Source organism: Panthera leo, chromosome D4, assembly GCF_018350215.1.
Source record: "Panthera leo isolate Ple1 chromosome D4, P.leo_Ple1_pat1.1, whole genome shotgun sequence".
NCBI classification, from domain to species: domain Eukaryota; kingdom Metazoa; phylum Chordata; class Mammalia; order Carnivora; family Felidae; genus Panthera; species Panthera leo.
This window is the reverse complement of record NC_056691.1, coordinates 54,551,258-54,623,346: the sequence shown is the minus strand read 5'-3', so window position 1 is coordinate 54,623,346 and position 72,089 is coordinate 54,551,258.

Sequence of the window (72,089 nt, the reverse complement as noted above, 5' to 3'; positions counted from 1 at the left end):
TCAGGAATTTCATTGTCATCGTTCTTAGCAGTTTGAATATAATATATATATATTTGTATTTATCATGCTTGCTGTACTCTGGACTTCTTAGATCTGTTGTGTCATGACTATCATTAATTTGGGAAATTCTTAGCCATTATTATCATTTTTTCTTAGCCTTTATTTTTTTAACTATATTTTCCTGGCCCTTTCTCTCTCTCTTCTTTTGGAATATTGTTCCACAGCTCTTGGATGTTCTAAATTTTTTTCATATTTAAAAAATTATTTAAATTAAAAAATGGTTTTTCATCATTTTTTTCTTGCTAGGTTTCAGTTTGGGTAATGGCTGTTGACATTTCCTCAAGTCTACTTATTCTTTCCTCAGCTGTATTGAGGGTACTGATGAACAGTTGAAAGCAGTCTTTATCTTTATTACTGTTTTATTTATTTGTAGCATCTCTCTGATGAAATTATCCCTCTGAACTTGGATGTCTACCCCCCTTTTTTTTTTTAGTGATTCTTTTTCTTTTTTTAAAAGTTTATTTTTGAGAGAAAGAGAGTGGGAGAAGGGGATGTGGAGAGAGAGAGAGGGAGAGAAGAGAGAATCTCAAGCAGGCTTCTCACTGTCAGCACAAAGCCTGATGTGGGGCCTGAACCCACAAACCATGATATCATAACCTGAACTGAAAGCCAGAGTCAGATGCTTAAACAAATGAGCCACTCAGGTGCTCCATCTACCACCTTTTCAATTAGACCTTTTAACATATTGATCAGAGTTATTTTAAATTTTCTGTCAGATAGTTTCAATATCTGGGGAAGAGACTAGAATTTGCATAGGGTTTTAAATGGTGCTCAGAGTTGCTTGTCACTATGTAAGTTTATAGAGAATCATCACAGACCAGCAAGCTCACCTGGCCAGCTTGCTGAGAGTAAAATTGAAATAAGAAAGTAGAAGAAGCACTTTGGCACTCTGTTGGAATATGATTCTTACAAGAATAATTAAATGTGGCAAACTTAATTCCACAACTCTATATTCATAATCTCTTTACCACAAGAGCTTTATCCCTTCTCTAGCTCGTACATTAATGTTCCAAGCATTAACTTAATTATAATTTTTAAGGAGTATATTATAGATTCCTTTTGACCCAGTTTGTTAAAATGTTTCTTTAAAAAGATGTTTCTTTTTCCGCATCATCATCTTCCCTCACTAATTTCTTTTTTGTTAATTTTTTAAACATTAAAAATTTTTAAAAATGTTTATTTATTTTTGAGAGAGAGAGACAGCGACAGCATGTGAGTGGGGAGGGGCATATAGAGAGAAGAACAGAGGGTCCAAAGCAGGCTCTGCACTGACATAGAGAGCCTGATGTGGGGCTCAAACTCAGAAACTGAGATTATGACTTGAGCTCAAGTCAGACACTTAACCGACTGAGCCACCCAGGTGTCCCTTTTTTTTTTTAATTTTTAAAAAATGTTTATTTATTTTGAGTGGGGAGGGGCAGAAGGAGAGGGAGAGAGAGAATCCCAAGGAGGCTCCATGCTGTCAGTGAGGAGCCCCATGCTGGGCTTAATACCAGGAACTGTGAGATCAAAGCCAAAATTAGGAGTAGGAAGCTTAACTGACTGAGCCACCCAGGTGCCCCTTTCTTCACTAGTTTCTACAGGCAGTATTTCTTTAGAAGATGCTCCTAAGGCTTTAGTACCTGCCCAGACAGCTAGCATCAAGATTTTTTTCAAAGCACAGTCGTGGTTTTAATTTCTAAAACAGGCACAAAAACTATGTGGGTAGCTCTGAGAAATAGTCCCCCATATGCACACACGTGTGCACACACACACACACACACAACACAAATAATGTCATAGTTCTTTTAAAAGAGGCTTGGAATATTTTACTCATCCTGATATTGGGGAGTATGTTCTTGCTGGAGACTATTCTTTTTTGATATGTGAATAATATAAGCTTTAATTCACAAGCTATTCACCCATCCACCTATCTTATCTATCCACTCATCCAGTTCACTTATTCAGCAAACATCGGAATGCCGATCTGTGAAATACTTCATTGATAACACAAAGATGCTTCTTACAGGGAGTTTGTCATTTACTGGAGGAGATAAGATGTAATAATAGGTAATAATAATATACAATAAAGTGTGACATTCTTACTGCTCGCTAGAAGCAGAGGCTGCGTGGAACACCTGTTCGCCCTTTCAATTGCTGGCTAATTTCCTGCATGCATCCTCTACTGTGCTCAGTTGCACAACTCATACTAGCTCAGAATGAGCCTGCTGGTGTTCTTTTCATGTTCTCTTGGGTTAAAAATCTCTCCCTGATGTACATGCACAATCCCAATAATATTTATGAGAGTTACTAGTGCCAGCAGGAGGCTCTGCCCCTGAAGCTGTTGGAAGGCATTTGAACAGCTTTTCAGTGAAGATTAATGATTACAGAAAAGAAAAAAAATCTTGGTCTGTCAGCTGGAAGTTAACTCGGAGGGATATAACAGAAGAAAGCCAGTGAGGATACTTCACAAGCGAGGTGTGTTTGAGGAATTTATGTTGGAACTGAAGCTTTGATGAATTACATGTATAATGCTACTCACAGGAAGATGTCAAAGTTTGTGGATAACAACAGAAAAAATAATGAGGGTTACTATTTGAGAATGCCAAAGCACACCGACAATCTGTTTGTCCAAGAGAATAGTAAGCAAATACATCTCTTTGGGTTAAGTTCATTTGGCAAGACAGACTTAGAAAGAAAGCTGTCCCAAGTGGAACTGTTTTGCTGTGAAGGAGACTCAGATTATACTTCCAATTAGGGACTCAGGCTTTCAGACTTCCACGGAGCATAAGATCCTGCAGTGAAATGGAGTTTTGCTCTCTCTGACTTTCTGGTCTTACCCTGTTTCTCTGGGTTGAGAATCTATGGGGAAAAACAAAGCGAAGAAGGACATAAGTAAAGCCTGGGTCCAGGAATTTTAGTTAGTCCCCAAATACATATTGTGTTTTGGCCATTCCTTAAAACACTCTTCAGACAAATTTGACTACTTGATTTCCTCTGGAATCTTGCCTCTTCTCATTGTGACTGAGAAGCTTATGGCTTCTTAGACGTAAGGTTCCTACGAGGGCTTCTGTAAATTTCGGTTCCAGAGTTTGGTGCTATCTGCAAGAGTCTCTCATTCCCTCCCTCATTTTAGTGCTCTAGATTTTCTGCTGTGTTCCACATTTTAGAAAGCTTCAGGAAAAAAAAGAAAAGAAAGCTGTAGGTAACAATCAGGCAGAGTGACATCATCTTTACGATTAAAACAGAATTCCCTGTCACTTGCCTAATTATCAGGATAGGCACTGTGGGAATGCCATCGCTGAGCCAGACTCTGTAGCCAGAGGCCCTTATCCTTACACAACAAGCTGTCTTACTTACTCGACTGTCCTGAAGAGAAGACAGAGTCAACATTGGTCCGAGTGGATGGTTACCCTGCCCGTCAGAGATGGTCATGTGCCTGTGGTTTTTGACACACCTTTTTCTTCTTCCTCCCCTTCTCTACTTCTTCAGAGCAAAAAATTCTTCCTGAGTAATACATTTGAAAATGACCTATTCTACAGGCTATAAATGTATGTGTTCTCACTTGCATTTCATGAACCTTATTGAGGTTAATGCACTTAAGAAGAGGAATCAGAAACATTAGAACTTGGAATATCATGTACTATTAGAAACTAAGTGGACATGAGGAGAGAATTGTAGTTTTCAAGGTTTGGATTTGGGCAAAGCAAGGTCTGAATGATCAAAATTCCTCAGATATTTCAATAAGAGATCACTATGAAATATAAGAAAACTAGAAATTGTTTTGTAAGCATAATAGTTAAGTAATTATTACAATAAAAACGATTGTATTGTGTCACTACTACTCTGTTGTGCTATATGCTATAATTTTTTTACAGACCATATTTAATTTTCACAACTCTGGAGATTAAGTATTATTTTGGTAATACACATTTTATAGGCTTAAAAAAGGTGAGGTGATTTGCCACAGGTACAGAACACTGAATCTTAAAGCAAAGACACATCATCTGAGAATCTTATCCTTGAACGTCTAGATTTTTGCTGTTTGTTACTTGAACAATAGCCCAGAGCAGGATTATTCAAACACAAGCACTTCTAAATATTGGGAGGAATTATAGAGAGTTCCAGGAATGCATCACTCTAGGTTTAATGTGTTTTTGTTTTTGTTTTTGCTGCTCTCTAGGTCACTTATGCCGTCAGGTTCACATATATATACAACTGAGGGACTATTAAAAGAACAGTGAAAATCCTGACAGTGAAATTGATGGTAAATTATAGGTCAGAGGGTTGTAATGGGATAAATTAACCGCAAAATGAGAGAACAAGGAAGCTTAATTTTGTATTTTGGCAGTGTTTTAAGTTCATTTTTATTCCATTTAGTTTTGCTCTGTGTTTTCTTTGAACGTTTTTGGCCACATTTACTGCTCTATACTTGAGAGCCTTGCTGATTTGAGCCTCATGCCCTTCCTCAACTTACACAAAGTTTTGTAGTTAAATTCCTAAGGTGCATTGAAATTTTAGATATTAGTATGCCTGCATTATTTCCAAATTAAATACATTTTTCCTGATTTTAGAAGGATTACAAAAATGGCGGTGACTTTCATCAAAAAATATTCATCATGTCCTTTTCACTCTTTTTTTTTAAATAGGTGTTTTCTCTTTTTCTTTTTTTCCCTTTTTAAAAAATGTTTATTTATTTTTGAGAGACACAGCATGGGCGGGGGAGAGGCAGAAAGATGGAGACAGGGGATCCAAAGCAGGCTCTGTGGTGACAGCAGTGAGCGCAATGTGGGGCAGGATCCCACAAATTGCAAGATCAAGAGTCAGATGCTTAACCAACTGAGCCACCCAGGTGCCCCTCTTTTCCTCTTTTTAACGGATGCCTTTTAGGGGCGCCTGGATGGCTTGGTTGAGCATCCAACTCTTGATTTTGTCTCAGGTCGTGATCCCAAGGTCGTGGAATCCAGCCCTGCATTGGGCTCTGCACTGAGTGTGCAGCCTGCTTAAGATACTCTCTCTCTCCCTTTGCCTTTCTCCCCCACTCATGCTTGCTCTCTCTCTCTGTCTAAAAAAAAAAAAAAAAAAAAAAAAAGCTGCCTCTGAAAAGCAGAAAGTGACCCACTGGGCCATATTTAAATTTGCTATCCATACACTTGTCACAGGTTTTTGCGTCCAGCCCAGGATTCTTAAGATTCTTTTTTCTTGGCTGCACAAGGTATTGATTAAAGTTCTGTTTGGCATCCACTCAGTGGTTGGCCAACTTTTGGAAACTGTATGCCTGGTCTTCCTCAGTATGATGACATTTAAAAAATTTTTTTGGGGGGGCGCCTGGGTGACTCAATTAAACGTCTGACTTTGGTTCTGGGCATGATCTCGTGGGCCGTGAGTTTGAGCCCCATGTTGGGCTGTGTGCTGACAGCTCAGGGCCTGGAGCCTGCTTCTGATTCTGTGTTTCTCTCTCTCTCTGCCCCTCCCCCACTCAAGCTCTGTCTCTCTCTTTCTCTCTCAAAAATGAATGTGTTAAAAAAAATTAAAAACTTTTTTTTAAAGTTTATTTTTTGAGAGAAAGACAGAGTGAGTCAGTGGGGGAGGGGCAGAGAGAGAGGGAGAGAGAGAGAATCTCAAGCAGGCTCTGCATTGTCAACACAGAACCCAATGTGGAGCCTGAACTCACAAACTGTGATATCATGACCTGAGCCAAAACCAAGAGTCTGATGATCAACCGACTGAGCTACCCAGGCGCCCCCTCAGCAGGGTGACATTTAAAATAATAGGTACCAGCAATACATATTAATATCTAGAAGATATTTTCAAGGGAGAAGTTCTTCTCAGCTGAGCTATGTAACTGCATGCTATAACACAGGTTGTTTTTTTTTTTCCTCTCAGGCAGTTCCCTCACCTTTGCTTAGCCAAAACTCATTTTGCATTCTTATTTTAACATAATATGTTATATTTATTCACTTGTTTATCAATTCTTTCACTCATTTGTGATTTTGTTTCTTCTATTAGACTACATTTCTTGAAGCCATAGCCAGGGTCTGGCCCATTGCAGGTATACAGTAAATATCAACTGAGTGATAGAAATATTTCCCCCAGCTTTATTGAGAAATATTTGACAAATTTAATTGCATATTTAAAGTATATAACATGATGATTTGATATACATATACACTGTGGAATAATTACAATATCAAACTGATTGATACATGATCACGTCACATAGTTAACGCTTCATACTTTTTCTTTTTGTGATAACAACAATTAAGATCTCTCAGGAACTTTCTTTCTTTCTTTCTTTCTTTCTTTCTTTCTTTCTTTCTTTCTTTCTTTCTTTTTTTAATATGAAGTTTATTGTGAAATTGGTTTCCATACAACACCCAGTGCTCATCCTAACAGGTGCCCTCCTCAATGCCATCACCCACTTTCCCCTCCCTCCCATCCCCGACCAACCCTCAGTTTATTCTCAGTATTTAAGAGTCTCTTATGGTTTGCCTCCCTCCCTCTCTAACTTTTTTTCCCCCTTCCTGTCCCCCATGGTCTTCTGTTAAATTTCTCAGGATCCACATAAGAGTGAAAACATATGGTATCTGTCTTTCTCTGTATGACTTATTTCACTAAGCATAACACTCTCCAGTTCCACCCATGTTGCTACAAAAGGCCATATTTCATTCTTTCTCATTGCCAAGTAGTATTCCATTGTATATATAAACCACAACTTCTTTATCCATTCGTCAGTTGATGGACATTTAGGCTCTTTTCACAATTTGGCTACTGTTGAAAGTGCTACTATAAACATTGGGGTACAAGTGCCCCTATGCATCAGCACTCCAGTATCCCTTGGGTAAATTCCTAGCAGTGCTATTGCTGGGTCATAGGGTGGATCTATTTTTAATTTTTTGAGGAACCTCCACACTGTTTTCCAGAGTGGCTGCATACTCTCAGGAACTTTCAAGTAAACAATACCGTGCTCTTGAATATAGTCACCAAAGTTTGTACCTTTAACTTAGATCTCTTCATATCATCCTCCTGTCAGTTTCTGGCAACCATCATTCTATTCTGTTTCTATGAAATTGGCTTTTTTTTTTTTTTAAGATTCTACATATAAATGATACCGTAGAGTATTTGTCTTTCTCTGGCTTATGTCACTTAGCATAATGCCCTCCACATTTATCCATGTTGTTGCAAAAGGCACGATTTCCTTTTTTTACATGGCTGAATAATGTTTCATTATACTCATTTTCTTTATTCATGTATCCCTTGGAAGGCATTTAGGTTGTTTCCATATCTTGGCTAATGTGAATAATGTTGCAATGAATGTGTATGTATAGATATCTCTTTGAGAATCTGATTTTGTTGGTAGAAACATTTTTAAAAATCCATTGTTGGCAAGAATGTGAGAGAACAAATGTCTTTGTGCTCTTCTGGTTAGAGTTTATATCAGCATGAAGGAAACTGACAGTGTGTGACAAAGTCTTTAATAGGTTCCTTGAAAATTTTAGGGATCAAAGATTTATGTAAAAGATATTCATCACATTGTTTATAATAGTCAAAAATTAAAAGCAACCAAAACATCTGATAATATGCTAATATGCAATCATTAAAAGTGATATTTTTGAAGGTATTTAATATGTTAATGATGTTGTTAAAGTTCAGAATAAGTATATAACTGGATAATTTTGAACTTGTGGAAAAAATTATATATACACACAATGTCATTTGAAGAAAGCTGGGAAGAAATACAGCAAAGTATTTAAAGAGGTTATCTCTGGATGGTAATAGCATGTGTGATTTTGATGGTCTTTTAAAAATATGCTCACTATTCCCTCCAAAATTGTTTGCAATGAGCATGTAATATTTTGTGATTAGTTAAATGTGTTATATTTAAAAACAGCTTTGTAAGAAGAGTGATTTAATATTACTTTGTAGGAAATCTTTCTTTCAGGTGGATTGAACTTTGAATCATGATATGTGCAACTTAGAAAGCAAAGATAGGATTTTAGTGTTGCTTTGGACTATTTACTGGTCTCTCAATAGTAGAACATCCAACTAAACACATGTGTCTCTAAAACCATACTCAAGTTCACACATCTTCCTTGTTGTCTCTTTCAGCAGTGTAAAATAATTATATTTATGGTTTCAAACAACGTTTCATTAAAATATCAGCTAGCCCTATGTTCTTGAAGAAATCAAAATCTTCAAAGTGAAGAGAGGTTGGCCTAACCAATTTACACATCATACAGACATTGATCCCAGGGGGTTGAACATTTATCTATACCAGGTCTGGTAGCTTTCATGAAGAGCAGGTTTGTTTCCAGCAATACATGATTCATTTAAGGACGTGTGGTATTTTTACACATGCCCTTATGATCTGTATGAATGACATTTTCTAAGGCTGTCAATACAGAACCAGTGTATCACCATATGCAGCAGTCCTGAATGCTCAAGAGTTTGATTGTCAAAACTGCAATTGCCATGGCGCCTGGGTGGCTTGGTCAGTTAAGCGTCCGACTTCCGCTCCGGTCATGATCTTATGGTTCGTGGGTTCGAGCCCCACATTGGGCCCTGGCCCCGGGTGGGGCTCTGGTCCCGTGTTGGGTTCTGTGCTGACAGCTCAGAGCCTGGAGCCTACTTCGGATTCTGTGTCTGTCTCTGTCCCTCCCCTGCTTGTGCTCTCTCTCTCTCAAAAATAAACAAACATTTAAAAAAACAACAACAACTGAAATTGCTGAGAAAATTAAGCTCTTGAGCATAGGTTTTAAAAAAAGAAAAATGCAGAACTGAAAATGGCTACAAATAAATCAGAAACATCTTTATATTCTCAGTTAAAGAAGGCATCACTAAAAAAAAAAGGCATCACTTAAGTTTTGGTTATGATACTGAAGGATAGAATGATGTATAATTGCATGGATAAATATGTTCACTTAAAGGTTAGCAATTTTTTCATTCACATTAAATTCATTACATTATCTACATTAAAATATAATCGACTGCATTTTAGGAAGAAGAATGTGGTAAAGCCTGGCATTGAATCATAAGAATCGCATTTTCTTCATTTTGTAACTGAGCAAACTGAGCCTCAGAAGCGGTGATTAACTTGGAGGTCACACAGCTCTTAAGTGATAGAGCCCAGATTCAAATTCACGTGGTCTGTGAGCTGCAGGTCTTACCCTACACACCACTCTCTTCCTTTGAAGGAACTTGACTCTTTCAAGGCATAGAATTGCCCAGAGGCCTGCTTCTCCAAGGGTAAGCTCAAGTCTAAGGTCACACAGCTTGGAAAAAATGGCAAGTCCCGGGATGGGAAAAGCAATGATAACCTTGATTCTACCACTCATGGCCAAGAGAAATTTTCTAGGGAAAAGTTAGGTCAGATTTTCCGGTTTGGTCGAGGCACTAGAGACCACTGTGATAGAGGCAAAGGGTATCTCCGTTCATTTCTGTGTCTGTAGCCTGGCCTCCCAGCTAGGGCCTTTCCACCGGTGAGGACTGAATTGGCCAAATCATTAAGGCTTCCGTCAGGAAGGACATTATCCAGTGTTTTTGAATTAGCCGCATATTTCTTGGGTCAGTGGTTTTGAAATCACTGGACTCGGATTTAGTGTCCTGTAGACACAGGTTTCCTAGCAACACTTGAAAACACATTAAGACTTTGCCACTTCCCTATTAGCATGTTCCCTGGCAAACGTGACAGAATCCTGTGGCCTGCGAAGGGTAACTGTGTACATGGTATTTCTCCTAATCATCCTCCCCCTGCTCACTTCCTGCTATTTTACTGCCAACCTTACTTGCCAGGGATTATCTGCTGGCTTTCTGCTCTTCTGCCTTCCACTGCCAGGTGCTATGTATACACATGGGCCTGCTCTTGCTGCGGTGGGAGGCCAAGGTGCTCCTCTGCCAGGGCCACACAAAGAGGTCCACAGATATGCGGATTAAGAAGGTTGCCAGCCAGGGATCCTCTGTGCAGCAGGGCTGAGCCCCGTGGCCAGAGCTGGGGCCTCTGCTGATCTCACTTCACAGTTAAAACTTCAGTGAAAAGAGGTGTTGATATTGCTTTCTCTACCTTTTCCCATTTAGATTAATTTTTGGGACATGAAACATGCTAGTTGAAAATCACCACTTTGGGGGACACCAGAGTGTTTTCTCTTAATTTGTGAAACCCGTGTTTCTAGAAATAAGGCATGGTTTGTGGTCAATAATGCTTAGAAACAATGAGTGAATCAGAACCTGTGTTGTTTCTTCTTTGTTAAAAAGCTTACCCTTGCAGTGACCAGTGTGGTTGTGACCACAATGGTGCAAGGAAAATTAACTCCTATTTTACCTTGAAGGAGCTCCAACTTATAGATTCTACCCTATTATGTGTTTCTCATTGCTAAGAGCGATAAAAAATTAATGGCTTATTTGTGGATTATTGCTTAGTTGATGGGAAGCTATCTTGGAGGCATTTTTAAAAATAATATGTTCAGGGGAAAAATTTGGCTGTTGTGTACTATCTACTAATAAGAAAAGGATGATAGATTAAACAAGAGTTACTTTCCCAGGGTAATCATTAAATATTTATGTAGGGCACAGCAAATAAACATAATAGGAATGAGTTTTGGCAAGTTAACAGCACCATTTATCTTTAAAGTACTTTACAAAAACAAGCTAATTAATCCTCCCACCCTGTATATGATAAAGTGAAAATACTGTAATCCTCTCTTTTGCTTTTTCTTCATCAACCTAGTTTTATTTAAAAAACTTTTATTTTGAATGTGTTTTTGGTCCTACTTGATTGTCTTCCTCTGTGATAGATTCACTGCTGCCCCCTGGGAGGCCCATTTGATGAAAGACATTCCCAGAGAAAAGATGAAGTCAAATTGGACTGGCCATTCACAGCTTGAGAGCTCATTTACAACTTTCTGAAGTTGTAAATGAATCAGAGCGTACCAGAGGACCACAGCTCCAGACAAGTCAGACATTCCTACCATACATTTCTGATTGGGCAGGAAGTTAAATGTTAGGTTCCGTAAAAGTGATCTGCCATGATTTCACTAAACCATTTAGTATCTTCCTCCTGACAGCCTGCCTTATATTAACATAACCTGACTTTGTGGACAGTTTGTCAACTTACCAACACTATCAACTTTTCTTTTCTCCCAGTTTTATTGAGATATAACTGACATAAACATTGTATTAGTTTAGGATGCACAACATAATGATTTGATATTTGTATATATTGCAAAATGATCACCACAATAAGTTTACTTCACAAACATCACCTCACATAATTACATTTTTTTTGTTGTAATGAGAACTTTTAAGATTTACTCTTTTAGCTACTTTGAAATATACAATTCAGTGTTATTAACTATAGTCACCATGCTCTACATTACATCCCCGGAACTTACTTGTCTTATAACTGGGGGGTTTGTACCTTTTGACCACCCTCATCTGTCCCCCCAAAATCCCTTGGCAACCATGGCAACTATCAATCTCTTCTCAGTTTCTATGATTTGGTTTTCAAAGATTATATATAAGTAAGAGCATATAATATTTGTCTTTATCTGTCTGACTTATCTCACTTAGCATAATGACCTCAAGGCTTACCCATGTTGTTGAAAATGGCAAGATTTCCTTTTTATGAGTGTATAATAGTCCAGTGTGTGTGTGTGTGTGTGTGTGTGTGTGTGTGTGTTACATTTTATTAACCCATTAATCTATCAGTAGACACCTCTCATGTCTTGGCTATTGTAAATAACACTGCACTGGATAGGGGAGTGCAGATATCTCTTGAGATAGTGATTTCATTTTCTTTGGATATATACCCAGAAGTGGAGGTGCTGGATAACATTTTTCCTTTTTTTTTCATTTCTTAGTAACTTTAAATTTTGATATAATTTTAAATATAACTCAGAAAAGTTGGAAAACTGGTATAAAGAATTCCCCTGACTCTTTATTCCAATTCTGCCACTTGTTTACATTTTGCCCTATTTGCTCTATCATAGTCTCTTTCTTTTATTTTTTCTGAATCTCAAAAATAAAGTATAACCTGATTTTCTCAGAATAATTCTGAATATGTAAATGCTTAATATTTAAAAGATTGACATGTCTTTAGAAGAATGTTGTCTATTTGAAAGACAAGACTATCTTAAATATTTATTTATTTTTGGGAAAGCGCAAGTGGGGGAGGGGCAGAGAGAAGAGGACAGAGGATCCGAAGCAGGCTCTTTGCTGACAGGCTGACAGCAGCAAGCCTGATGTAGGGCTTGAACTCACAAACCATGAAATCATGACCTGAGCTGAAGCCAGACGTTCAACCAATTGAGTCACCCAGGTGCCCCAAGACAAGACTATTTAAATGGTAATAATATTTAGTAGTCAAATAACTCAGGATAAAAAACAAACATTTTGCATTTGAAGTAAATCTTAACGTTAGGACCAGCTCTGCTGCATAGTAGGTATTCAAGTATTCAGTGAATAAAAGATTATGAATTATTCAAAAGCCTAAGTGTTCCAAAATTGTTTACATTTCCTCGTCTTAACATATTTCCTTTCTGCAACAAAGATATGGATGAGAGTAACCTTTATTCTATAATTTAGAACATGAGTATTTAACCTTTCAAACTTGTTTAATAATGCAAACCACAGACTAATAATTTATCTTTACATTAGTGAATTAAAATATTGTGTTTTTTATTAGCTTCTGTTTCAGCTTAATAACTGCAAAGCATTCACAGCTGTGCTAAGTCTTAGGTTAATTTCTGTCAGTTTTGACTTGGAATCAGAGAATGCATATATCTTTAAGCAAAAAGAATATGATGACATAAAAAGTCTAAAATCTTCAAATAAATTTAAAGTATCTGAATCAAAGAATTCCCTTATCATTACTTCATCATTTCTGGTAAGGAAAATGTGATAGGCTTACTTGTGCCAATGTCTTTTTTGAGAGGTATCTGTGATCAGTTGGATTATACTTTTTGTGTCAAGGCACCCTCTTGTCATTCTACTTTCCTTCTAAGTAGATACCATTTAATTTTTTATTAACAAGATTTTATTATGACATGGTTTATATTGTCAAAAGAAATTAAAATATCATTAGATGAATATTCTTTCTAATTTTGTCTCTGAAGTCAGATGCTGGAAAAGGCTGTGTTGTTTGTGGTAGAGGGCACTTGTGATGATTAATTTTATGTATGAAGTTGACTGGGCCACAGGGGGCCTGGACATTTGGCCAAACACTATTCTGAGTGTGTCTATAAGGGTGGTTTTACATGAGATTAACACCTGAAGTGGTAGGCTGAGTAAAACAGATTGCTTTTCCTAATGTAAGCGGGCCTCATCCAGTCAATTGAAGACTTAAATAGAACAAAAAGGCTGAGTAAGAGGGAACTTCACCTGCCTGACTGTTGAGCTGGGACATGTGTCTTCTTCTGCCCTCAGACTACAGCCATACCATTGGCTTTCCTGGGTCTTCAGCTTACTCACTGCACATCTTGGAACTTGTCAATCTCTATAATTGTATGAACAAATTCTCCTTCCCTTCCCTTCTCCCCTCCCCTCCCCTCCCCTCCCCTCCCCTCCCCTCCCCTTCCCTTCCCTTCCCTCCCCACTTCCCTTCCTTTCCCTTCCCTTCCCTTCCCTTCCCTTCCCTTCCCTTCCCTTCCCTTCCCTTCCCTTCCCTTCCCTTCCCTCCTCTCTTTTTTTCTCTCTCTCCTTCTTTATGTAGAACCAATACCTATTGATTCTGTTTCTCTGTAGAACCCAAACTAACAAAACATCCTTAGGGCATCTGCCCATTTCACAGTCACTCTCTCTTCTTTGGTATCTGTTTTCTAACCTGCATTGATGGGTCTTATACCATTTTGTTCTATTTGACCCCACCTCCCAGTTGAATAGTCTAGCGGTGGACATATGACTCCCAAGTGTGCCTTTCCCCAATTATTTATCTTGACAGTTTGAAATTAGACCCGAGAAAGAGGGAGAATGCATAGTTTCATATCTGGTCGACATGTAACTGTCATGCCCAGAATTTGTGATCCCCAAAGACCACCAGGGAGCCAAGTCCGATGCAAAAGCAAAGAGCCTTTTTTCGAGCTAGCTCGAGTTCAATCCCCTACCTGCACCGACGCAGCCGTGAGATGCCGGAGAGGGAGCGAGTTTCAAAAGCACAAAGGTTTTATAGGTCTCTAGGGGCAGTTGGTGGGGTAATGGTCTTGGCCTTAGCCGATTGGCTGGGGAAGGGTCAGAGTCCCGTTGCGCATGTTGCCAGGCGTGGTTTGAACGGCAAGTTACTCAAGGGGAGGAGGTGTGGTCTGAGGTTTGAGCGGGAATTTCTTTCTGCAGTTTTCCCGGAAAGGGGGCCATGTCGGGGACATAGTCACTCAAGATGGAGGACACAGAACAAAATGGAGTCCGCTGGCCTAGGTCCACTCTTTCATAACATTAGACTTGGGAGCTGTGAGTGGCTGTTTTTGTCATCTGGGTGAGAAGCAGAAAAAGCTGGTCTGCAAAGAGAGTAGAAAGTATCACAAATAAAAAGCAAAGAAAGGTTCCTGATCCACTTCTCTTTCCTGTTCTCATCACTTCCTCAAGCCTGGATGGATGCTTCCTACCTTTGGTTTATATAATGCTCCTGTATCACACCCCCTACCCTCTACCACGTATTTATTTTTTACTTTTGTTGGCTGAAGTTGGTTTCTGTACTTCTGTTAGTCAGACTTGTATTAGTCTGACTGATACACTGGCTTGGCACATTTTTTTACTTTTCTTTGTATTTTAACAAGAGCCAATGAGAAAGTCACAGAAAGTGTAGGATGGGAACCTGTTCCGGTATAGCTCACCAAGAAGTAGCCACAAAACCTTATTCTGTAAAACTTCTCTTTGTGTCAGTTCTAGTTGGAAGCTAACATTTTCATGAAATATCCCCAAGTGCAGCATCAATTCCTGTGTTAAGAAAATAATGCCCAAGCCAGTATGTATCACTTAACCCTTTTTAAAATGTCGATTTGATGCTGTCAAGAGACCACAACTGTACTGTAAAAATTTGTTTCCTCTGTAAATTATTTGGCATTGCGAATTCAAGGTTAAGGTTTTGTTTCTTCTTTGTTAGAGGTTTTCTCAGTAATTGCGAACACGTGTATGAATCCTTTTAAGGTGTTATGAAAACAATGCAAAATTCATGTGGAAGTAACTACAGTATTTACCTTGGAATTAAACAAGACGTGTGCAACACCTGACACATAGTAAGGTCTACATAAATGTTAACTGTTATTTTCAGATTCAGAAGAAAACTGATTAAGACTTTATTATTATTCCTTGCAATCCTATGTGATTCTTCCCTCACACAGTTTAAGCATCATTGTTTTGCTGGGCATCTGTCTGCATGGAAAAGTACTAACGGATGTGGAGAAATAAAGCTCTGGGGCTTCTGGTCAACATCTGAACAAAGGCATCCTTGCTCTAGGGTCTCCAGAGCAGGGCTGTTGAAGACAAGGACGTAAAATAATTCCCTTTAATAGCACCATGAGAATAGGTCTTTGGTGTTCCAGCTCCAACAACAACCTAGAGCAGCAGGATCCTCAAATGTTGCACTTAACCAGTCCTTGTCAGTTCCCTCTTCTGCTAGTTCATTACCCATGGCTGTGAATGAAGCTGCTAAAAACAGGAGGGAAGGGAAGAGGGAGGCAGAATTCTTACTAAGGTACTTCTATTTCTGGCAAATCACTACTTGGTTATGTAGAGCAACACATTTATCTGGAGGCCTTTTTAAAAAAAGTGAACGTTGCCTCATAATGAATACTAAATAAAACCGATAGAATCCAGATTAATTTTTAATGAGCAGCAGTTGTGTACTGCATGTAATAATATTGAAATTAATACATAATTAAAGTAGATTTGTACAGAATAATTCACTTGAGAGTTGAGTAGTGGAGAACAAAATTGAACATCTCCAAAGGCGATCCACAGCTCTGTATCCTGATTTTTTCAGACATGGAGAGAGATCAATGTTTCCTTGAGGGGAAGTCACACTTCCCAGAGGCATTAGAGATCATTGGGAACTTTGACCAGGGCTAAGACCATCCATGTTAGTTCCTAAGAGGTCACACTGGACACTAATTAGGACAAAATCTGCACATGTTACAGCCTTGCCTAGAGCTCTGATACCATTAAAATGACTTCTATATTCTCACTGGCTAATGATTTTCACGTTTCTTAAGTTAGGTTGTTGGGTCAAACTTTGTACTCTGAAAAAGTAAGCAAGCAGTGTTACCAATTGATATAACTTTAAATACAAATTGAATTTATTATGTTGTGGGTATTATAATGGAACAATGGACACTCTCAAAATGACAAGAAAATACACTGGGGATCCACTCCCTTGCTGTGCAGCTCTACTGCAATAGATGGACATGTTGTTGCTTCTAGAGAGGTCGCCTCTGTGTAGTTGTGAATTTCAGCTGAAATGTCCTTCATGAACAGCTACTTGTTTTTTTTTTTAAACTCAGCATCAATCTCCCCCTCCTCTGCCATTATATCCCCAGTTTTCTAGGGGTAGCACCTCTCCCGTGCTCTCAGCCTGTGTACCGAAGATGAGGTTGACTTCATCCTTGGCTCAAAGAGTAGGTTTGTGACTTAGAAGGTCACATCCACTTATCTACTGTGATTGGTTCAGAAATGAGCATGTGATCCAAACTGGCACAAACAGAGCCAATAAAACTCAGTCTAGAGTTTTAGAAAACTGCTGGGAGAGAAGCTTTCTCTTTTTCTAGTGAGCTGAGAAAAGGTAGACCTGGGACTGGGAGCTTTCATAAGGCCAAGCCTTCCAGAGAAGCCAACACAGAGAGAAGCAGAAGTTCGCAAGAGGTAGGCAGCTTTCTACAACATTGTTTAAACACCCAAACCCAGATGTGTCTGCAGTTGATCAACATCGGGAATTTTTAGTTACATGAACTGAGAAAAAAAATTTTTTTTTGAGTTGGATTTTCTGCTATGGCAGCTCCAAGAGTCTTGACTAATATGGGGCTCTCAGAAGTCTGTGTCGTTTCTTTAATATTAGCTTAGTGGAATTCAGGACGCCTCGCCCTGCCAGGTTTGTGTGGTTGCTTCTGGAATTTGGGGGTCATACCATGTAATTTGGTCTTTTGGAATCATCCAAGGCCCCTACCTTCATAAGTAACCTCTATGGCCCAGGAACAGTGGGGAGGAGGAGCAAATAGGAAGGTACAAAGCTGGAGAAGTTAATGATCCAGTGTCCCGCTTTTCTATAGCCCCTGGTATGAGAAGATTTCTCCAGGGCAGAGCTTGTCAAACTTTAAGGGGCGTACAAATCACCTGAGGATCTTGTTAAAAAGGCAGAGGATGGAGCATGAGAGCCTGCATTTCTAACAAGTTTCTGGGATGCTCCTGGTCCAAGGACCATACTCAGAGTTGCAAGGTGCTGGTATGGCTTTGGCATGGTCTCTGCGCACTTCATCTGCTTCAATCTAGAGTCCAGACCGAGACCCCAGACTGATCGTGGAATTCTTCCATGAATTCTAAAGGAAAGATTTTTCTTTGATCTTTTATTCCCTTCTTGGCACAGCTGTTTTGCGAGAGAATGTTTTACCTAGGGTCCCTGAGTTATAGCTGTGGATGAAATGCCTAGAAATACCTCCAGTTTCTTGATGACAAATCGTATGTCTGTGTGTATGTGTGTGTGTATATAATTTTTATTTATTTTGAGAGAGAGAGAACATGTGAGCATGAGTGGGAGAGGGACAGAGAGAGAAGGAAAGAGAATCCCAAACAGGCTTGGTGCTTTTAGCACAGAGTCTGATGTAGGACTTGCTTTCACAAACTCAGATCATGACCTGAGCCGAAATCAAGAGTTGGTAGTTTAACCAACTGAGCCACCCAGGCACCCTGGTCATATTTTTATTCTTTTTTTTTTTTTTTTTTTTTTAGAAATTTAATTTTTTTAAATGTTTATTATTTATTTTTGAGAGAGACAGAGTGTGAGCAGGGGAGTGGCAGAGGGAGAGAGGGAGACATAGAGTCCGAAGCATCTCCAGGCTCCAAGCTGTCAGCACAGAGCCTGACGCGTGGCTCGAACTCACAAACCCTGAGATCATGACCTGGGCTGAAGTCGGAAGCTTAGCCGACTGAGTCATTCAGGCGCCCCCATATTTTTATTCTTAAATAACTTATATAACTTATTTATCTATCTTTAAAATGAAACTCCTACTTAGATTCTTGCTGTTAATCTTAAAGTTTCCCCAGAAGACAGAGCACGCCTTATTGCAGAGGATGACAAGCCAGTTTTTGCCTGACCAAACTGAGACATATGTTATATTTTTCTCCACCCATGGCAACTGTGAGCATCAATCTAGATTTTCCAGACCAACTGCTAAGTGGTCCTGAAGGAAACTAAAATCTATGTTAGTTTTAGAGAAGTGGGACAGAGGCTTTGTATTTAATAAATGTTGATCATTTCTTACATTATTTTTGTTGATTTATTATTAATTTATTGTTGGTAATAAAACTATCAATTCTTGTGGGCTTATTCTGAGCCTACAAGTTTTTTCAACCTTATACCTAAAATGAGAGGATAAGTATAACAATAGGGAGAACTCCATATCAGTGCTGAAAGAAGGCAGAGTGAAATAAGATCTCAATAAATTCTGGAACACATAAGCAGATGGAAGAGGGCTGAAGAAAGACAAAGTAGCAGATCCCTTACTGCAACACAAAGGTGGGGGGTGACACTGCAGAAGTGACGAGCGATTCTAGACTTAAACTCAGAAACGACGATGGGAATTGGGTCAGTTTATCGGGTTATAAGCTAGAATGTACGCTGTTTGGGTCCATGTACAGAGTTATTTTCATAGAAAATTGGTAGCAGATACTACGTTAAACTAGAAGTCTTGTGCAAGTGAAGTCTTTAAAAAATGTGGGAGATGATTGTATATGTCTTTTTAAAAATATTTTTTAATGTTTTTATTTATTTTTGAGAGACAGAGACAGAATGCGAGCGGGGGAGGGGCAGAGAGTGGGAGACACAGAATCCGAAGCAGGTTCTAGGCTCTGAGCTGTCAGCACAGAGCCCAATGCAGGGCTCAAACATATCAACCATGAGATCATGACCTAAGCTGAAGTCAGATGCTTAACTGGCTGAGCCACCCAGGCACCCCTGTATGTATCTTAATGTAATAGCCTAGGGAAGAATCTGAAGAACCACTGGTGAGAAAGGGAAGGATACTGAAATAGACAAATAGGTAATCATGGAGTAATGAAGTATGTACGTGTGTTTAAAATCAGTGACAATTTCTCAGAAGGTTAAAAGGAGACAATGGCATAATAGTTAGACTTCAGAAATCTGCCTCTTCTCAGAGTTATTAGAATAAGATACAAGCTCGATTAGTATTCTTACTGGTCCTTTTGTTTAACTTCTAGCAAAGGGTTTTATTTCCTTGAAATATGATTCCAATATGATGATCATAAGCCTTGGTTAATTTTAAGACATTTCTCTTCAGTTATGAAAAAGGGCTCATCAGCAGTCCTTGCCAAAAACTCATTAAAATACCTTTTAAACTCCGCTTTAAGGTCATTTTTAGTATTCGTTGCAGTGTTAATTAGAAAACTGCGGTTTCCTTTATTCCTACCAGATTCCCTTTCCAGTAGCATCTTTGGCTCTGGCATTTTGCTGACGACCCTGTTTCCCTGAATTTAACTTTAACAGAATAAATGGCTCTATTTTTGCTTTCCTATATTTTCTTTAGCTGTTAGTTTTGCAGCCTCGATCACTGATAAACCCAAAGCTGTCATTTATTAATTTATTGAGATGCTCTTCACATTTTCCACAGAGTCAGAAAAGATACCAATTAAATTCGTTACTGCAAAAGTAAGATCACAGAAAATAAATTTATATGTTCAGAGTACTCACTTCCATCCAGTTGAATCCCACTTCCCTAAAAGTACAAAATGTTTCATATGTAAATTCAGTATATACTGATTGCTGAATCTTTGCAGACATTCAACAAATATAATTCAGTTATTGCCTTTGAGAAAATGTATCAAGGAAAAATGTTAACTTTATAGTGCATGTGTGAGAGAAATCTACTGAAGAGGACACAGGAAATCTAGCTTCTAGTTCCAATTATGGGCCATGTTTGTGTAGCACGTCAGGGATAAAAACTAAGCCAGAGTTTACAAAACCTGGCTATGCCTCAAAATTACCTGGGAGCATCCTGAGTTACCCCACTGAAGTAGCCTCTCTACTGTGGGGGCCCAGAATCTGTATGTGTGTAAAACTATCCGGGGATTCTGATACTGTCATTCCTTTGAACATTGTTTGACAATCAATATCTTATATTGGGAGGATACAAAAATATTAAAGTTGAAAACTTGGATCGGTATTGTTTAATCCAGGCAAAGGAGCAGGTCTAGCCAGGACCTGGAATAATCCCGTGAGTCTGAGGTGGATGGATGTGTACCACTTTTTCACCTATGGATACAGGATGTGAGGTCAGCAGACAGAGAATGGGGGTTCCATCTGGCAAAGTGATTAAGGTTTAACTAGAACAGAAAATCCCAAACTGGTAACAGAGAAGTGGTGAAGTGTGGGGACAGTGCAGCCATGCTGCGTAACTCCAGAAACCATCCACATTATGGTTGTATTAGTTGTCTATTGCTGTGTAACAAATCACCCCAAATTTAGCAGCTTAAAGCAACAAAAATTTATTGCATCACAGTTTCTGTGGGTCAGCTAACTGAGTCTCTCAAGTGGTTGCATTCAAGCTATATTGGGCTGGAGTCATCTCAAGGTTTGACTGAGGTAAGATCCACTTCTAAGCTCATTTATGGTGCCTGTGGCCTGGCCTCAGAAAATTTATTTCCAAGCTGACTCACATGGTTTCTGGCAAGCCTTGGTTCTGTGCCATGGGGACCTGCCCATACCATTGAGTGCCCTCATGACATGGCAACTGGTTTAACCGAATCAGTGATGAGGGACGGAGGGAAAAAAAGAGAGGCACAGAGAGGGAGAGAGAGAGAATGAATGAGAATGAACCCCCTGGACAGAAGCTGTAGTCTTTTTATAATCTAATCTCAGAAGTGACATCCTATGACTTTCACATGTTCTATTATCAGAAGCACATCACTAACTCCAGTCCACACTTGAGAGTAAGGGAGTAAACACTTTGAGGGGAGGAATATCAATCAATTTGTAAACCTGTCTTTAAAACCTCACTAGTACTCTATGTCCATCCTTCCTCTAGTTGTGCAGGGCACAAATTACATGGCTGCACTTCGCAGTCCTGGTGAAAAACCAGAAGGTCCAGGACCAGGAGTAGAGGATAGGACAAACTCAAGGTTTCCTGGAGAGATTTTGGACAAGGAGTAGGGATGAATGTGAAGCTATGGAGCACAGTGGTTATGGACTTCAAGTCAAACATAGTTGGTGTGATTCCCAGGGTTTCCACTCTCCAGCTCTTGGCGATAATACCGCCCCCTCAAACTGCTTCAGTTTTATTGAGATGTACAGTTGACCCTTCAACAACATGGGGGTTTGGGGCGCCAGTCCCCACACAGTTGAAAATCTGTGTGTAAGTCTTGATTCTCCAAAACTTGACTACTGTTAGCCTGGCGTTGACTAGGAGCTTTCGCTGGTAACATAAACAGTTGATTAACATGTGTTTTGTATGTTATATGTATTTTGTATTCTTACAATAAAGTAAGCTAGAGAAAAGAAATTTTTTTCAAATTGTTGCAAATCTTCAAAAAAATTTCCAGTATATTAACTGGAAAAAATCTGCTTATAAGTGAACTCGTGCAATTCAGACTTCTTCAAGGCTCAACCGTAATTGGCAATAATTTAACATTTTAAGATCCAGTTGTGTTTTTTAAAAAAATATGTAGGAAGGAGTAATACATGGGCAATACATTTGCCAACCGCATGAAGTCACTTCTCACATTAAAGTCTGTGAGCCATGCTGGTTCCACCGCTACAGCACATCTCAAGTTGTCCACTTTTCTCCATACCACTGCGACCTCCCTGGGCCAAGCGACTACCATCTCTGATCTGGATGGCAGTAAAGACCTCCTCACTAGTTCCACTCTTGTTTATCTAAGGTTCATTCCACGCATAGCAACCAGAATCATCTTAAAAAATTACAACTCAGATCATAACCGTGCCTCTGCTGAAAACATTGAATGCTTTCATGTAGGTTTAAACAGAATCAAAATTCCTTGCCCAGAACTGCAAGGCATCATCTGACTCCCACCTACCTTTCTAGACTCACAATGGACCATCCTACCTCTAGCATCTTTTCTGCTCTCGTAGGAAGCCAAGCTCTTTCCCACCTCAGGGCACTTGCTCTCTCTGCCTGGGACCTTTTCCTTCAGGTCTTTCCATGGCTGTCTCCTTCATGCTCTTCAGGTCTCAGCTTGGATGTTACCACCCCAGGGAGCCTACTTGGACAGAAGTAGCCTACCACGATTCCCAAGGTAGAATCTTCCTCTCCACACATTTTTCTGTCTTATTTAGTTATTTTCTTCTCAGTACTATTATAATCTGTGATTATCTTATTATTTATTTTCTTATTTTTTTAATGTTTATTTATTTTTGAGACAGAGAGAGACAGAGCATGAACGGGGGAGGGTCAGAGAGAGAGGGAGACACAGAATCTGAAACAGGCTCCAGGCTTTGAGCTGTCAGCACAGAGCCCAACGCGGGCTCATGGACCGTGAGATCATGACCTGAGCCGAAGTTGGCCGCTTAACCGACTGAGCCACCCAGGCGCCCCTATTTATTTTCTTATTTATTGCTGTATCCACCCACCTGGAAAGCAAGGTCAGTGAAGACAATGCCCGTCTATTCCATTTGCTTGCTATTATATCCTAAGGGGCTAACCCCACCCCTGGATTATAATAAACTCTCTATAAATAATTACCAAATGAATGAATAAATGAGAAAACATGTTCAATGCTTAGCACAGGACCTGACACATAATAGGTGCCAAATATAGTTAGATAGTTACATATTGGATATATTCACGTCTATGTCACAGGGCTAGTGAAGTCCTGTGAAAATATTGGGATACTACGTGAAGGGCACAACTGTAGCATCTGGTACATTAAATCATCAACTACTATTTATTGAACACATAGTGTTACATTCATGTAATGGAGATGGAGAGGGATTGATATATGGCTACTCAACACCTATATATTTAGGAGCCTGTAGATGTTTAACTGAATTTTCAAACTTTCATCTTCATATGATTTAGACTTAAAAGTCCTAAGCTACCAAGTGTTGTGTTCCATGTAGAGAAGTGTGAGACAAGTGAGCATATTGTCTAGGGCACAGTTTGTACCATGAAGTAAGTTATTGAATAGATCTTATTGTTGGAAGCGTCATTAACTCAAGTATTCTGTCAGCTTGCCATTCCTACACTTGCCAAAATGAATCTTGTCTGTGCTAGAATACTTGTTCTCTTGCAACAGGGATATGGAAGGAAATTTTTAGATAATACCAGAAAATCTATCAGCTAAAAAGAAAATTCCTCAAACACAAGGGCAGCGCCGGCAGCAAATTCGTTGTGGGTGCTGATCTCCCACTACACAACCCCGGCGCCACATCTCATGCTGCGTCCCTTGGCAAAGAGCCTGGCACGTGAATGATGCTCATCGGTGCTTGTTAAAATAAAGGAAAAGTGAATTAAAGTCTAGGTCAGCACTTTATGTACAGTGTAAGAGCGATGAATATGGGATCAAAGCCTTTGACTGCTGGCTTTAAGTCACCAACCCATTGTTTATCAGCTGTGTAACTTGAGACAAATTACTTAATTCCCCTGCACCTAGGATTCTGAAATCATAACATCGGAAAAAGCTGTTAACTTTGTGGCATAGTATTGGTGTGGTAACAGTGGTAGATAGCACAGCTCAAAGAGTGAAGTTGATTATTTTTACTTTCCTTCCTTGCAGCTGGCCTCAGAAAATTAGCTGGCTCTTCTGTCTTTTTAAATCTTTTCAGCCTCTCTATAGCTAAAAGAGACCCATGAGCCATAGATTGGCCCAGGATCTCTACACACTCAGTTTCCTGAAAAGACAAGTCCAGGGGCTTTTGACTTTATGCATGTTAGTACTCTTCAAAACGTGAAACCAACATAGCAGACAGATACAATAGACACAGTCACCGGTAAATTATTTTGTAATTCCCTTCTGAAAACGTAACTAGAATCCTTGTTAGACGCCTGCATTGTGTCACTGTTCTTGAGGAAGGGCTAATTAACCTGCTGCCCTTCTGATTTCCTCCTTCTGGAAGGGACCTCCTTGAAACTGTTATGAAGACATACAGTAGGTTAGTAGGTACTTCTTCCTTGTGTCAAGTGAGTGATTTATCTCTGAGGATGTTTAGCCTGATTGACTTCCATTTTTTTAAGTGTTTATTTATTGAGAGAGAAGAGTGAGTGAGTGAGTGGCATGTGCAAGTGAGTGCAGGGGGGCAACTGATCTTTCACACTGTCATTGTGGAGCCTGGTATAGAGCTCAATTTCACGAATCGTGAGATCATGACTTGAGCCAAAATCAAGAGTCGGACACTCAACCAGTTCAGCCACCAGGTGCCCTTGAGTGACTTGTATTTCAACTGAGTCTCTGCCTCACCCAGGAGGAGTCGCCTCCGACAGCCCTCACACTGAAGAGTGACGTGGTCAGCAAGAGTTGTCTTTGAATAAAAAAGATACCTCTCATAGTGTTTTTTGCTACCCTGACAACTCCCGGAATAGTCCTCTGTATTTGAAAGGAAGCAGATTTGACTTGTCAGTTTTGTTTTAAATCTCAACTCGGAAACTGGGTTGTTATTTAATTCGCCCAATCCATCAGCTCACAAACATTTACTGAGTCCTTCCATGTGCTGGGCCTTGTGTTGAGATCTTGGGGTTAAAAAGATGAAAAGACCTGTTTCCAATCTTCAAGAGGTTCATGTCAAATGGGAAAGAGAGGCACATGCCTGACAGACAGTTAGCAAGGATAGAGGAGTTAAGTTTTCCTTGTTTGGTAGGTATGGAGTTTCAGGAGCTAATGTGTAAACCATCTATGCCCAACATTTGTGGCTTCAGAAATTTATCATAGTTTCTGTGTGTCAAGGCTCTGGGCATGGTGTGATGGGGTGGTTCTGGCTCCGAGTATTTTACGAGGCTGCAATCTACACGTCAGCTGGGCTGCAGTCAGTCCCACTGTTTGGGGAAGGATCCGCTTCCAAGTTTGCCCACACAGTTGCTAGAAAATCTCATTTCTTCCCAGGCTGTTGGACTGACCACCTCAGTTGTTCACTGGCTGCTTGCTGAAGGCTTCCCTTGGTTTCCTGCCTTGTGGGTCTCTGCATGGGACATCTCCCTCATGACAGCTGCTTCATGAGAGTGAGCTAGTGAGAAGAGCCAGAGAGAGGATGTAAGACTAAAGTCACAGTCTTTTATAACCTGATCTTCATAGGGACCTGCCATCACTTTTTGCATGTTCTATGCATGAGAAGCAAGTCACTGGATTCGGTCTACACTGAAGGGGAGAGATTGCGACACAGGCATGAATACTAGGTGAGGATCTTTAGGAAGCTTCTTACTATAGATGAGTGAGCACCCATTAAGGCAGACTTGGGAGGGTAGAAGAGGAGAGACACATTCAAGGAAGGGGTACCCAAGTGAGCCAAGCCATGAAAGCATGGGTGAGGCTTAACTGGACAATTTTAAACATTTGACTGGAGTTCAGAGTGCAGGGGTAAGATGGAGAATGGTAATAGTGAAAGTTGAAAAGGAGGCTAGAAAGATAGGGAAGATACAGATTATGAAGGACTTTGTATGGAGAAATAGAGAGTGAATTTATCCCAAAGCAGTGATGAACTGTTAAGGATTTTAAAGGAGAGTCATGATTACACATTAACTTTTGAAAGATTACTCTATGGCCGTGCTGACAGAGGGGTTATTTATCACACTTACATTTGATCCCATTAGACTTTCATAACCAGCATGCACATCAGCTTTTCTGATCTGCGGAAGCAGGGAGTTTGAGGGCTATACAAGTAGCCATTGGTAATCCATGTGTGGTGCTAACCAGTGAAATGGCAGAAGAGGGTGGGGGGGGGGGGCAACTGATCCTTTTTTCTTGGCCAGGAAAACTGGGAACACTTACACCAGGATCAGTCGCTCATTCATCCCTTAATGGGATAAAATGTAATTAGTTTTTACAGATTGCTCACGTTAGCCCCACTGATTGAGACCATCCCACTGTCTCTGTTTTGAAGCTTATTGTTCTGCAGTTGTAAAGTTTTGAAAAGCCATTGGCAAAGCACTGAAAGACCACGATAAATACGGACATATTCTGTTGACCTTTTAGAGATTTAGAACATTTAAAAAATAGAACACAGTAAAGAGTCACGGCTTCGGTTCATTGTTTGTAAAGCAAGAGTTTCGAACATGGTGGTCTCTGAAGTCTTGGAGAGTTTCACATTCTGAGATTTTCTGTGTAAGGCATTATTACTTATATCGGCTCATTTATTTTGCTTCCAGGGATTAATCTTCAGGCGGAGTATATTCTTCCCATTTCAGCCTGACACTAATTCTTTGATGTTTTTGGGTCATATAGTTGTGGAGAAAGGCTCTTCTTGTACTATTGCAAAATGCGGAGAAAAGCAGTTGCTAAGATAACACTGGAACTCGTGAGTGCGTTTACTTCCCACTGTATTGCTCACGGGCTGAACTTCTTTCTTTTCCAGGAGAGACATTGCTGTTTCCCACAGGGAGTATATAATGCATGAAAAGAGGGACAACTTAGAGTAATAAAGCAGGTGTGAAGAGACTGCCAGTCAGCTGGGAAGTAAAAAGAGGCCATGCATGCACCTGAGCTCAGAGTCGTCTCTGCCTCGCATGCCTGCTTGTGGAGCAGAGCCGTGCCCAGGCTGGGCAGCGCTGGAGCTAATGCAAACATGTTCCTTTTGAGGAGAGAGGAGGCCTGGTGGTTAGATGGCTCTCTGTTTACCACTGCGCACAGAGGGTACTTGAACTTGATGTCACATGAAAATGGCAAAAGAATTTCTGGGGAATGACTTAACCCCCTATTCTATATATCATTTCTTGTATTCACAAGAGGAAGTGTGGGATTTTGAAATATCTGCAGGTCTTCTTCAGTAAGGAGGCAGTGAGGTCTTCTAACATGTGCAAGAGGCATATTGAGGGGCTTCAATACATTTTTAATATTTAATCTAGGTGATTAATACATGGCTATTCTATATATCTATTCTATATATTCTATATATTCTATTCTATATATCATTTCTTGTATTCACAAGAGGAAGTGTGGGATTTTGAAATATCTGCAGGTCTTCTTCAGTAAGGAGGCAGTGAGATCTTCTAACATGTGCAAGAGGCATATTGAGGGGCTTCAATACATTTTTAATATTTAATCTAGGTGATTAATACATGGCTATTCATTATATTATTTGCTTATATTTTATAGTATTTTTTTAAGTTTATTTATTTTGAGACAGCGACAGTGCGAGTGGGGAGGAGCAGAGAGAGAGGGAGGGAGGGAGAGAGAGAGAAAGAGAATCCCAAGCAGGCTCCACACTGTCAGCACAGAGCTCAGTGAGGGGCTTGAACTCACGAAATTGTGAAATCATGACCTGAGCCAAAACCAAGAGTCAGACGCTTAACCAACCGACTGAACCACCCAGGTGGCCCTTACACATTTTTAAATGGAGGAAACAGTAGGAGGCTATGGATTTTTTAAATGGCCTTAACGAGGTATAATCAAAAATATAACTGTACGTGTTTAAAATATACAGTTTGAAATTTTTGACATATGAATATATCTGTAAAACCATTACCACAATCAAGAAAATGAAAATATCCCTCAAAGTTTCTTTAAACTCTTTGGTACTCTGTCTCTTCTGTTCTTCTGCAATGTCCTTACCTCTCCCAATCACTGATTTCCTTTCTGTCACTATATAGGTCAGTTTGCATTTTCTAGAATTTTCTGTAAGTGTAATCATAAAGCATCTACTCTATGTTGGTTGGCTTCTTTCACTCAGCATATTCATTTTGAAATTGATCAATGTTTTTGCATTTACAATAGTTTATTCCTTTTTATCACTGAGTAGTATTCCATTGGATGGGTATACCGTGATTTGTTTATGTATTTACCTGCTGATGGACATTTGAGTCACTTCCAGGTTTTCACAAATAAAGCTGCTATACACGTTCTTATACAAGTTTTTTAGTGTGGACATATGCTTTCATTTCTCTTGGGCAGATACCTAGGAATGGAATGTCTGGATCATATAGTAGGTGTATATTTAGCTTTTTAAGAATCTACCAAATTGTTTTCCAAAGTAGCTGCACCATTTTACTTTCCCACCAATGGGGTATGGGCATTGAGGTTCCTCTACATTCTCTCTGGTGCTTGGTATGGTCAGACTTTTTAGTTTTGGCCCTTCTGATAGGGATGTAGTAGTATCTCATTGTGGTTTTAATTTGCATTTCCTTAATGAGTGATGATGTTGAACACCTGGTCATGTGCATATATTTCATCTATCTATCCATAATTTTTGGTGAAGTGTGTATTCAAATCTTTTGCTCATTTAACAAATTGGGTTAGGGGCACCTGAGTGGCTCAGTCGGTTAAATGTCAGACTCTTGACTTCAGTTCAGATCATGATCTCAAAGTTTGTGGGTTCAAGCCCCACATTGGGCTCTTCACTGACAGCACGGAACCTGCGTGGGATTCTGTCTCCCTCACTCTCTGCCCACCCCCCCCACCCCCCCCCTCACTGGCGTGCTCTCTCTCTCTCTCTCAAAATAAATAAATAAACTTAAAAAAAGATTGCCTTAAAAAAAGACTAAACATTAAAAAAAGAAATTTAAAAAATTGGGTTGTTTACTTGTTTGATTTGATAATTTTTTCTATTTTATAGATGTAAGTTGTTTATCAGGTATATGCCTTGCAAAAATTTCCTTTCATGTAATGACTTTTTTCATTCTCTTTACAGTGTCTTCTGAAGGGTAGAAATTTTAGATTTGAAGTCCAACTTACTAATTTATCCCCTTTTTATGTATTATGGTTGTGGTGTTGTATCTAAGAAATATTTGCCAAACCCGAGGTCTCAGGGATTTTATCTTATGCCTTTTTCTAGAAGTTTTACAGTTTTTAGACTTTACATTTAGATTTATCATCCATTTTGAATTAATTTTTATATCATATGAAGTAGTTTCAAGTTTGTTTTTCTTCCCTGTGTGTGTATGCCCAGTGGTTTCTGTGCTATTTGTTGAAAAATCTATCCTTTGCCACATACACGATTTCAAAATTTTCCTTCTCATATGTGACGTGTCTTTTTTTACCCCTTTTTAGCATTGTCTTTTATAGTACAGTATTTATTAATTTTGATGTGGTCACGTTTGTCAATTTTGTCTTTTCTGGTTTGTAATTTTGAAGTTGTATCCAAGAAATCTTTGCTGCTTGAAAGTCTTTTGGCTAGGATTGAATCTCCAGCCTTTGGCTATCTGTCCCTGTGTGGTAATCAAATATGCAAATATGGATGAAATATTCTTAGTGTATGGAATATGCTAATATCGTGAAGGCAGTATATTATTTTAGACATTTAAGAGGAGTCAGGCCAGCTGCAAATGGGAAATTAGGGACAGAAGGAATTTTAAAACATTTTTGGGAAGAAAGGAAGAAAAAATTGCCTTGCCTGTCTTTTTTTTGTTGTTGTTGTGTTGTTTGTTCTTTTAGAACAGAAGGATAATAGTGGTGGAGATGGGATGAAGCTTAGCATCAGATGCAAATTCATGATGATAATTGGTTGTTAATATTCTGAGGGCAGGCAGTATGTGTACTTGGACTTCAAGTGAAAGATCAGCCATAAAATACTAGTTGCCAACACCTTATTCTGTGAGTAATTACTGGGGATCTTTTTGGGTACTGAAAATAAATTTCTCAAAATTGCTTCTCCTACATCTACCCAAGAAAATACCCATTTGGGATCCATGAGACAATTTGCCTTCTTTTCTCTTACCTGCAGAAGACTACCTTTGGTCACTATCTTTTTCTGTTCCAAATCCTTACTACTTTCCTCAGGCTAGATCTCTAGCCAATCTACATATCTTGCTTGGTTTCAACAGCTGCCTTACTTTGTACCTCATTGAAACTCTCAGATGTGCTTCTGTCCTCTGTACCTAAATACACATCTATAGCCACAGCTATCCCTCCATGCCTCGAGGGGCTCCATAGGAGGTCAAGGCAGAGGGCAGACAGAGAAGCAGGATCAGAGGGACAAGACTTTGTTAGGGTCTGTGGGTGGAGTGCTGGGGGGTTGTCAGAGCTGTATTGGTCAATTCAAAGCATAAGAGAGGGGTTTTGGTAAACCTCTTGGGGGTCTTATCTAAGGGACTTAAAGGCATACAGACCTGGGATAGGCAAGGGAGACCATTGAACACAAGGTCTGTTGGGAAAGTCACATCATGAACTCACATTTTGTGGACTGCATGAGGGGCTGGCATCGGTGTAAAGCTCCCAATGCCACTTGGCCAAACAAAATGGACGCTGAGACAGCAGTACCGTGGAGTAGCTTAACTAAACTCTGGGCATGCCCCTATCCTAAAAATATTCCTCATTTGACCCCTGATTTTCCTTCTTCCGTCCTTCCTTCCTCTCTCCCTCACCTCCTCCTTCCCCCCCGCCCTTCCTTCTTTCCTTTCTTCCTATTTTATCCATATTTTTTTGTTAAAAAATTTTTTTTTAATGTTTATTTTTGAAGGAAAGACAGCATGAGCGGGGATGCGGCAGAGAGAGAGGGAGACACAGAATCCGAAGCAGGCTTCAGGCTCTGAGCTGTCAGCACAGCTGAGACCCAAGTGCCCCTATCCATGTTTTTTTGAAAGAATTATATTGCTGGGGCGCCTGGGCGGCTCAGTCGGTTAAGCCTCCGACTTCCGCTCAGGTCTCAGGTTCGTGGGTTCGAGCCCCGCGTCGGGCTCTGTGCTGACAGCTCAGAGCCTGGACCCTGCTTTAGATTCTGAGTCTCCCTGTCTCTGCTCCTCCCCTGCTCACACTCTGTCTCTCTCTGTCAAAAATAAATAAACATTAAAAAAGGATTTTTTTTTTTTTTAAAACAGAAAGAATAGTATTGCTATCTCTACTTCCTCTATTCCAACATTTTCCCCAATCCACTGTGTCCCGGCCTGTGCCCTTACCACTCTATTGAGACTGCTGTCCCCAGTGTCAATAACTTCTTAATTGCCATACCTAATGGGCATTTTTTCAAGACTATTTAACTAGACTTCTTAGTTGCATTTACTTCTTTTTTTGAAGCTACCATTGGGTACCATGAAATTGTACTCTCTTGGTTACTTTTGTGACTCTCAGACTATTTATTGTCTATATGCTCAATAAATTTTGTCTTTTTAAAAAAAATTATGTAAGTGCATCATCTAAATGAATGATAAATACCATACACATACTGAAGCTATATTTTTTTGTTGTTGTTTCTTGTCAGGATTTTTAGATTGGGTACCCAAATGAAAATCTTACCATTGGCTTTGTTTTTTATTTTAGTAGGTCATATGTTCTAATTTTATTCAATTAACTTTTACTTAACATTAGCATAGCAGAGAAAATATCCTCTTGGAACTGTTTGCCAGTTCTCTTTGCAAGAATCTGGATGGTCGTTAAATCTGTATGCCAAAAAAACAGCTGAATTCAGAGTATGCAACTCATAGGACAGAAATATATAGTGTTGTGTCTTAAAAATTATGCAAACCTTAGAATTCTGTAAATGAGAATTGCATTTGGAGCCTAGAGGTAGAAACTGTGATTAAAGAGAATACGAGAGCGTCTAAGATTTTTTTTCTGGGCAGGAGTAAAAAATAAAAGACAAATCTTATTTGCTTTTTTTTTTTTCTCTACCACATAAAAAGGTAATACAAAGGCTTAGAAATACAAAGTTTCTTTTGGAATTTAAATAGGTTTTGTCATATAGTATAGTAATCCTTGTTTAAGTCAGCAAAGTGGTGTGGAGGCACGGAATTAAGGATAAATTCTTTATATAACCAATTTCACTTCTGTTTGAAAGAACAGAGAGAAAACATTAAATATGAACATATTATTTTTTCTTTCAACACTGTTGTTTCTTTACTGGATAGCATTAACCTCTAGTCAAGCCACTTTTGATCACTGAAAAAAAATGCTAGTGGTCATTTCATTTATTCAAAAATTTCAAATATATATGTACTTTTTTTTTTTTGAGAAACATACCTAAATGGGTTGACAAGTAGTCCAGGAAGGTTTATACAGGATAAAGCAATGGTGTTTATATTTATTCTTTATTTTATCACAAGAGATTTTGTTTCCTTTCACTTGCTTTCATGAAATATAGCTGGTGTATGCCCCATAAACAGCACTAGTCTTCTACAACGGAGAAGAGAGTGGCAGCATGCCTGACTAATGGCAGTTTAGAGTCTCTGATGCACGGGGATCAAATTAAATAAGGCTACTGTGTTGTCAAGATTTAGAATCTACTGATGCACCGACATTTATTCATCTGCTTTTCATTTAGGTTTGAGGGCTTGCAGGTCAGCTGCCTCTGATGGCTCTGGCCGCCTTCCAGGACTAGCACAGGCCAGAGGACAGGTGCAGTTACAGGCCCACTAGGTGGCAGTCTTTGATGGAGAAACCCTGTTTCCTGCAACCGCTGGTTGTGGTTTCTCTCCCTCCCTTCCTCCCTTTTTCTTTTTTTCTTCTCCTTTCTTTCCCTCTTACTTTCTCCCCCCTCCCTCTTTCTCTCTTTCATATTATATTTTTGCCTCTTATTCCCACAAAACATTGTATTGATCTTTTTGAACATAGTTATTGTTTACTTACTGTCACAATGTTCTTTCCATCTCTGGAATTAGTAAGAGGGTTTCTGAATGCATCGGGAGAGATTATTCCCTTACACCTCATAAATGTACATAAAATACATAAAAAGTGACTAAATTAAAAAAAAAATCAAGCACAAAGCCCCCACCAAAAAGGAAGCTACAGAAAATAACCATAGACCAAATGTGGGTATCAGCTGTCCTGCACTCCCCCCGGGGAAAATGTGATTAGTAAAATTGACTGCATTTGCTTCATTCACTGGTCAAGATGGGGTAGTTCCCTGGTTGCTGGAGCAGACAGCTTGGACTGAGATCTGAAAATCTCCTCATGTCCATTTTGCTTTTAACCTCTGAAGGAGTCTGCTGTTTCTTTCTTATTGACAGTTTTATTGATGGAGCACGGGGGTCAAGGAGGCCTGGTTGGCTCTTCCAGGACTGGATGGTTTCTGCATGAGCAGCAGGGGGGCGGGGGGCAGGGGAGAATTACATTAATCAGTAAAAACAGTTTTACTAAACCTGGAAGCTGGGTGCAGGTGGGATGGAGTTGACCAAGCCAAATATATTGTTTTTCTCAATCTTCGTTACCATGCTTTACGTTATAGATTGAAGAAGCTAAGACTCAAGAAAGCCAGTAACTTGTCAAGGCTATCTAAGAGATAGCAATCATCAGAGAAAAGATTCAGACCCAGGTCTGTTTCATGCCAAGATCCAAAGGCCATCTACCTCCAGTTTAAGTGTACCAGACTTTTCTCCCGATACCTTTCCTTTCTCCCCATTGATCCTGTTCTCCACCTTTTCCATTTCACTTCCTTGTTCTTAAATCCAGTTTTCCATCCCTCAGACCAGATTCACATTTCTCCACTGACACAACCAGATGTTACTAATCTCCATGTTGGTTTAGTTTTCGTGACTTTGATTTTGAGTGAGGTGAGCATTGAAAAAAGAAACATGTGTTACTTCTTTTGTGAGTAGCCTGTCATGTACTCTGCCTATTTTTTTTTTTTTTTTTCACATTGGGAACTCTTCTTTGTTAGTATCTATAAGTTTATCTATCTATCACATATTTATATATATATGTAAAATACATTACATTTTTGTCCCCTAATTGTCAAATATTTTAACAATAATTTTCATGTATCTCTTTTAGTTTGTTTATGGAAATTATTTTTTTTTAAGGAAAATTTAAATCTTTATAAGTATGAACGTGTTCGTTATTTCTGCTGTGATTCCTACCTTTGTTTTCTGGCTTATATATACGTTTTCACCTTAAGATTGCAAACTATATTTTTCTAAATTTTCTTACTTTCTTTTTATTTAAAAAAATTTTTTTTTAAATGTTTATTTATTTTTGAGAGATAGAGATACAGAGTATGAGCAGGGAAGGAGCAGAGAGAGAGGGAGACACAGAATCCGAAGCAGGCTCCAAGCTCTGAGCTGTCAGCACAGAGCCTGATGTGGGGCTCAAACTCTCAAACTGTGAGATCATGACCTGAGCTGAAGTCAGACGCTTAACCGACTGAGTCACCCAGGTGCCCCCTTATTTTCTTTTTAAAAACCACTTTTTGAAGTAGAGTGACATACAAAGAGCTGCACGTATTTAATGTACAAAACTTCATGAGTTTGGAAATAAGTATACACATGTGAAACTCTCTACCACAATCTGTGCCATAAACATATAGAGCCCCTCCAAATGTTTCCTCCCACCACCTTGTTATTATATTTATTATTTTTTGGTCATAAGAGCACAACATAGGATCTACCCTCTTTGCAAAAATTTTTTTAAGTTTATTTATTCACTTTGAGAAAGAGAGTGCATGGAAGAGACAGAGAGAGAGAGAGAGAGAGAGAGAGAGAGAGAGAGAAGCTCTGTACTATCAGCACGAAGCCCTGTGCAAGGCTTGAACTCCCAAACTGTGAGATCATGACCTGACCCAAGACCAAGAATCAGATGCTTAATCAACTGAGCCACCCAGGCACCTGCAATTTTTAAGTATGTAATATGGTATTGTTAACTTCAGGCCCTATGCCGAGTAGTAGTAGATTTCTAGGACTTATTCATCTCTTATAACTGAAACTTTGTATACTTTTTGAAGGATTTTTCTTTTGTCTTCATTGTTATTTCCATCTGTTCATCATCATTATTATTGTTTTTCGGTATGGTGTAAAGAAGAAACCTAACTTCATTCTATTTTGAGAATGATACATATTTTAAAATGATAAAAATAAATGCATCAACTACCAGGCATACAGTAACTGACTCTATGAGGTAGGTACTCTTTTTATTTCAGCTTTTCAGTGGAAGAAACTGAAGCACAGAAAGGTTACATTATTTACCTGAGTCTAAGCAGTAACATTTGGCTTCAGGATCATGAAAGTCAATACTTTTCAGCAGGTAGTCTGACTTGAGAGACTGGCCAAAGATTTGGAAGTTTGTTCCAAGAAATTTAAGTAGGATTGCATTTTCTTCATGATTGTTTTTATCTTTATTTTCTCTTTTAAATATTTTAAAAATAGAACAGAACAATGTACTTTCAAACTGAATTATGAAACAATGAGGGTATTAAAGGCTAAATATAGAGTCTCGTATAAAGACTATAATATAGATACAAATATAAATTTACTAATATAAATCTATACATGTACTCCAGACTCAATACATCTGGAAATGTTTCACCAATTTCCATAAAGATCTAGCTACGATATTGTCTCAAAGTCTGCCTGTCCATTTTTAGCTGTCTTTCCTCCAAGGATGATGATGTATATACTGACTATTGATTCCTTTACTCCTGTTCCTCCTTATGACAAATGACCTAGATTTCCTCGTGTTTGGGATGCAGTGTGTTGCTTTGGAGCCTGCCCGAGCTCACTCTCATAAACTAATCTCACACGTTTCAGGCTCATTAACTCTATACTCTAAGAAGTTAAGTTCATTTGAGTTACATTTGTTAATTTACTCTGCTAGGGAATTACTCACACTGTGTGTGTGGCTATGCCCTGGTGGCCTGAGAGAATGATCAGATTGCTTATTATCTGAAAGTCATTTCCCCAAGTGGAAAGACTTGACTTCATCAGTTTCACCAGAATTCATCATTCTATACTTGACTTCCTGCATCCAAAAGCAACTTTTGAATAAAATAAAACCATCAAAGCAGTAGAGAAAACCAGTGCTTTCTGGGGACCTCATGTCAAGTATGGATATTACGTCATATAAATTATGAAGTAATTGTTTTGAGCAAAAGCAGTAGTCAAATCTGTATCTCTTGTGATCTGGACAGAATTATCTTTCATGTTTTGCAGGATGCAAACTGTGCTAGTGTTTTAAGAATCAGACATTTAACAAAAAAGAAGCCAAAGCCCATGTAAACTAAAAGAACATTTCACAAATACTTTCTAAGTGCATGTCTTTGTTCTCAAAGTGTCTGGTTTTTATTTAAAGACCAATACCTAAAATCTATTAAAAAATCTGATGTCATATTGAATTCGAGTTCTGATCCAGAACTCATACATTATTGCACAGTCTGAGATCATACAAGACTCTGTTTTGAGTTATCAGACCTGGTAGTTGTTTCTTAACAGCTTTCTCTGTGCTTTCCTCTCTGTCTCTTTGCTTCTCTCTTTGTCTCTCTGTCTCTGTCTCTCTCTCACACACACACCAAAGCAGGAGTCACAGAGTGAGTTGATAGGAGCCATTTCTGAGGTTACCATCTTGAGTCCTGTGCAGAAGAAACCCACACTGGAGAGAATCCAACCTGTTAGTTTTCAACAATGCCCAAGTCTGAATAGTGGTTTTTTGAGGAAGAGAAAGAAGTGTAGTAGATAAAGACATTCAGCTTAAACTCTGAACCTTGGCCAGTTGTAGCCACATGCTGGGAATTTTCTCTGAGGACTTTAAGAGTCTGGATCCATCAAAGAGCCAACATCTCAGAAAGCATGGCAAATGGAGTGATATGTACTCAGGGATTTGTAGAATCAGGGAAAGTTGCAGATTCAGGAAGGCGAGGCAAAAAGGAGGATCTGGACCAGATCATGACAGGGCTGTTTTCATTATCTGTACTCAACTAAAGATTTTCCCCATTGGTAAGTGAGGAGGAAGTAGAAGCTAACCCTAAAACCATACTGCAGTTTACCTGTAGTTCGTTGTGTATCTAACTGTGCTTAGGTTAAACTCTGGTAAGTTGTTAAGTTTAATCCAGTGAGTGGGGTCATTTAACACGTTATACTCTGTTTTGTTACAATCACATTTATATACTGTTGAAAAGAAAAGGCAGAACCTGGTGGAATTTCTGCTGATACTTTAATTCAAGATTCTGGTGGGGGGAGTGGGCCATCCTCCTGTGGATGGCACGTACTTAAGACCTATTGCTTGGATTAATGTAGAGGGAGAAAGAGTTGTATGGCAGTAGGGGCAGTGAAGAGATATTAGATCTCATATCTGGCCAAATCTCCAAAGCTTAAGAAATTTGAGGTTAGGGCAATAAATGACTTGTCCAAGGCCACCAAGGGAACATATCAGGGCCAGGACTGGGATGTAGATCCCCCGACCCTATTCCCTGGGTCTTCACCGTCTCCTTCCTGATTTCACCAAATCTGTTTGTTCTGGCGAGGGAGAAAGTCTCTCTTAATCTGTTTCCAGAATAAAATTTTCACTGCCATTTGCAACACTCCAGAGAATAGAAACATAACAAAATCATTGTTTTGCATTAATACTTCCATTTTCAGCCATCTCGGCAATCAATCAGAACTTTTATCTTCTTGCCTGAAACGACAAGGACATTTAATTCACAACAATTTCCTTTTTCCTTTCTCTCAGCAACTCTATTAAATAAAACATGATGGATCACACTCTACATTTGCATGCCAGCTAAAACACAGTCAAGGCTCTGCTAGAACAGAGAGGATGCTGCCCTTGCCTCAACATGATGGAGGTGAAATGGAAGTTAGTGCTGGGAAATGCTCAGACTCTGCACATGAGAACATTTTTCACTGAGGGAAAGGGACCCAATTAACAGCCAGAATGAAGACTGGGAAACTATGCTAAAAATTAATAATAAATTCCAATCAATAAAGGTCATAGCCCCGCCTAATTAAGGTGAGTTTTTAATGACACTTGAATCTTAGAGAGCTGAGCTGGGGCATAATCTGGCCAAGTATTCATGTTTCTATACTGTACCCTTCGGTTAATTCCCTCCTTCCCATAACAATTAGAACAGAGAATTTTTTTTTGAATCCCTGCATTTATAGAAACTGTTCATATTTCCTGTCCTTCAGAGTGCCCATGGATGCTTACCTTGCATGTATTTTAGAGCAACCCAATGTACTTTGCAATCTTGCATATGAAGCTATTGCTTGTAGTGTTGATGGGACCATAAAGACATGGTCCAGTCCATCTACTTGGTTTATGCAGACAGCATATCACGTTTCTATTTCTATGTTCTCCTCTATGGTGAGTTTATGCTTTGCTTACTCTCAAGGTTAAATACTGAGGTGTTGACTTGGATGTAGATCTCTTGCCTCTTGGTGACAATGCTGTTTTCATACATTCCTTTATTCATTTGAGAGACCCTGTTTTGTTTTGGGAATGTAAAGATAAACAAGATGCATGTCTTCCCACAAGAAATTTAGATTGGTGAGGGAGTATAGATAAATTAGTAATGATAATACAGCGGGGTAAGTACCATTTATGGAATACATATGGGATTCTGTGGGAGCACATTGGAGAAATTTGTAATGTAATTTTAGGGCAATGGAAGGTGTTCCAATGAAAGTAAAATGTAAATTGCAACCTGAATGGTGGACAGGAGTTAATACAGTGAAAGGGTGGGGGGATCAGGCAAAGGAGTAATCTGAGGTGAGAAAGTCTGGCACATTCATGGAAAAGATATGCCACTTATGTACGGGATAGCTACTGACACTGATGAGAGAAGAACCTGGAAGAATTTGTTTAGGCTTCATAAGCCATGTTAAAGATTTTGAAGTTGCTATTTATTGCAATGGGAAACCATTGAATGATTATCAAAACAAGATGACAAAAATACATTTATGCTCCAGGATGATTACGCAGGAGGCTAGGGTATGGATGATAGATTGGGGAAAATCAAGATAACAGGCATCATCCCACAGCCTGGGATCTCTATAAATCCTTTAGTTTCAGTCGATCAGAAGGAACCTTATTTAGGAAGTGAGCAAATGTTGGAATTTCTACTGACTTGGTAGCCAAATTTCATACTCTTTCCAAGTTCCCAAAGTAGGATTCTCCAGGGTTACATTCCCCAGCAGGGCAAGGTTTTACCAGTTGACATGGCCTACTTATTACATCTCAACTTGTAGATGTTTCACTTCTTATAACAGGGGAATCTGCAGCTCTTCCTAAGTCTTAAGTCCCCCCTACATGCTGGCTGGTGATTTCAGTTCTGGTAGCAATACTCACAACTCTAGCAATAAGCTTCCTTATCCAAAATTCCCTAGAGGACTTTATCTCTCTTGGTCTTAGTTTAGAAGCTCTTAGATATTCAGAGAATCATCTAGTAGCACAGTGCTTTTTCCCTTTTGTGACACTCATTATTTGTCTCTTATTCATAGTCCTTGATTTTAATTCTCTGTCTGCCTAGGGCACGAAGCTATATGCGACCCCAGGTCTGTGGCCCTCCAGTGACTTTGAAAGAAGTCCAAAGGTACATGACCCTGTACCATGGCATCTACCAGTCCACCTTAGGACTCATTATGCTGGCTAAGTCTACGTATATGAGAAGTAAATAGACCCCATTTATTTCTATGAGTAACAAAGGGCAAATAGGAAATAGTCCTTTTGTCTGGTGCAGTGTCTCTTCCCTACCTGTGAGCGGCCCACCATTTTGTCACATCTAGTTCAGAGGAGAGACCACATTAGGAGAGACCCAGACAACTCTCGGTAGTAATCACACAATTTACATCAGGGGCTGTTTGGCGTCATTCACTCTTCAATCCCAGTGTAACTTTGAATTTAGAGGTCAAAACAAGTCATTTCTAAAGTCAAGAGAGAGTGGCTTCTACACATTCCAGCAGAAGCACAGGGAGTATCCTGACATGGAAGGAGGTGATAGGAAGGGCTGAGGAAGGCTTCTGGAGCTGTTGTGATGAGTTCCTCTTCTTTCATTTCAGATGATTTTTTCTTTTTTTTTTTTTTTTGGTTATTAAACAGACTAATAACTCCTATCTTCCTACATAGGTGTTCATGCTAAACATGGAGTTTATGAGATCTCCAAAGCTCTTATCTCCCTTCCTCCATGTCGCTTGCTATGGTATTGTCTCATAAAAACATTGATCTGGCATTTATCGGACTAGATAACAAACATCCCCAGAACATTCCCTGTTGTCTTCAAGGAAACCTTTTAGGCAAAGCCATTATTCTCATTTAACAAGGGATCCTAGGATCCCATACCTGTTTTCCCAGAAACTATACTATTTGTTCAGTGAAGATTTCCTGAATTGAATTAAACTTTCAAAGAAGGAAACAGCTCAGAATCTGCACATGCAGTTTGCACCTTGCAATCAGTGTCCCAGGGCTACCGCTGCAGCATTTCGAGGTGGGTGGGGAGGAGGGCTACCATTTGGGACTCAGAAGTGGCACCAGGCATGAGGCTGACAGGGGCCTGTCAAGGTGAAGTTGATAGATGGATTTGTGCAAGGGAGGTAGTTATTTTAATAAGGATTATCTGAGTGGTCTCAGAATAACCAGCTGCCTGTCTCCACAGGGAGCACTATTTGACATAAATGAAGACAAGGACAATGATCAAGTCTGAAAGAGAGTTAATTGAAAAGGAGTAGCCTGCTCTGATCTCCAGATTGAGCTTCTGAAGAGGATTTGGGGAAGCCAGAGTGAGTCAAATGATTTTACAAGCAGGGATTTTCCCTGAGAGACACAAACACCATAACTTTATTGACCTCAAATCAGGAAAAGGCCAACATCACAGCAGCTCAAAGGGTGTTAGTTTCCAAGGGCTGAATCTCTTAATTGCCATGTTCATTAAAATGGTATTGTTTTTTTTTTTTTCCCTTTTCAAGCTAGACAAGCTTTTAAAAAAATATCGAAAGAAAGGCGAATGAAAGAATGGGGCGTTAAGTATTTGGCCCTGTTTTATTTTCTAACCAAATGCCTCAGCCTTTGGATTGGAAGATAAAGAAGTTTGGCTGAGAACCCATTTCTCTATTAATTCTTCTGGGAATCAGGAATTAATAAGCATCTGTCTTAGAAGAGCCAGCATTGGTTTTGTCTTGATGACCATATATTGTCTCAGATGTAATACAAATCTCTGCTCATAGGTCATCTCTTCAGACAAGCTGTGTGGGACCCCGCCACTCTATCTACGTTAGGGTCCCACTATTCTCTATCGATAATTATCCAGATGCAGTTTTCTGTATGGTATTTAGTAGTATTATCTAATATTACATTACATAATAATTTATCTGTTTATCTTTCTAACCTGGTTGACTGTGACCTCCATGAAGGTGGGACTTTGTTTACTTTATTACTATATCTTCAGTACCTCGAATAGTGCTTGGCACTGTTAAAGTGAATGACCAAATTTGTGGGTTCGTGCCCTGCGTCAGGCTCGGTGCTGAAAGTTCAGAGCCTGGAGCCTGCTTCAGATTCTGTGTCTTCCTCTCTCTCTGCCCTCCTCCACTCATGCTCTCTCTCTATTTCAGAAATAAATAAACATTTAAAAAAATTTTAAATAATGACCAAGTATCCCAGGCAAGAATTTTCATGTCTATTTCTTTACTTTTTCACGTTTATCTCTAATAAGCTACATTCACTTTTTCCCTTGTTTGGAAAGCTATTTTATTGCAAATTTTAAATTCATTTGTGATGAAATGATAATAACAAAGAGACACAAGAACCACTAACAACACACAACAGAAGAACTAGTCATACTGGGGGGGAGGGGTGGAGAAACACCAAAAATTAATAGCTAAAGAAATAAATGAAGTTTCACATCAATGAACAACCCAAATATAAAATATGCTACAGAATAAGTTAGGTAGAGTGAACTTTGTAAGAGCTGTAGCATAAATTTTATCATACACTTGGTATACAGGATTCTGTTAGGGTGATCAACTTTGATGAATGAACTCTGTTACTAGCCATGCATTATTTTAATTGAAGTTTTTATTGAGATGATTATAGATTCACATGTGGTCATTAGAATTAATAAACAAAGATCCTGGGAGTTCAAATGCCGGCAAAGCTGGCCAAGTACCACCCCTCGTTAAGGTCGGAGATCCACACTACTGATTTTAAGAAATAGAAAGGGGAGATTTCTGGTCGAAGTTGGCAACATGGGGGGCTCCTGAACTCACCTCCTCCCACGGGTGCACTTAATCTACAGCTACATAGGGAACATTTGCCTCTAAAAGAAATCCAGAAAATACCTGAGCAAAAACTGCACATGGAGTGAATAAGAAAATATCCACATTGAAATGGGTAGGAAAGGCTGAGATCCACTTTCTCCATAAACCCCACCCCTGGCACAGGGGCATATAATGGGGAAAGAACTCACAACTTCCAGCTTCTCCCTGAAGAGTGAACAGCCTGGACCCAACATCTAGTGTCCCAGCTTTTAAGACTTCCACCTGAAAGGTGGGTCCCCAGATACCCAGCTTTAGAAAGCCAATGGGGCCTGGTGTCCTCGAAACTCAGAAAACTGTAACAAAGAAACAGTTCTTAATGGGCTCATGGGGACGAGGACTTGCTGTGACTATCCTTCCATGGCTCAGTGTAGAGGGAACAGACCAAAATGCCCATCTCTCAGTCTTTCCCTGAAAGAGGCCCCTTCATACTTCAAAAGCTGCTGACTGAGGCTTCTAATTTAGCACAGGCCTAAGTGCTGACTGTGGTCCTCCCTGAGGTGGGGAGGATGGGAGTGCAATCTCTGTGTCCTTTCTCTGGCTCACCCCAGGTCATTGGTGTCTCCCTGGAAGGGAATTTTTCCATAGAGATGTCAAATTGCCTTTCAGAAAGTTTTGGAAATTATTTTATTCTCTCTTTGGCAATGAGTGAGAATAGAGGTTTCTCCTCATCCTTGCCAGTATTGGCTGTTATTTTTTAAATCTGTGAGTATTTGGTCATTTTCTTTTCAGTGTGAAGGTGGGTTTTTGCCTATTTGTTTTGGACCAGTAGTTCTCAACTCTGGTTGCATGTGGATCTCCTGGTGAGCTTCTAAATAACGCTGGAGTCCCAGCCCCAGCTGATTGAATCAGTCACTCTCCAGGCAATTCTAATGTTAAGCCATGGTTGACAGCCTCTGTTTGGGGCTAGGATGGTAGCTGATACAGGACCAAACTGTTGAAAAATTGATTTGGTTCGGGAGCTCACAGCAAAGCATTGCATCAGAACAGCCATAGTTTTTTAATGAGCTCTACACAATGTATACACTATATAGTATATACACTATATTTCCAGAAACATTAGTTCAGAGCAAGGTTAGTCAGAAAGCTGATGAGTTTGACATCGCAGCCTGAGTGTGAACCCTGAGCCCTTGCTCAGGGTCACGAGCTTAATTAGCATCCGAGTTACCAGGAATACAGAGGCATGGCTTCTTGAGAGCTGTGCATAATTGTGTGCCTGTGAATTAAACTGTTTCATTTGAGATAATTGTAGATCGCCATGCAATTGTAAGATGTCATAGAGAGGGATCTCATATTCCCTTTCCCCAAAACTATAGGACAATATCGTAGCCAGGAATAGATGTCAAGATACAGCACATTTCCATTATCACAAGAAATCTCCCATGTAGTCCCTTTTCAGCCACACCCACTTCCCTTCCATAGCAACTCCTTCCTTAACTTCTGGCAACCACTAAGCTGTCCTCCATTTCTATAATTTTGTCACTTCAGAAATGTTATATTTGGGGCACCTCAGTGGCTCAGTTGGTTAAGCCTCTGACTCTTGGTTTAGGCTCAGGTCATGATCTTATGGTTCATGGGGATCGAGCCCTACATCAGGCTCTACACAGCACGGAGCCTGCTTGGGATTCTCTGTTTCTCACTCTCTCTCTGCCCCTTCCTTGCTCCTTCTCTCTCTCTCTCTCTCTCTCTCTCTCTCTCTCAAAGTAAATAAATAAACATTATGAAATGTTAGATAAATGGAATCATACAGTATGCAGCTTTTCAGATTTTTTTTTCTCCCCGCTCAGCATTCAGTTTGTTGTACTTATCAATAGTTCCTTTTTATTTCTGTGTAGTATTTCATGATGGGGTGAGCCAGTTTGTTTAACCATTCACCCAGTAAAGGCCATATGGATTGTTTCCAGTTTTTGCCATTACAAAAAAAACTATGTTAAGCATTCGTGTACATGTTTGTGTGTGTGTGTGTGTGTGTGTGTGCATTAGTTTTCATTTCTCTGGGATAGGAATGTTGTTGCTGCTGTATTTGAAAGTTTAGGTTTTTTTTGCAAAACTGCCAGAGAGCTGTCCAGTTTTACTTTCACACCAGCAATGTATGAGTGACTCAGTTTCCCTATATCTTCATCTGTATTTAATATGGTCACTATTTTTTTTATTTTAGCTATTCTGCTAGACATATAGTGATCATGTATTGTGGTTTTAATTTCATCTCCCTAATGGTTAATGATAATGGAACATCTTTTCATGTGCTGATCTGTCATCTGTACCTTTTCTGTGGTAAAATACCCATTTCCATGTTTTGTCCTTTTTCTAAATTGGACTGTGTGGTTTTCCGTTGAAACTTGAGACTTCATAATATATTGTCCTTTGTCAGATATGTAGTTTGCAAATATTTTCTCATAGTTTGTAGTTTGCCTTTTCATTCTCTTAACAGGGTCTGTCACAGAGCTAGAGGTTTTTTTAAAAAAATTTTTTAATGTTTATTTTTATTTTTGACAGAGAGAGAGAGAGAGAGAGCGCGAGCGAGCATGAGCGGGGGAGGGGCAGAGAGAGAGGGAGACACAGAATCCTAAGCAGGCTCGAGGCTCTGAGCTGTCAGCCCAGAGCCCAACGTGGGGCTCGAACTCACAGTCCACGAGATCAGGACCTGAGCCGGAGTCGGACGCTCAACCGACTAAGCTACCCATGCGCCCCACAGCTAGAGTTTTTTAATATTGGTGAAGCCCAGTTTATCAAGTTTCCTTTAATGGATTGAAAGGAGTCAAATCTAAGAACTCTTTGCCTAGGCCTACCTGTCAAATATTTCTTTCCTGTTTTTTTTTTTCCTAAACATTTTATAGTTTTACAGTTTGCATTTAAGTCTGTGATCCATTTTGAGTTAATTTTTATAGTTTCTTTTTCTTGTTTTTGCTGATAAATGTTCAACTGCTTGAGCACCATTTATTGAAAAGGCAATCCTCAGTCCATTGAGTTGCTTTTGTAACTTTGTCGAAGATGACGTATTTGGGCGTATTTGTATGAATCTATTTCTGGGTTCTCTATTTTATTTGATTGGTCTGTGTGTTCATTCCTCTGGTAACATCACAGTTTTGATTATTGAGCTAAAAAAGTAAGGCTTAAAATTTGGTAAACAGATACTTCATACTTTGTTTTTCTTTTTCAAAATTGTTTTACCCTTCTAGTTCCTTTGCCTTTCTATATAAATTTTAGAATAATCTTGTCTATATCTACAAAAGATATTGCTGAGATTTTGGTAGGAATTGTATTAAACCTATACATTGGTTTGTGGAGAGTTGTTATCTTTGCTATGCTTAGTCTTCCAATCCATGAATACAGTATGTCTCTTAAATATATATATTTAAAACCTTATTTTTAAGTAATCTGTACACCCAATGTGGGGCTTAAACCCACAACCCCAAGATCAAGAGTTGCATGCTGTACCAATGAGCCAGCCAGGTGCCTCTGTCTTCATTTATTTAGCTCTTCTTTCTTTCATTGGTGTTGTACAATTTTCAGCATCTATATCACATGTTTTGTTAGGTTTACTTACAGGTATTTCATTGTTTGAACAATTGGGAATGGTATTGAATTTTTAATTTTGGTGTATACATACTCATTGCCAGTATATCGAAATATTGATTTTTGGTTTTTTTTTTAATTTTTTTTATTTTTTTTATTTTTTAATATATGAAATTTACTGTCAAATTGGTTTCCATACAACACCCAGTGCTCATCCCAAAAGGTGCCCTCCTCAATACCCATCACCCACCCTGCCCTCCCTCCCACCCCCCATCAACCCTCAGTTTGTTCTCAGTTTTTAACAGTCTCTTATGCTTTGGCTCTCTCCCACTCTAACCTCTTTTTTTTTTTTTTTTTTTTTCCTTCCCCTCCCCCATGGGTTTCTGTTATGTTTCTCAGGATCCACATAAGAGTGAAACCATATGGTATCTGTCTTTCTCTGTATGGCTTATTTCACTTAGCATCACACTCTCCAGTTCCATCCATGTTGCTACAAAAGGCCATATTTCATTTTTTCTCATTGCCACGTAGTATTCCATTGTGTATATAAACCACAATTTCTTTATCCATTCATCAGTTGATGGACATTTAGGCTCTTTCCATAATTTGGCTATTGTTGAGAGTGCCGCTATAAACGAAATATTGATTTTTGTATATTTTTCTTATATTTCATAACCTTGCTGAAGTCATTTACTTGTCTGTGATTTTTTTTTCTTGTGGATTCCTTTGCATTTTCTGTGTAGACAATCATGTTATCTGCACACACTTTTTTTTCTTCCTTTCTGTTCTGCATGCCTTTCACTTCTGGTTTTTTGCCTTGTTGCACTGGCTAGAACTTCCAGTACAATGTTGGTTAAGAGTGGTTAAGTGGTTGACATCCTTGAATTGTTCTCAATCTTAGGAGGAAAACATCTAGTCATCAACTGTGAAGTGTAATGTTAGCTGTAGGTTTTCTTGAAGATGCTCTTTATCAAGTTGAGGAAGTTTCCCATCTATATTCCTACTTTTCTGAAAGTTTTTTTTTCTTTTTTTAAATGATGAGTGGCTATTGAATTTTGTCAATTGCTTTTCTGCATCATTGTTATGAGCAAAAAGTTTCTTTGTTTGTTTGTTTGTTTTTTAATGTACTTGATGTTTCTGGGTTGCCAGCGTCTTCAGTTTGGGATATTTAAGGCAAAAAGAAAACCCAGGGAACTCACTATCATATTCTCCCTCAAGTTCTGTTGTCCCTAGTTGGTCTTTCTTCTCTCCACCTTTCAGAGTCTCGTTGTGTTTGTTGTATATATAGTGTACAGAGTTTTCAGTTGCACTTAGTAGGAGGAATAGGGGAAAGTAACTCCATTTCTCAGAAGTGGAAGCATATATTTTTAGATATTGCTTTATTATGTACATTGGATCGAACTAGTCAGGATAAGGCATTTATTTACGTACTGTAACTCTTCATTGTTCTGGATGATTGAAGTATTATTTGCCTGCTTTAGCAAATGGAATCTTGATTGAATGTTTTTCATTACTGAAAATATTGAGTATTTTGTTTCACATGTTTCAAATAAAACAAATATCTGTCTCTATAATTATCTCTTGTGGCCTGTGTTTTGTGACTTGTCAATGAGACCCCAAGGTGGGCCTCTTTGTGGAAGGAATGAAGGTTTTAGAGGAGGCATAGCTTTCTTTCTGGGAATTATCCTTGAGGATGGTCTTAGAACACTAGGGAAGAGATAGGGAAGGGGGAGGGAGACATTGTATAGAGTTTATACATTAGGTGTTTTACACAGGTTATCAGCTCTATTTTTTAGCCGGAACCATGACTTAGAGGGTTTAAGTAGATGTGTCAGGCTTGATATTTTAAGCCTGTGTCTGTAAACTGATAACAACTTTATTACCCCAACCAGTCTTTGCCAGGTCACGAGATCATCACACATGTATATGGAAGTTTTGCTCTGAGTTTATGTGCTGTCTATTCTAAAGGATATACTGTAGAGAACACAGTATGGTAGAGATAAGATGTATGATTAGATCTGCCTGCTAACTTCGGTAGCTATCATATGCACTTTACAAAATGACATCCAGCAAATGGAATATGACAATTCTCTTTCTTAATATTGTAGCCTAGGAAACTGGATGCATGAGAACACTCCTGAAGAGGAGAATGGGCTAAGGATTTTTGAGAGAAAGAAAAAAATTATCAAAGGATGACAGTGAAAGAAAATGGGATAGAGAACTTTGTGTCTCAATAAAGCATCACTAATAGTTCAGTAGAAGAAACATTTTAAGCATTAAAAATGAGAGAGTATTTTGGCACAAATGTCACCCAAAGATAAATGTGGCAAATAATGTGAATTGGATAAATTTGGTAATATAAATTTTGTTCAAGATAGGAGTATAAATATAAAATACAAAAGTTATATGATGTGGTACTCGGAAACTATAATATAGACTAAAATACTGTAGTGTCATGAATTAATGTTAATTTTCTGAGGTATGACAATGATAATTATAGATATGTAGAAGAATCTCCTTATTTAGAAGATGCCTGCTGAAGGATTTTGAAAGCAAATGTCATAGTGTCTGCAACTTACCTTTAAATGATTCAGCAAAAAAAAGAAACAAAAGCCACTTGGAATATTTTATGCTCGTGTTCCCTTTAGTGTGTCCCTACCTTCTCCATCAGGGCCCAAAATACTCTTAGGGATCCACAAAAATGTTTTAATTTCTTTTAAAATCAAAAAACAAAAAAATGGATTTCTAGGTCAAAGAAGTGTTTTGATATATGATATTAATAATTCATCTTTATGCTAACACAGCCATAAAGTCTAATTCTTAATCTGTTTTTTGTGGAGGAGGAAGTACACAAAAGTACGTAGGGCCCACGAAAGCTGTAGGGTGGCCTGGTTGGCACCACTAGAATTGAAGCTCCATGAGGGCAGAGCTCAGTGGTCTTTCCATACTGAAGACACAGTCATCACAGTGGCTGGTATGGGGCATAGTCTTAATTAGCGTTTGTTGGTTGAGTGAATCACTTTGAGTTTTGCGAACATTAGACATGTTCTTCTAATAAAGCATAGTCGACAGTCTTCTGTAAGCCAAATATACATTACTTTTGGATTATCAAAAACACTTTGGATTGTTAACATCTCTTTCCCTCTTTTTAGTATGGAAAGTTGAAACTGTATAGGAAGGAAGGAATCAGTGTTGAGCAATCATTTGTTGACCATGCACTCTGTGATAGGCAGTGATCTACATTCCAGGCACTCTCTTTACCCACTTTGAACCCAGTGTGTCTGCTTCTAGGAGGAAAAAAGACAATTTTATGAATATTGTTCTGTGGATAATTTGCATACAACAGCAACAATGTAGTAATAAGCATCTGTGGGCACTTAGGTGCAAACAGTGTTCTTAAAAGCACTTTTTTTGGGAATGATCTCATTTAATTCTTAAAAAGATCTCCTATAAAAACTAACAATACCTCATTTTATAGGTGACCAAACTGGGGACTAAGAGGTCTAGCAACTTTCCCAGAATCATAAGATAAAGTGGCAGGGCCAGGACTTGAACCCAAATCACCAGACTCAGAGGCACATACTCTTCCCTGCCTCCTTCTGTTTTGCTGCCCACATGTGCCTTGAGCGAGCTGCCTGTGAAAACTTGGGGGATTATTTTTGGCTTTTCCAATATTTTGCATTTGTGTGCAGACGCAATTCTGGATTAAGTGCTTCACCCATAACTGTTGTCAGTAATAGTGTCTGGAACTGAGGTATCTGAAGTCACCTTGTGATCCTGGGAATAAGAAATGAATGCGGAAAAGAAAGCCACCACCTGGTGCCCTAACAGGGAAACTATGATGTGGTGCAGGTGGCACTGTGGTCCCCCCGGGGTGGGGGGTGAGCATCGCTGCTAAGCCTCTCACTGCTCGAGCAGCAGTAGCAGGCAGTGAGAGAGCACGACTCAGACTCCAGCGGGCTTAACTCGATTGCCAGCTTTTCTAGGACAGGGCAGAGCCCCCAGATTTAGGTCTCCTAATCTGAAGTCCATCTGTAAGAGGTAGGCAAGAGCTGCCTTTAACATCAGAGTATATTAAGGCCAAGTGTGGCTGTGGCTGTGACTGGCTTGAGAACACCACTAACAGGAAAAACTAGGAGGGAACCAAGACGTGCAGGATGCCTGTAAGCCCTAATCTGCTAAGAGAATGCACATTAACAGTCATTTGAGGCAAGACTGACAGAACAGTTGCTGCGTGATATCCCCAGGGTGGGCCTTCTGAGGAATAATCTGTCCTTTGATCTAAGAGATGGTTAGACACACAGGGCCTGTGTTTGTTTAGGCAATGAGTGGATACATGAATGAGTGAGTGAATGAATGAATCCCTCTCTTCGGAGGATTTCTCCTCTGCTCCAGGGAGTCTGCAAGGATTTTATCTTTACTTCTTGTATAGTGCTTTCTATAATCTGTTGTCTTTGCTGGCTTTGTCGTATAGTGGGAAGCCCTAACAGTGTTCATAGTTCAACCGAGGAAGTAAAACAAGGACACAGCTTGTTAGAATAGAATGCCGCACGGAGGGGGATAGACGTATGAAGTGGGGATCTGGGGGTCAGAATTGGGATGGCAACAGACTTACCCAGGGTGGAAGCTTAGGGTCAGCATCTTGAGAAAGACATTGTTTGAGCTTGTCTTTGAAGGAGTAGTTCACCTGCCAGCTGCACAGCCGAGCGTGCTTGGAAGATGCACACATGCAGGGTTACTGGGTGGGGAGAAAGCATGCCCTGTTGGAAACTGCAGGCAGTTCAAAATGACTGCATCCTAGGCTGCATAGAAAGGGGGGCAGATGAGGCAGGAAAGGTGGAAGCAGGCCAGGTCAAGGGGGGTTTTATCCAGTGTGTTCAAGTATTTGCACCTAATACCATAGGGCTGACGAGCCACTGAAGAATTTTGAGCAGAGTGACATTTGACTTTTAGAAAGATCTCAGGGACAGGATAGAGTGGAGTCAGAGGGAAGGAAACTGCTGGGGCTGTTGCAGGAGCCTGCTGCAACCCACCAGGGTCTTGAGGGTCTGAGTGCTGTCTTGCCAGGTTCAGATGGGGGAATAAAGTGTCCCGGGCAGAGGAGGCAGCATGATCAAAGGGCTCCATCCTCCGGACAAAACCTGAAGAGGAAGCAGTCCAATTTGCATAAGGCACTGGGTATATCAAGGACATAATGGGAAAGGCAGCTGGAAATGTGGGTTGAAGGAAAACCTGTGAGGTGTTGAAGGCTTTTATGATAGGAGAAAGGGTTGGTGCAGGACAGTTCTTGTTAGGACAGTCAGGGAGGGCAGCATTCTGGCTAACTGCTATCTAATGAAGTGACATGGTCAGAGCTGGGTTTTAGAGAGAATGGCAGATTCAGAGTACGGGAGAAGTTGGAGTTAGGAAGTAGAGGAGGAAGAGGAGGGGGTAGAAGAGGGAAGGAGGAGTAGGAGGGAGAGGAGGAGGAGGAGAGAAACTACTGCATTAATTTGGACAGGAGATGTTGAAGCCTACTCTAGGGCCACGGCTGGAGGAATAATTTTCAGGGGACAAATGTTAGACACTCTACGTGGCAACATAGCACCTCATTGGTGCTTGTTTAGCAGTTTTCTTCCCGGTGGCAGAGTTAATACAAGACAAATGGACATGGATTATAGGAATTAGGAGGATGTATACTCATTGTGTCTATTTATAGTAGTTCTGGTACCCAACGTGGGAGAATAACTTTTAGCATCAAGTGAAATAAGTCAGTCAGAGAAAAATAGATATCCTACGTTTTCACTCATATGTGGAATTTAAGAAATTTAACAGAAGATCATGGGGGAAGGGAAAGAAAAACATAGTTACAGGCAGGGAGGCAAACCATAAGAGACTCTTAAATACAGAGAACAAACTGAGGGCACTTGTTGGAATGAGCACTGGGTGTTGTATGTAAACGATGAATCATGGGACTCTACTCCTGAAGCCAGGAGCACACTATATACACTGTTATTAGCTAACTTGACAATAATTATATTTAAAAAAGGGGGGGGGGGAGAATGATCTTTAGCATCAATATTCTCAAGTAAATAAGACATCAAGATCCCAAAACTTCATTATTTACAAGTAAAAAATTCAATGATCAATTTTTAGATTTCTGTTGTAGTTACTTATTTTTTTAAACAGAAGGTGAGATCGGCCCAATTTAATTGAAAGAAGTTGGGATTCAAGAACTCTCCTTCCTTCCTTTCTTCCTCCCTCCCTCCCTCCCTTCCTTCCTTTCTTTTTCTTCCTTCCTTTCCTCTTTCTTTCTTTCTTTCTCTTTCTTTCTTTCTTTCTTTCTTTCTCTTTCTTTTTTCTTTCTTTCTTTCTTTCTTTCTTTCTTTCTTTCTTTCTTTCTTTCTTTCTTTCTTTCTTCTTTGTCTTTGAATTACCTTGCATGTGTATGTGAATTTGGGGGCCAGTCTGCCCCCTGGGTGGCTGGGTGGGAGTAGAGGATGTGGAGATTTGTTCTGAGAACCAAATGAGTTGATGTGTGAATACCGAGCACCCGATGCTGAGTGTTCTCTTTGTTTTGGAATACAGAGTGGAGCAGTGTGCACTCAGACTTCGTAGGCAATTTTGTTTTAATATGAATATGAAGTTTCATTAGATGTGCCTCCAAATTACTTTTGTAAGAAGCTCACCATTATTTGTACTGTGTAATTTTCCTTAAGATTCCAGTAGAGATTTGAGTACAAAGTAACTCTAATGGAGGAAACGACACAATCCTAGTACATATGATACCCAGCCACTACTGAGTTCTGCAGGCTTAAAAACGGATTCTCATTGTTCCTAAGTAGAAATCGCTGCAGGACTTAAGTTAGTGTTTTTGTGGTCCCTAGGGCCTGCTTCCTTTTTGGCCCTGATACTGATACATTATTACAAACTCGTTTTATAAAATAAAACATAAAATAGTGTGGTAGGTGGAATTAATGTCCCCCCTTCTTCACTCCCTTCATGAATTGCCATCACACATTCATAGCCTTTGTCAGACTTTGCAGATCATCTTACCGGGGGCTGTGGGTATCCTTCTCCATTCCATTGGTTTGTGACAATGTCTGGTTTGAGAGGAAGCCCTCGAAGACATTGTGTGGTTCTGCTCCTGTCTCTTACACTCTGTCATTGTTTCCAGAGGAGCACATCCCAGGTAGTGTTGGTCCAAGGAAAACGAAGGATGTGTGGAGCTGACCTGAATGTGACCTGCGTCCCGAAGCAGAACTTCCCCAGGCTACTCTCAGGTTTGTAAGAAAACAAATGAATGTTTGTTGTTGGAAGTCGGTACAATTTTGAGATTTTTTTCTGACTTAATATCAGTAGGAATTCCCATGCTTTCTCAACTGACCTCACTGTGGACACACATGCAGAACTGTGCCCAGTCTTACATGTAATCTGTTTGCCTGGACTGGAGAGTCCACTTTCCAGTTAAATCACCATGGTTCTCAAATCAAAGCCGTTGACCATCTTACAAAGCACTAACTTGGAAGTATTCAAGCTTTGAACTTAGGTCTGAAATACATAAATTTTTCTATTATTTTAAGAAACATCAAATGAATATCATAGGAAAAAGAAACTCTGGAATGATCAGGGGGCCAAAAGTCTTTGCACTGTATTCACCTTGGTCTAGTGGTGGGCATCTCAAATAGTGTGGCACAGACATCACACGAGCCAACAGCACAATGTCAGAAGGCTAATTCTGGTCCAGTCTACTTGCTGAGATGTCTTGGCACTTAATTAACTTCTTTTTTTTTTTTAATTAAAAAAATTTTTTTAATGTTTATTTTTGAGAGAGAGAGGAGCAGAGAGAGAGAGAGGGAGACACAGAATCTGAAGCAGGCTCTAGGCTCTGAACTGTCAGGAGAGAGCCCAACGTGGGGCTTGAACTCACGAACTTTGAGATCATGACCTGAGCTGAAGTCGGACATTTAACCAACTGAGCCACCCAGGTGCCCCTTAATTAACTTTTTTGAGTCACAATCTCCTCATTTATTAAACAGGAAAAATTATAACTGCTCCAGTTGTCAAAGGGAGGTTTTTTTTTTTGGTGATCACATCAGAAGGAACTCCTTGAAAACGCTTTATATAAAGTATAGCACAAATGTGAGATATGCTAATTCTCATCAGAATATCTTCTCAGGGGGTTTAGGTGTTTTGATTTTTAAAATACCCTGCCTGTATTATAATTTTTGTGGCCATGATGCATCCCCAAGTATATTCCAGAGTGCTGGATCAGGAGTTGGAATACTTAAGTTTCAGTTCTCAATTATATTCTAAGTATTGGGTTGCTTATTTATTTATTTACTCATTCCACTTAAGTTATGTGGCTGATCTTGTAGAGCTTTTAAAAACTTCTCATCTGTGTCACAGTGAGAATAATGGAGTTTGGGTTTTCCTATCCTGGACCAAAAGGGTTTCAACCTTATTGTTTGATATTTAAAATGGGTGGAAAGATTTCTAAAGTGAAGAGTGTAGAACATTAAGAGATTTTTAATTATTGGAAGGATTTTCAGTGTTAGAGAGTCCCATTAAGTCTTCATAATTCTCCAACCTTATCATCATTTGTGGGTACTTGTGAATTTGTTTACTCGTCTATATCTGTATATGCTGCCTGCATCTGGTTAAGCCCTGTCTGCTTTCCCCTACTAGGACATGCTACTCTGTATGCTCTGACATCAACTTAAAAGTTTGCTTTTGCACAGTTTTTTTTAATGCTTATTTTTGAGAGAGAGAGAGAGACAGAGCATGAGAGAGACACAGAATCTGAGGCAGGCTCCAGGCTCTAAGCTGTCAGCACAGAGCCTGACACAGGGTTTGATCCACGAACTGCAAGATCATGACCTGAGCTGAAGATGGATGCTCAACCGACTGAGCCACCCAGGTGCCCCTTGCAACAGTTTGTTTTTCCACCAGCAAGAGTGAAAGATAATCTAACACAAAATATTGAGTAGAGTCCTCAGAAAAGTATTGCCTCAGTCGTAGAGTAGAATTTTAGACTAAAGGCATTTGAGACCCACTCTAACAAAATTAAAATCAACCTCAAAAGAATCACTCTGATTCCAAATAATGCAACTGCACCCCTGAAGAAAGCTCCCAAATATTTAAAGTTACACAAAGAATAACAAATCAAAAACCCTCCAGCTCAACGACGTAAATTTCTGTTTAGAATCCAATACAAAATTACTAGGTATTCAAAGAGACAGGACACATTTATCCATAACCAGAAGAGAAAAGACTCAATAGAAATGCACGTATAAATGGCAAGACTCACAGAATCAGTAGACAAGGACATTGAAACATTTATTATAAATATATATGCTCAACAAGGAAGAAAAAAGCATGAGCAAGTTGAAGGGAGATATGGAGGATATAAAAAAGACTCCAGTGGAACTTCTAGAGATGAAATATACATTATCTAAAATGAAAACCACACAAGATGGATTAATTGCAGATTAGACATTGCAGGGAAAAGATTAATAAATTTGAAGCCAGAGCATTGGAAAATTTTCCAAAATGCTAAATTTCCAGAGGAATTTACCCTGTTGATTCTCATGTTGAGAGTATTGAGTAACTGGGGAAATTTCTTGATACTGTGTACTTTCAAATATTCAGACGTAAAAGGTGAAGGTGTAATAGTGACTGTAGCCTAATAAGCTCCTTTTTAGGTGGTTATATCTGATTTCTAGAACTCTGAATTTACAAAGTTACAGAACTTAGAAAATCTTCATGGTGAGGAGTTAATATGTCCTGTTGGTAGTCTCTTAGGTGGTCCCAGGTGGTTTCTGTAAAAGACCACTTCCTGATTAATCCTTGAGGTAGATATTGGGTGATAACCACGCTACTCAAGACTTGTGTGAGGGAGAGAAGGAGAGGGAGAGAAGAGCTCTGATAGGAGTGGGTAGCTCTGCGATTATTACCCAGGTCAGACTAAACTGCCCCACAGCTAAAAATGCACCTTTTTAATAAAATAAAAGTATTCCCTTCAAACCATCAGTAGTAGGTGCATTTGGCAGAAAAATTGAATTCTACATTTAAAATATTCTTTGGTATGAGGAAATATATACTTTCCGGAAAGTCTTTAGTTATTCCATCATTGTTGCTTGCCAGGATTTCTTCATGGCTGCTTTAGCAATTTTCCAAAGCATGTCTTTACGTCCGAATTCAAAAAGGTCATCTAATTTATAGCCTTTTATTATTAATAAGATCTGCTTCTCTACAGGTTGTTTTCTTTACAGGTGCTTTCTGTTGATGATGTTGCTGCTCTCTGCTTGTTCATATTCCTCTTTGATCTGGCAGTCAGTTTATCTTTGATTATTCTGTATGGACCTTTCCATTAGCACCATTTCCTCTCCAACATTTCATCATTGAAATCTAAATAGTTTCTTTCAGTTAACAGAGAGTTCTGTTATCAAAAATTATTAAATACAAATGATCTGATATAAAGTTAATTTGTGTGTCAGAACTCCAAAAAGTGGAGGCCATTCCAGTGACCAGGCCCAAGTCACGAATCTAAACCTAAATCTGCCTGTACTTACGGGAAACACCTGTCAAGGACACCTAACACACACAACCCCAGTCCTCCAGCTCAGCTTTGGTTAGCTGACCTTCCCCGAGAAAATAGGTCTTGCTAGCCTTATAAGGAAATCCCTGACCTCTTAGCCAATCATGCCCTGTTTCTGTGTTGCTGGTTTATTATTATTATTTTTTTTAAGTTTATTCATTTCTGAGAGAGAGAGTGTGCTGGAGCAGGAGGGGCTTAAGAGGGGGACAGAGGAAGCTGGCTCTGCACTGACAGCAGAGAGCCCAATGTGGGGCTCCAACTCACAAACCATGAGATCATAACCTGAGCAGAAGTCTGACACTTAACCCACCGAGCCACCCAGGTGCCCCGTGTTGTTGCTTCTAATGCTCTATAAATCTCACGCTTGCCCTGAATCCTGCAGGAAGAGCACTTCACTGCTCGCGAGCATCGAACTCCCCCAGTCCACAGACTGTTTTCCCTTGCATAAAGGACATCAAACTTGTTACTAAATTGTTTTATTCTTGTCATTTGGCAGATTCATTCAGCCAGATCTCAACAAAAGGTAGAAAAAGGTTTCAAAACCAGATGATTATTATGATGCATAACTTACATATCCTGTATCAGAAATATCATTAAATTGCATGTGATTTACTGACTTCATCATTATAGCTACATGAATGAATCTTCATCACTCGTTTGCTTTTAACCACATTTAATTTCTCAACTGTCATGCCAAAAAATTTACTTCCATGCTTCAATTTCTTTTTTTTTAATATATGAAATTTATTGTCAAATTGGTTTCCATACAACACCCAGTGCTCATCCCAAAAGATGCCCTCTTCAATGCCCATCACCTACCCTCGCCTCCCTCCCACCCCCCATCAACCCTCAGTTTGTTCTCAGTTTTTAAGAGTCTCTTATGCTTTGGCTCTCTCCCACTCTAACCTCTTTTTTTTTTTCCTTCCCCTCCCCCACGGGTTTCTGTTAGGTTTCTCAGGATCCACATAAGAGTGAAAACATATGGTATCTGTCTTTCTCTGTATGACTTATTTCACTTAGCATCACACTCTCCAGTTCCATCCACATTGCTACAAAGCGCCATATTTCATTCTTTCTCATTGCCACCTAGTACTCCATTGTGTATATAAACCACAATTTCTTTATCCATTCATCAGTTGATGGACATTTAGGCTTTTTCCACAATTTGGCTATTGTTGAGAGTGCTGCTATAAACATTGGGGTACAAGTGCCCCTATGCATCAGTACTCCTGTATCCCTTGGGTAAATTCCTAGCAGTGCTATTGCTGGGTCATAGGGTAGGTCTATTTTTAATTTTCTGAGGAACCTCCACACTGTTTTCCAGAGTGGCTGCAACAGTTTGCATTCCCACCAACAGTGCAAGAGGGTTCCCGTTTCTCCACATCCTCTCCAGCATCTATAGTCTTCTGATTTGTTCATTTTAGCCACTCTGACTGGCGTGAGGTGATATCTGAGTGTGGTTTTGATTTGTATTTCCCTGATGAGGAGTGATGTTGAGCATCTTTTCATGTGCCTGTTGGCCATCTGGATGTCTTCTTTAGAGAAGTGTCTATTCATGTTTTCTGCCCATTTCTTCACTGGATTATTTGTTTTTCGGGTGTGGAGTTTGGTGAGCTCTTTATAGATTTTGGATACTAGCCCTTTGTCCGATATGTCATTTGCAAATATCTTTTCCCATTCCGTTGGTTGCCTTTTAGTTTTGTTGGTTGTTTCCTTTGCTGTGCAGAAGCTTTTTATCTTCATGAGGTCCCAATAGTTCATTTTTGCTTTTAGTTCCCTTGCCTTTGGGGATGTGTCAAGTAAGAAATTGCTACGGCTGAGGTCAGAGAGGTCTTTTCCTGCTTTCTCCTCTAGTGTTTTGATGGTTTCCTGTCTCACATTCAGGTCCTTTATCCATTTTGAGTTTATTTTTGTGAATGGTGTAAGAAAGTGGTCTAGTTTCATTCTTCTGCATGTTGTTGTCTAGTTCTCCCAGCACCATTTGTTAAAGAGACTGTCTTTTTTCCATTGGATGTTCTTTCCTGCTTTGTCAAAGATTAGTTGGCCATACTTTTGTGGGTGTAGTTCTGGGGTTTCTATTCTATTCCATTGGTCTATGTGTCTGTTTTTGTGCCAATACCATGCTGTCTTGATGATTACAGCTTTGTAGTAGAGGCTAAAGTCCGGGATTGTGATGCCTCCTGCTTTGGTCTTCTTCAAAATTACTTTGGCTATTTGGGGCCTTTTGTGGTTCCATATGAATTTTAGTATCGCTTGTTCTAGCTTCGAGAAGAATGCTGGTGCAATTTTGATTGGGATTGTCCATGCGTCAATTTCTATAAAATGGTTAAAACCCTGAGAGGAAGAAAAAGTTGATAAAGACTGCATATATGATTACAGGATTATTTACAGTGTGAATCTTAGTTTCTGGTACTTCTGAATTCAAAGTTGTATAGATTATTTAACAGCTTCTCATTCTGAGACCACTGGAAAATTGCCTTCTAGCTCAGTGTTGTGCTAATTACTGTAAATCTTCTCTTGCAAAATGTAGAAACAATCTTACTGTAGTCTCTCAGGAATTTGGTGAATATCAGACAAAACCAAAAGGAAGGGGTAGAAATAGTAAACGTTTAGGCTATGGCATGACAGAACTGGAAGGGCCCTTCGAGTATTATATTCTAGAGTATTATCAGTATTATACTGATGCTGTTATTCCAACATCCTCTTTTTCCTGTAGAATTCCAGGGAAATATGTGATGTATTAGTGTTGATACTCACCAGTCAAATACCACCAAGGACACTTAAAGTCACAAGAAGTTGTGTTGATTACTTGATGCAATAAGGGGTTCCCATGGGCAAGTGTGGGCGTCAAATTCAGAGGTTATAGGAAAATTTGTTACAGAATTTGGCTTTCTATTAGGTGACTAAAGGGAGGGGTCGAGGAGGCAGGAGTTTGCTGTGGATGGGTACTGTCAGGGGATGGGGAAAATTCTTTACTAGGGGTAAATAGTTTGTATCTCAGACGCAGGAGGAACATAGTGGGGCTATAACTGTAATTGATTAAAAAAAACAGCTGGCACTCATGATAGGTGGGAGAGGGGATGTTTGGATATTTCTGTGGTTTGAATATTGTTCTTATTTTTGTCTAGGATCAGATATGATTGCAAAGTGATCTTGTGTTTTTATCACTCTGTCATATTCCCAGAGTGACCTCTGCTGATGTTGGTGCTCTGGGACAGTTTTTACATTCAACAGGAGAATATCATGGTCAAACTATGTCAGGTCAGCTCCCAACTGACAGCACTCAAAGATTCTTTATTATTGTTCATTAAGACATCCCAAATGGGATGGATGGGAGTGGCAGTGTCCAAGCTTGAACATAAATCTCTTGACTTCTAGGACAGAGACCTTTTCATTAATGCATGCCATACCATGAAAATCTGTTTGGAATTTGATAACATTAGGTCCAAATCCTGGCTCTTTCACTTAACTAATGTCTCTGAAGTTCTGTTTCCTCAATGAGGCAACTGAGTATCTTTGGATGAATGTTGTCTCCCGATTCTATGTTATTATTTTGTAAGAGGGTCCAAAAAAAAAAAAAAAAATGGGATTTTTCTTCAGCTTCAGGAAAAATGTATAATAGATGCCAACTTACGATGGAAGCTTAAATTTTACTTTAAGTCAAAGTAGATTTATATTTTTTAATCCTATGGGTTTGAAATCAAAGTCAAAACTGGTAAGCAGCTGATATTATCTGTCCTTGGATTGAAATAAAATGATTTCTTGAATGCTATTTAATGTTAGGGAAAACAAACAAACAAACAAACATTCAGTATATTTTTCCTCTTGCCCAATTTTAAGGGCAATTATCAAGAAATAATACCTACATGAGTTAGTAGGGTTGTTCTCTTTCCTAGGCTCATACTGTAGAGTATATATCCATCCCTTATAAGTCTCAAGTAAGAAGTCCCAAACCTCCAACTTGTTACATATTTCTCTTCAGCTCTTTCTTTGAAAATTGATCACAAGATTTATATTTCTACAGGCTGTTTACAAAAACTATTCCAGGTTTCATGAAAGGACATGACCTTAGGAAAAGAACAAAAATAACACAAAATATATAAATAGATGAAATAAGGTTAGAAAGCAATACTTCTTTAGTTGCTTTTAAGTAAAATGTTCACGTAAGTTAAATTTGTGAATAAAACCATACACATCTTCTGGAAGCTCTAGGTTTTTTTTTTTTCTTTTTTGCCTTTCAGTGTGTTTCATCCTAGTAGTGAAATGTGGAAAAGGATTTCAGATTTCAAAGGAAAAATACATTGCATAAATAAGGAAAACGATATTCAAACAGAGATAAAATGGGCAAATATGATTTCTACAAATCACTTTATAAGCAAAGGAATGTTTGGGGAAAACAGAGATTGGCTGTAGGGCTCAGAGAGCTCTGAGGACATATTTGGAAGTCTTCACCAGAAAGCTGAAGAGGGAGAGTCCCACAATTTTCCCTAACACAGAAATCCTTAAAGAAAAAAACATAATGACAGAGAACATGAAGGGAGAGCCAACCTCAGAGGTAAAGAAGAGAAATTCCAAGTTTTCAGACCCCTAGAGGAATTCAAGCCGGAAGAACAAGCTAAAACTAAAGCCTGTGGCAGAATGCTGAAGCTGTGGGGGAGGTACATATGGAACTTCTCTTTGAAGTTGTCTTTTGTGAGGACAAACTGCCACTGGAAGATGTCAGAAAGTCTGAGGTTCTTGACGGAACAAGTCACCCTGCGAAGTCAATGCAGGTGACAAATGGATGTATAAATAGCCCAAGAATTTCCAATAATGAGCAATCGAGAACATTTTTTTAAGTATTTACAAATTTTTTAATGTTTATTTATTTTTGAGAGAGAGAGAGAGAGAGAGAGAGAGAGAGAGACAGAGCATGAGCAGAGGAGAGGCAGAGAGAGAGGGAGACACAGAATCCAAAGCAGGCTCCAGGCTCTGAGCTGTCAGCACAGTGTCTGACGCAGGGCTTGAACTCATGAACACTGAGATCATGACCCGAGCTGAAGTTGGACACTCATCCGACTGAGCCACCCAGGCACCCCTAAGTATTTTTAAAGAATGATCAGAGATAAAAGAAGGATAAAAATCATACATAAAGTAAGAACAGGATATTATGAAAAAAGGAAAAGTTTACATAAAAGAACCAAGCAGAAATTGTAGAGATAAAAAATAAATAAATAGGACTTTAAAAGTAACAGCAACAACAACAACATATTTGGGAGTTTAAAAACGACACAGGATTAAAATATAGATGTGACTTGTAGGGATAAGGTAGGGAGGGGTGTAAAATAAGTCATAATACATTCTAAAGACCATTAAGCATACGTGAACAACCAGAAACAAGTTCAGTAACTGTCATTTGGGTGGAAGGACAGATTGCAGTGTATTTATACAATGGTGTAGTTAAAAACAAGTGAGATCGATATGTACTAATATGGATAGAATTTAAAAGCATCACTGACAGTGAAAGCAAGGAGCAATGTGATGTATGCTACGTGATACCATGCCCATCAATTTGATAAACCTGGAATAGAAAACAATATGCTCCTGAATAGACAATAAGTAGTTACAATGTAGAAACATGGAGAGAGAGCGTCCTCAGTTTGAACAGGGGTAGCAGTTGTTCCTGGAGAGAGATGGAGAAAAATCAACTGGGGCCATTTTCATTTGGAACTCCAACTGCATCTGCAATGTTTTACTTATTTATTTTAGCAACTGAAGCAAAAGTAATACAGTGTTTATGTTCCTAGAAGGTTGGTAGAGGTGTTTTCTGTGGTGCTTTTTGTGCTTTTGGTGTGTTTAAAATTTTTCGCAGTTAAAAATGCAGGGACCAAATAAAAAATACGAAAGGATGGAACAACTTTCAGGAGAACGTGGGGCTTATCAAACCTAATTGTCTTGCTGCCTCCCTACACACGGACGTGACTCTCTCGGCAACAGGACCACAGTTTTGAAGTCGAGTGGGGCTGCCAAATAGAAATAAAAGTTCTCCAAGCTCTTTCATGCAACCCAAGTACGCGAGCAGAGATCGTCTTTTAAACGGAAGTTTCTCTGACTATATTTGCCCTATCACCTCTCACCTTTGTTAGCCTTACTAACAATTTTTTTTCCCCGACAGAGACAGAAGTGCAGCTGAGAAGAAAATAGAAGTGTGATATCTGAGAGGCAGGGCCCTCCTCTGAAGTTCCTCTTTCAGTTCTCTGAGGGAAGATGTTCTTTCTCTTGACTTCTTGCTTTATGGTACAAAGTGGTGAAGGACAACGGATGCTAGCTAAGATCAGTTGCACAGAGCTGCGTGGATTCTGATCAGAATAGAATGAAGCTGTCTGAAGGGTCTATCGTTATTCAATATCAACTGGGGGGAAAAACTTCAAAATTCAGTGACCAAAGAGAACTAGTATGACACATAGGAAGAGTGTTTCTGTAGTAAGAGAAAATAGAGAATTTGTAATTAAATCATTTTCGTCATTTAATAATGGAAGAGACAAGTTTAACACATCCTGTGCTTTTGATGTTAACTGGAGTTTAACATATTAATTGCCCTGATCTGATTTGAAATAATGCAAATTTAATCCTGCAACTGCTCTTTCCTGTTTACTTTAACTGATGAGTCTTTCATGGTTCTCCAGCATGAGATTTTTCTTTTTAAAATATTTATGGTTGTGTCAAATATGTGTAGATTCCTTCAAAACTATCTCATTTTTAAAAGCAATTAAAAGTGAGAATAGGCCCCATTAAAATTCAGGAATAAAACTAGTCATTAAATGAGAGTAATCTGTGTGCTGAATACTAAAGGATCTGGCAGTTCTAGGTTGATGACTGAGCCTAGGCTAAAGCAGAGTAACAAGGCTTTAGTGACTGAAACTTGAGTTACACCGGAATTCTAAAAAGCCACAAGGAAATTCGTTTGCATTTATGAGAAATAGAATGAGGGCTTTTTTTTTAAAGATCTTTTGAAATTCAGGTTGATTGATCAAATGAATGTGAAAAAAGGAAAGAGTTCTTGGGCCTCGGAATGGAGAATAATAGAGTATAGATGACAAACAGATAATCTGGGCAGAGGTCCCATAGGATGATGTTTCCATTTCATCCAGGGATGGGTATTCATTAGTGAAGACATTCCAAGCTGAGTAAAATGGAAGAGATCGGTACCTTCTCTGGAATTAGGTTTGGGGTAGTCAGAATTGACATAGTAAATGATTTTTTTTTAAAGTCTTTATTATGAGATACTCTGTTTTTTTTTTAAATGTTTATTTTTGAGAGAGAGAGAGAGTGGGGGAGGGGCAAAGAAAGAGCGGGACAGAGGATCCAAAGCCAGCTCGAACCCAGGAACCACAAGATCATAGCCTGAGCCAAATTTGGATGTTTAACCGACTGAGCCACCCAGGTGCCCCAAACATACTAAATGCTTTTTAATGCCTAAAAAAATTCTTGTCCAATGTCTAAAAAATGATTTACAGGACTCTTTTTAACAGGTAGAATTTAATTACACATTGGATTTTAACTGCTCTACACATAAAAATCTCTTTTCCTCTCTTAAATTTCTCTCACAACATCCATCCTTCTAAAAATGAGATTTGGATGACCCTGAGATACTATCTCTGGATTCTTTACTGCTAGGATCCCTGTTACAACAACTTTAGGTCATTTATATCCTAGGGAAAGAATCTGTGGCCCTAATTATTGTGAGAGTTGGGTGGAGGGGCAGGGTTTGGATATAAAAATGCTAATGATATAAGCCAGCTCTAAAGAGAAGATATGAAGGGACATCTCATTTTGGAATCTCAAATTTATCAAGTTCACTATCTGACTGAGGAGAAATTGTCCAGAAGATACATTTTGGATATAAACTTTTTATATTTCGCTATGAATTCTGCCTCCTATTCTCCTGGTTGCATTGCTGGTGAGTTGGGCTGAATGTCAGGCTGAGCTCTAAGGCCTGACTGTTTCTTCATACTACATTCCTTGGACTGACTCTGACCTTAGCACTTAAAGAGAGGTGGTGGCTTCAGAACATAAGCCACCATGATTGCTGCTAGAGCGTTAGGAAAAACCAGCTCCAGTTAGAGGGGGAATGTTGAGCTCCCTCTTTCTCTCGAAAAGCTCTGTACTTAGATGTGGAGGAGGTGAGTGTCAGTGACTAATGTACAAAGACTCTCATTCTTTTTTTTTTTTTTAATTTTTTTAAATGCTTTTATTTATTTTTGAGACAGAGAGAGAGCATCAGCAGGGGAGGGGCAGAGAGAGGGGGAGACAGAATCTGAAGCGGGGTCCAGGCTCTGAGCTGTCAGCACAGAGCCGGACGCGGGGGTCGAACTCATGGACCGTAAGATCATGACCTGAGCTGAAGTCGGACACTTAACTGACTGAGCCACCCAGGCGCCCCTAAAGACTCTCATTCTTAAGTCAGGGTGAAAGGGTTAGGAAAAAGCAACATTATTCCTCACCTCACACATATTTTTGGAGGTACTATGATGTGCAAGGCGGTGGTTAGGCACTGTTGCCAATGCGAGCATCAGGTCTCAACCATCGACCTAGTCTAGTAAAGACTATAGAGAGAGTATCAAGGGTTTCAGGAGGTCAATATTTAATAAACATTTCCCGAACCAAGTTCTAAACCAATTGGCAGAGACAAAGTTGGCACAAAGGTAAGATCAAAATGCCAGTGTTGGTATGATAGAATTGATGAAAAAAATGTGGCTCGGTTGTGAGGCAACAGCGGGATTCCTAATTATGTACTCAGAATTAGATGGGTGTGTCTTCCAAGTCTCAGCCTCGCCCATGCCCTTCGAGGAGGGTGGCCCTGTAAACCTTAAGTGTAGAAGAGCAGATCTCAGGCTGTGCTTTCTGCAGAGCTGCTTCTCAAGAAGGAAACTGCGCTGTCTGTCCGGTCGGACGGAGGCCCCCAAATGTGGGGCGATGATCAGGTGAAAGTCGGTGATGGGTGTGGTGGAGGGATTCACCTGAGGCAGAACAAAGAAGATACAAGTTTATTGAATACAGTGCAAGGGAGTGGTGGGCAGGACAGCAAAGGAGAGACTGTCTGTGATAAGGCAATGGGTGGGGGCTATTTTTTTATTATTATTAATTTTAAATTTATTAAATTTTATTTTACTGTTTTATTTATTTTTGAGAGAGAGAAAGTGTCTAACAGGGAAGAGGCAGAGAGACAGGGAGACACAGAATTCAAAGCAGGCTCCAGGGTCTGAGCTGTCAGTACAGAGCCCGAAGGGGGGCTCAAACATGTGAACCGCAAGATCATGACCTGAGCCGAAGTCAGACGCTCAACTGACTGAGCCCCCAGGTGCCCCTTTTATTTTTTATTTTATATATATAGAGAGTGTGTGTATGCATGTGAGTGTGAGTGGGGGTGGAGGGGCAGCAGAGGGGAGGGGGTGGAAGCAGAGGGAGAGAGAGAGAGAAAAATCTTAAGCAGGCTCCATGCCCAGTGCAGAACTTGATGTGGGGCTTCATCCCTCAACCTTGAGATCATGATCTGAGATGAAATTAAGAGTTGGCTGCTCAACTGACTGAGCCACCCCAGTGCCCCAAAGATTGAGGTTACCCTTTTTCTTTTTAAGTAGGCTTAAGCCCAGCACAGAGCCCAGTGTGGAGCCCAGTGTGGAGCCCCATGCAGGGCCCAATGTGTGCTTGAACTCATGACCCTGAGATCAAAACCTAAGCTGAGACCAAGAGTCAGATACTTACTTAACTGACTGCACCACCCGGGGAGGGTGGGGCTGTTTTTAACGGGGGAAGATGAGGAGGTATGGTGACGTATGGAATTTTCCCTTTTTTGGTAACTATGTCTGGTTGTAAGTAGCCCATTGGTTAGTTAGGGTCTATGGATATTTTGAGGTGGGTCACCTGATGGGCCTGTTTTCAGCCAGGAGATCCTGTGGGCTCTTTCTACATTCCATTGCTCAAGCCTGTTTGCCTAAAAGCGGCCTCTACAGAAACTATGTGTATCCAGTTGATTATTCTAACTTTACCAAACAGATTAATTCTCTTAGAATTAATGATATGATACAGGAAATCTTTCTGACATAATCTTCTAGATTCTATCTTTAGGGTCTCCTAAGCAAGATATATGAAATCAATGGATTTTGGGTCTGCCTCCCAATTTTATTGTTTAACATCCTTTTTGCCTTCATTTCTCTGGTTTGCACAATCCTACCGGTTGTACTTTCCGGTCAGATCAATATCTAATCCAGGCCTTGGTGCCACACATAATTGCCCTTCATGGCTTCTGTTTAATATTTAATAGGCTTCATCTTCAGTATCCTAATTCCATAAACTTTTTGGTCATGATCTCAATTCAATCACTCGACCTTCAGGAGCAATCTTTCATTGCAGTTCACTCAGGAATACTTTGAATATTTTACACTGCTGATTTCACGGATTCCTCTTCTGTGACTTTCACAGGGTGCTTCTTAATAATTTTCTGGATCCTGGCTCCCTCTGGAGGAGTCATTTCAGTATACTCTGATATCTTTCCTCTCTTCCTCTGCTAGATTTTGTTCCCCTGCTAAGCCCTCTTTCCGATTTAGTAAGAATTGAAACAATTAAACAGTCCCCTGTTTAAACATTGCTTCTGAAACTTGTCTGCATGTTGGCACCTCCTAGGAGGTTTAAAAACACTGATGCCACATCCCACCCCCAGAGATCGTAATTGATTTGGTCTGGGGTGCAGCCCCAAGTAATCCCAGCATAAGTAATGTTTGAGAACCACTGCATAAGAACATGTCCCCTTTTTCTAGCGCTTTGAGAGCAGTTAGACTCTTGCATTTCATGCCCCTCTATTGTGATCTTTAAATTCTGATTTCTTCCATGTCTACTTAGTTTAGTTAATATTCCAACCATCCTCGTAAGTAACTCTCTCTCTTGCTTCTGCTTAACCACGATGCCTTTCTTTATTTGATTTTCATTCTTCACTTGTTCCTATTTGAATAGAAAGACTGAAGCACTCCAGGAAGTTGCTGCATTTTCTTTATAATAAGGATCCCATGACTTTTTAGTTAATACTTAACAAAATCTACTCCTCTTCTCTGAGTGAAACCTAATTTGGATCTAAAATCTGAATCTAGTTTCAAACCAAATGGTGGGCTGGCTCTTGCACCTGTAGGCAAAGGTTCATGAATTTAAGAATAGTTGCTCCATAGTTTTCTTCTGATTCCTGAATGAAGAGTGGAATCTGGGGCTGGGGATCAATCCCTTACTGTCTACCCAGACATGGTACTAACATTGGATCTAAATGCTAACTAATGCTCTGTAGAACTCCACTGCACCACAGATCTGTCTGCAAAACGGTAAAATGGAATATTTTTGCCCATTCATTGATGCTTTAGGAGCATTGCACTCAACGTGAGGCCAAGCCACTCTTGGGAAATTCAAGGTCAGACTGCAGCAGCCTCCTCCTGAGGCCCTCATGGCAGGTGTCTGGATGTGTTGCTGTGGCCTGGTGCCTGCAGCTCAGCCTTTACAAAAGAGCCACTTATCTATGGTTGAAGCTGTCATAAACTTTGTGACCCAACAGGGTTCAAGTGCCACATGATAATCACTTGCTAAAGCCTAAGTCTTAAAGCTGCCCCTTCAGAACATATCAGCTAAAAACAAAAGCAAGCAAAACAAAAGGAAACAAAACCGTCCAAATTGGAAGACACAATACAGATATGCTGCTGAAGCCAAATGTTTCGCTCTTAGTTCAAATGTAGAAACACTCTTCTCCTGGGCTACGGCAGATGCTTCAATCTCCAGGTATTATTTTACTACCCAAGTTCCACTCTTTATTTCTATTTTATAGTCCTTGAACTAGGGCATTAGAATGACAATTTCTAACAGCTCCTTTCTTTATTCAATCAGAGACAAAGGAATTATGGAGAATGAGGTCAAAACACCAACTTGTTACTAGGGCTTTTGGAAAACATGACTTAGGTGTGTGACAATAGTGGTCTTTTAAAAATTGCATCCCAGGGCACCTGGGTGGCTCAGTCAGTTAAGCACCTGACTGGCTCAGGTCATGATTGTAAGTTTGAGCCCTGCTTGGGGTGAACATGATCCCTGCGTCAGGTAAAAAAAAAACCCACAAAAACACGAAGCCCCGCTTCTCTCTCTCCCTCTCCATGCCCCCTCTGCTTGTGGATTCTTTCTCTTTCTGCCCTTGGCTTACTTGCACTGTCTCTCTCTCTCAAAAAAAAAAAAAAAATTAAAAAAATAAATAAAGTTGCATCCCAGAATTAGGTAGGTTTATCCGATCACAGACAACCTAAAAACAAAAACAAAAACAAAAACAAAAAGGACAGTCAACTCTGGAGGAGTGAGGCAGCCAGCTTCTGTAAAACAGAAGGCTTGCAAGAATAGAATGTAACACATGCTTCCTGAAGTTAGGCTGTCCCAGCTTAGGTTTTATATCAAATTTATGAGTCATCGAGTGCTCCGCTAATAGAGGTCCCTCAATATGGGAACTGGAAGCGGGTGGAGAGAAGGTTCCCATGTACAAAAGAGATAAGACATAAACACAAATGTCCTTACACCAGCAATGTCTGAGTGACCCATAAAAACAAACTCAGCAGCCTTAGTCCTGAGGAAGGAAGACTCAGTTGTGATTACTGCCACCTGAAAGACAACTCTTGCAATAGATCTTAGAGGGTTAGAAACACAACATGGAACTGGGGAATTCTAGAAGCATCCTTGGCAGAAACATTGTAAAACGGAAAAGTTGAAGACCAAGTGAGTCACCTCAAGTCTCCCATCACAATTTAAGCCACACTGTACCTTCGTTAATTAGCTCATCTTGTCCTGTTTCTCAAGTTAATCCTATTTAGCATTTTATAAAACATCTCTTGTAAAACCTTTCTATGGCTCTTAACAGTGCACGAATATTGCAGGACTAGATCTCAGCACCTGTAATCCAACATATTTTCTGGTTCGTCCTCTAATAAAAATCATATCTTGGGGGCTTGTGGCCTCAAGGGAATGAACTCTGAACATTGTCAAAAGTCCCAAGGCTGGCAGTGACCTGTTAGAGTGTCCAGCTGCCCTGTGGGATCAGGTGGTAGGTGGTGACAGCATAAAGAGCAGGACAGCACGTTTCTCCTGAAATCAGGTAAAAATCTATCCTCTTGCCCAGGAATAGAGAAAAAATGGGCTGATAGGCTTCCATTTATGGAAAACATCCATTCTTGTCTTCACTACACTCCCATGAAAAGAAACACAATTATTTGTTTGTGTTATCCTTAATGCATTAATTACTGTAACATATAAAGACACAAATGTTGTAACTTATAAACGTATAATTAGGATATTTTACACAGCACACACTCAAATACATAGAATTTTAGTTCCCCTTACAATCTTTAGTTACCTAGCTGTCAGAAAAATAGAGAAACCTAGAATTATGAATTATGCAAATTTAATACATGAAAAATTCATCTTAAGTGAGAGTAGGGAGGTGAGCATAGTAGAATGCTAATAATCTTTAAAGGTAATATCTTTATTCTTAAAAATGTCTCTCATTGTCAGGGCTGGCCTAAATCTTGGTCTCCATAGCGCTACACTTTTGACAACTGGAGACATCTGGCTACAGAATTTAGCCTATCATTTAAACCAAATCTTTGTGACTTAAAATGGTGGTGGCCACGTGGGTAATCAGGCCTTGGTTGTTATAGTTCTAACTGATCTGCTAGTCTGTCCCTTTTATCTCTCATTCTCAGAATTTGGCATTTATGTAGGACCCAGTGTTCTGAGACCGGGGATGGGGGGTGGGGGGGGGGCTATTTTGCACTCACTGATCTTCATCCTCACATGCCCTCTTGAAGCCTTAATCTTGGTCCTGTTTTAAACATGAGGAAACCCCTTACCTTTTAGGGACTGTGTGAGGATTAAATGAGATGTAACATGTGTGGCACCATCCAGGCCACAGGTACTCCATGAATGTAAGCCCTACTATACTTCCTTCTCTTAGGCATTTACTGGTGAAGGCTGGATGGTATACTTATCATCCCAAGGATTTAAGTCAGTTGGTGACAAACCTGTTCAGCCATCCACTATAGCACTTAAAAGCTCCAAATAGGTAACCAGTGCAATCCCAGTCAAATGAACTGTAACCCTCACAAAAGCTGGCATGATGTTGGATATCCCTCTGGGTGATAACAGGATTCCCCAGTAGAACTTTAGGCCATGCAAAGATTTTTGTGGAACTGGTAACAAAAATATGTATTTTATAAACTTCATTTTCCTATGTGTTCCTCTCGATCAACTATAAGATGCCTACTGTCCATTTGTGTGTGTGTGTGTGGTTGGGTGGGTGTGTTTTGTTTTGTTTTGTTTTGTTTTGTTTTGTTTTGTTTTGTTTTCCTGTTTGCTCTACCTGGCTGTTTTGCGCTATTTTCATCTACTATATACATATACCCAATGGCTAATTATTACAAACTCTGGCATTTAACAACTGTCTGAATGACCTTCAGCAAGTTACTTAGTCTCTCTGAATCTTAGGCAACTCATCTGAAAATACAGTAATAATCTAATATCTTAAAGATAAAATGAGATGATATATCTAAAGTAGCAGTTCTCAAGCATTTCGACTCAAAACTCCCTTAACTCTTAAAAATTACTGAAGATTTCAAAAGCTTTTATTTATATGAGTTGCATATCTATAGATATTTACCATATTAGATATTAAAACTGAGAAATATTTCTATAATATTTATTTATTTTAAAATAGCAATAATAAGCCCATTATATATTAACATAAATAACATTTTTTTAAGTTTATTTATTTATTTTGAGAGAGACAGAGAGAATGGGTGAGGAAGGGACAGACAGTGGGAAAGAGAGAATCCCAAGCAGGTTCTGCACTGTCAGTGCGGAGCTCCATGTGGGGCTCGAACTCACAAACCATGGGATCAAGACCTGAGCCAAAACCAAGAGTCGGATGCTTAACTGATTCAGCCACCCAGGTGCCCCCATAAGTAACATATTTTTAACTAAACAACTGTGTTTTAAAAAAAAAAAAGCTTCAGAGAGTGGCATTATTTTATGTTTGCCAATCTCTTTAATGTCTTTTAAGACGGCAGGAATGTCATATGTACCCTTTATATATGATTTATTGCAATATGTTGTTTTGGTTGAAGTGGATGAAGAAAAAGTGACCTTACACAGATTCATAGTGGAAAAGAGAAGACGGTTCTTATAGACTTTACCCTTAGTTGTGGATATTCTCCTTTGATAGATACCCAAACTGAGCAAGTGGTAGTTTATTAAAGGTTTGTTACAATCTGGAATCTTAAACCATATTGGTGAACATTCTGTACTGTGTAATATTAAAATCCATCGGTCTGCTTTGCACTTTGAATGGATCTTTCACCCACATATAATTTTATGCATTATGCATGGATCATTTGGAAAATATTGGTTTACTGAGTTATGCAGGCCTCCTAAATGTTGACACATTTTATCGCAGGATATAAACAAAAATCACATTTGTTAAACTCGCCACCTATCAGATCAGAAAAATCTTTAGATATCGGAAAGCTGTCAAGCTCATGGTGGTAGGTACAAGTCTTCACAATTCTAATTTTCATTTGAAAGTTCAAATTTTATCAGTGGCCACAAATATTGTTAGTTGTTTTTCTTCAAGTGACAAGTTCACTTTGTTCATTTTCAAGAAACATCTG